Here is a 69,926-nt window from a genome sequence, read left to right on the forward strand (position 1 = left end):
AACGTTGGTGTAGGTCACAAGAGTGTGTGTGTGTGTGTGTGTGTGTGTGTGTGTGTGTGTGTGTGTGTATTGGTTCCCCACTGCAAAGTGCAAGTTAAATGCAGTGATGTAAAGTGTTTGAGTAAATGTACTTCGTTACTGTACTTGAGTAACTATAAGTGACTTCCTGTCTGATGAACTGTTCTGTATTGGTCCTGTTTACTTCAATAGTAAGGAATGTAGACCTGAGATCCTGATTATTGGTCTTTCATTACCAATGACGCAGTGGTTTTTAACCTTTTTTAAATCATGACTCATTGTTTACATGAAGAAAACACAGTGCATGTAGGGGTACAGCCTCAGGAGCCCTGCAGTAAGTGTGCTGTGTGCATGTGACTGATGAATGTGCACGTAGAAATTCAACTGAAACTCCTTTCAATCTGGTTGATTTTTTATAGTTATTTTTTCAACTACATTTAATTTCCCTGTTATAGGATAACTTGCAATTTTGTAAATTCCAACTGTATTTCCATTAATTCCTGTTAATACCTAAAAATTCCTGATAATTCATATGGGAAGCTTCCAGTCTTGAAAATTCCTGCAACCACATTCCTAGGAAATACATGAGCTGTTCCTTGGTCTTGGGCACAGGGATATTTTGCCTGCCTTTTTTTTTTCTTTTAAGTTTTACATTGTTCTGATATCAGATGCCCCAAGAAATTGCAGTTTAGACACAGAAGCTTTGTGTATGTGAGGATCCTCTATAATTATTCGGAGAAAGAGTCTGGTGTCATTATGCCATGGCTTGGGAAGTCGGGATGTTGTTAATAAATGTGAACTGATTTAATGTCATACAGTGTGTCTGTGTTCTATATTACAGTGGGGTCTGAGGTTCGGTTCCCAGCGTGTTGGGAACCCTGGATATTTTTTTATCCAGGGCCCAAAATCTTTCCACTGATCTCTCACACATTTAGAAAGTGATCTATGCAGAGCTGAACTTCTCACCATGAATGGTGAACAACCTTATGCATGTTTGCGAGTTTTACTTAGAATCTACTTCTCTCTTCATTCCAACCTTATTTATGTCGTCAGTCTGATTAAAGAGCAAACAGGGTGTAAGTGATTCTTCACTGCAAGAAAGAAAAGAAGTTTGCAAATGCTGTTAAATCGGTAGGGCAACCATCCAGGTCTGGATTTGTTTTAACACACTAGAAATAGTGAGTTCTGTCCCGTCTCTACCTGTGTTTTTCTTGTTCTGACTTCTGCTTCAAATTCCTACATGTTCTATTAAAACCAATTTACAGTCCTTTTCTTATTCTACTTTGTCTTCTACTTGTTTCAGTGTTTCTTTGACATACAATACAATACAATACAATACAGGTGTGAACCTACCTGTCATGATGAGTGTATTTGTAAATTATCCGCTAGGTGGCAGTAATGGCACACTTACCGGTAAGCTGTAGAAGAACTCATGTAGAAGTGATGTTACAGTGTTGTTGCATGTGCAGACCTGTGATGGAGTAAAAGAGATGTTCCTCACTAAGAGCCCCCAAACTGATTATGATGATGGTGACAGCATGGCCAAGTGTTTTGTCCCATGACGGCACTTTGATGTAGCTTCTTGTGTTTGACTTGTTTTCCGCGAGTTCCGTGTTTGTATTTCTCTCTGCATTTTCAAACAAACTTTACTATTTATCTCTCCTTTTTTTCCTCTTTTAATAATCCTAAATTGTTTTTTGTTTTCCTGACTTGTGCCTGTAGTTAGTTAACTCGACTATTACTAGTGTTGACTATATTCATTCCCTCTCACTTTATCACATATCTTTGAGCACAGGTGAGGACTCGTTCGAGTTGCAAATGGTGGAGTTTGAGGTGGAGGCTTTGGAGAAACAGGCAAAGCATGCCCAGCTGCGAGAGCGAAAAGCGGCGCTGGAAACATCCCAGGCGGACGCTCACTCCTCCCAGGTAAATTCCTGGGTTGAACCTAACGCTCCCAGCACCTCAACTCTGCGTGTTTCTCTGCCCAGGCCCAGCGCACCTACAACGCGGCCCACCCAGGTATCGTTCACGCCGGCACCGGTGCACCATGGACCCTGGATGCTGCAGCAGCGGAAGACACGAGCCAAGCCCCGGTCGAGGACGTCTTCCCCGCCACCACCGCTTGTGAACACAATCCGTAAGACCTGCAAAGCAATTTATCATCCTAGAAGACATTTAGCCGTGGATGAGAGGATGGTAGCATGCAAAGCTAACACTTGGAGGACACCGTACATGAAAGCCAAGCCAACTAAGTGGGGGTTCAAGTTGTTTGTTCTTGCCGATTCCTCAAATAGATACACTATTATTATTTAATGCATAGTATTGTAGCCCTACAGGCTAGGATTTGCGGAACCCTACTGTAGTATATTGTTATTGTTTTTGTTGCACTCTTTATTTTTGATACATACTGTACTGTATTGTTTTATTTTTACACAATTCCCTTTTTAATGCGGTCCTTGCTAATGTGTATTTTAAATAAACCACAAAGTAAACACATTTCTTCTTCTAGTACTGTACTTCTCACTCAGATCCTGGCTCAGTGATCCACAGCTCATTATGTAATCGACAGCTCATTATGCGAAACATTGTCTACGAAGCTGTCAGTCACAGCATGTCGACGCCTCTTCGCATATGGCCTTTCAAAGTAAAAAGTGTGTTTTAAATTTTAAATCAAAGTATTGTTTAATGTGAATGAGCAGGCAGGATGATTTTCACATGATAAAAAAAAAAAAACCTACAATAGAAGATCTGTTTTTAAAAAGTCTTGGGAAAACATGTTTACTATAGGTTTTGTGGCCTTATATAAGTTAGGTGTTTTTTTTTTTTGCTTTTTTAAAAACCACGCATAAACCTTATTTTGTCAAAAATACAAACACACACATATAAGTTGTTTACATATTATGGTAGCCCAGTTTGTGCTGAATACAGTGTAATAAGTCTTTTGTCACCCTCAGACTCCAGAGGGTTAACTAGTGCTGTTCTGAGACAATGACCTATACTACAAGAAATGAGAGCAGCACCTTCCCGAGTGGGATGGACACCGTCCTGCCCTAACAGGCCAGCCTTGCCCTCAAAAATGCTCCAATTATTAATGAAGCCCACATTGTTTTTTGGGCACCACTCGGACATCCAGCAGTTTAGCGACCATAACCTGCTGTAGGCTACATCGCCACGTCGCATTGGGATGGGGCCAGAGAATGTTACTGCATCAGACATTGCCTTCGCTAATTTACACACCTCTATATTATTACTCTTAGTAACCTCTGACTGTCGAAGGCGTATATCATTAGCTCCTGTGTGAAAAACTATCTTAGAGAACCTGTGCTTTCCTAAGAATCTAAGCTGACCTGCTATGTCCGGCACCCTGGCTGCCGGTATACACATAACATGTGCTGCTGGTGCCCCTAAAGGTCTAGCTAATTTCACATGCCTCAGAATGGAGTCTCCTAAAACCAGAGCTCTATTAGGTTTTTTAGCGGGTGCTTCACAGAGGAGAGCAAACCTGTTGGACACGTGAAGCGGAGCGGAATGGTGCTCCCGTGGGCAAGCCTTAGCATTAGCTTTGGTTTTGCAAATATGCCGCCGAGTCGTCACCCATTCGCCCTGCTGCGAGGGCTCTAATGCCGGAGTCGGGGGAATATAAACTTCACCTAGGGCATTCAGACTTTCCCCTGCAGAACCTGGACTGCTCTCGCACTCACTACTTCTCTCTAGACTCTGGATGCGCTCCTCTAATGCTAAGATCTTCTCCGTCAAAGAGCAAACTAACTTACACTTCTCACAGATAAAAAGATTGCTAACAATGGAGAAAGACCGACTAAACATGTGGCACTTCACACACTGAATGAACTGGATGTTGGCCATAGCAGAGAAATTACGTACCTTAATGTGATTACTGTAGTGTGTGTTCGTAGTTCTGGTGGGAATGTCCTCCGCTCACTGCTTTCAAACCCTCAAACAGGGAAAAAATGCTCTCCCGAAAGCAAAAATAGACAAGACGGAGCCAACGGAAAGTAAAGAATGTAGGAAATCAAAACAATATTTTGATATTTTAAAGCAATAAAAGAGAGAAAAAACGAACTGTAAAAAATTTGAAACGCTGATACAAACAAAATTCCCGGCAAACAGTTCAACAACAGGAAACAGGAGCTAAGCTGCCATCATGGGCCCTCAACTGTTCAGTTGTATGAATGAGATATTTGTAGATAAGGAATTATATATATATATATTGACCATTCCGGTCGGAATGAAAGTCGCGAGCATGCGAGGTCGCGAGCGCTGAGGCCGCGAGCTCTGAGGTTCCACTGTATATGAGATACAGATTTATATAAACATGTGCTAAACCTTTTTGTACATTTCCCTCAAATGATCAGATTGAAAGCATAAATCAAACATGCAGCTTTGTTTTATTGTTTATTTTATTGTACATGTTTTATTTTATATTCATACATGCCCAAACCCCACAGCAAAGAGAACTGGATCAGACATGTCACCACCCAGGAAAGCTCAAAAGCCTTGACTTTATGCTGCTTCACCAGATCCTACAAACACAAGACACACAACACAATCTCTCGTCTAAAGTGCATTAGAAACACTACTAAGTCGTGTTCTGATGTTTTACCTACAGACAGGATTCATGCACTTCTCACAGGAACAAGTGAACTTTGTGTAAATGAGTTCAGTTCTTATCTTCTGTTTTATTTAGTGTGCATGCAATTTAAAACTTTATTTTTTAGCTGTGGATTTATATTTTCTAATTTTTTTAAGTTGATCTATAATTCACTGGTCCTGGCAAATTTTGACTCTAGGTTTTGGTTTATACAATATCTAGTAGTTTTCCTAGTCTAGTTGTATATATCAAATAATAATTTTCTTCCGTCTTTTTTAGTCCCGAGCAGAGACGTTTCTGTCTGTGATTTTGGAGAAGATCAAGGTGGAGAGAGGGTTTATGGGACTTGATCTCCTGCAGTCTCTCTGTAGGGTTTATGTAGGCGTGTGGCAACAGAGAGGAGACTCTCACAAAGCACATGCTCTCGCCTACAGACTCCTTAAAGGAGGTGACATTATACTGATATTTCATTACTTATCTACTAAAAATTACCTAGACACTTATACAGAGAAGTAATTTGTGTGATCTAACAACAAACAAATCTACACTTGGGAATTTTATCCCACTCTTCTTTGCAAAAAAACGTTCCTTTAAATTGCAAGGTGCTCTCCTGTGTACAGCTCGAATTGAGGTCTGGGCTCTGGTTGGAACATTCCAGAACTTTGATTATCCTTTCCTGAAGCCATGTCTTTGTTTAATTTGATGTGTGCTTTGGGGCATTGACATGTTGAAATTGAAATTCCTCAGCTTTCTTTAAGCGTTTTTGACCAGCAGCCCCAAAGCATTATGTTAAACCCACTATGCTTCACTGTCAGTATGGTGTTTTCCCACATGGTTTTGGTTACTGACTGAATCACTGGCTTGCATATTTATATTATTTATGTTATTTCCATCCTATATTTAAAAAAACCTGCAATTTCATAAGGGTGTGTTGACCTTATCTATCCAATGTATTTCTTTTTATACAGTGTATTTACATCCTATTGTTTTGCAGACTTTTTTAACGCCCCCAAAGTGATTATGGTCATGGTGACAGCATGGCCAAGTATTTTGTCCCATGAAAGTTCTTTATGCTGATCAATTCACATAGTGAGCAACCTGAAAGCAAAGGAAAATATATTTTACTTGCTCAGCACTTATCTGTGCTGAGATGAGGTAAGTTGTTGATCTTTAGTGTTCCTCTAAGTGTCAATGTTTATTACTGGCAGGCCAGAACTGTCAAGCATCTTTTTTTGACTGGACTTTTCATGTATTTTACTGCCTTCTTAATCTACTTTTAATTTCCAAGTATTAGTGTAATCTAGTGGGACAAATTCTTTGTACATTTATGTTGAACTATGCTGTCAGTTAAACAGTGTTTTATTGCACTGGGTATTAAATAATGATGTATTTTTTGCCAGGTGCCTCCGGGAAACATCTACAATATGATCACCAGCACCCTGAAGGTTCCTAAAGAACAGCTGATATGGTTATGATCTCTGCCCTGCTACCTGGAACTACTTCAGCCTGGATCTTCTGTGTGCACAACTGGGCTGGACGTGGACCATTACCAATATTATACGGTACTGAATGCTGAAAACATCTTCAACATATTGTAAAGTTTATAAGTAGGTGGCATTTTTATATCTAATCTTTAATACAATAAGATCTCACAGAGACAAATTGGGTAATTGTTGATATTGTGATGTTTCTGTGAGGAAATTTTTATTTTGCATTTATAAATGAAGTTTTCAGGATCAGTGCTCAGACAGTCAGAGAGAATTCTGTAACTTTAGCTGTAAGTATTTCACCATGGGAGGGTCTTTTTTAAGGAAGTGGTAGCTCAGTGGTGAAGGCTCTGGATTACTGATCGGAAGGTCGGTGTCAGGGATCTCCCTGCCACGCCCCCCTCTATAGCAGTCACGCTGCTTTCCTTGATTACCGACAGCTGTGGCTCATTAAAGTCTCATTCTTGAGTCACAGGCTGTCGGTCGTTGCATTGTCTAAATGCACTGGATCTAAATCCGAACTCCATTTCCGTATTGGATTACTCATTGCCGGTGGCTTTACTCACAGTTTGATATTACTTTGGACATTTGCGCTCTTGGTGGATTACTCGTCTCGAGCGGATATCTTTGGTTGGTTTTCTCCTCGGCTTGAGTGTTTTGGTTTTGTACTGTTTGAATTAAAGACAATGATAGGACTATATCTGCTTCCGCGTCAGCAGCCTGACAGTCGGGGGTTCAAGCCCCAGGATCACCAAGTTTCACTCTTAGGCCCTTGAGCAGGACCCTTAACTCTCTGTTCTCAAGGGGTGCTGTAGTCATGGCTGACCCAGTGCTCTGCCCCCGGCTTACTCAGTGGTGTCAAGTACATTTATAAAGCATCATTACCTTTAGGACCTAGTTCTTATTCCTGACTTTTTCCATTAAGGGTCAAAGTTTTAGTGGTTCTTTGAAATATTGCAAGTTCCCATTCTTGTATAAACTCATAATTGATTGTAAAACCACAATAGCTGCTCCATAACTACCACAAAGACTCTCAACATATCAATTTCTCCTCTTTTTTATTTACTAGAAAGGACCTTTGGCTGATACTGAACACTTTGCTGATGCAAGCAAGAACAGAGCAAACACCGTTCCGAGACGTCTGTGTAGCAGCAGTTTTAAGGCTACTTGGTAAGTTTACTGTAAATCCTGTTTCGGAGCAACATCAGACATTATTTCTGGATTTTTCAGCTTTTCACTCGTGGTCTTTGTCCTTCGTAAACAGGGCGACTTGGTCAACTAGTACTTAAGGAGAACCTGCCAATGTCATTTCAAATTCTGGCAAAAAGCATAAATCTGTTTGTAACACAACAACTCTCAAAAGGTATTTCTAAAGCATTAAATAATGATGTTTTTATCGATCTTTATCTTTATTCTCAGACTTTTAGTTTTGTGCTTCAGCAAGTCCTAATTTTGTATGGGATGTTGTGTGCAGATATGCCATGGGAATTGCAGCTCTCAGTCATCTATGCCACTCGTGATCTGGCACCCAGCAACCCTGAAGCAGTTCTGAACACTTTGGAATCATGGAGGAAAAACAACACACAGCACGTTCCCCCAGCCGTCATCAAATGCATTAGACTAATCGACTTCCTTTGTCGTCAGACCAAGTCACAATTATCACAATGGTGATTTATCTTTAAAATTTTGTATATTAATAAATCAGATTTCTATTTATGCATAGATATTTTTAGATAAATAAAATGTTTATTCATGATCTGTACAGCATTATCAGTTAATTATAGTTTACATCTATGTATTAAAAGTCTGTATGCTATAGACTTCCTGACAGGACACTTCAGTTAGTTTGCATCTCCCAACCCACCACAGTGAGCACTGAGGCCCCCCAGGGCTGAATCCTCATTTGGCTGAATGATGACATCTTTTCTATTTTAAATGAGGAATATGGCTTTTTTTTAACCAGCCTGGAGCCCAGAATCATACTAAAGACGCCCACAACAGCACAGAGATCCTGGATTCTGCATCAGCTTTTGACGTCGACAGCTTCAAGGATCTGTTGAAGCAACTTGAACAAATGAACAATAATTCAGTAATAGAGGAAGATGGTGAAATTCATTTAATGTACTTTAGTGTGCATGTTACACCCATCTTTATTTTATATAAAGTTATAATTTATAAGTATATAAGTTTTATTCAAAGAAATAAAGATTTTGAATTTCAATCTAATGTCTAATGTCTTTTCATCACAGAGAGCATTCAATCACTTCATTTTTTTCCTGAAATCCACTTTAGTAAATTCAGTGATGTTTGATGTTCCTTAAAGAAAAGGAATTTGACAGAAACTGAAGTTGAGGTATTTTCTTGCAGCTTTAGTGCTTTGTTAATTTCGAGCTCTGAAAGCAATATAGCTGACAGTTAATGTGGGGCAGAACCTGATTCACTTAAACATCTGTACATATGTTTATCTGTACATATGTTGCCACATAATTGAGTGCATGGATTGGCAATTCGGTGAGCTTTCAGCAGTCATTCTGACAGGGTTAACACTGGATTCACCTCACAACACCTGAACACTACTGCTGGATGGAGCAGCGGGTGCGTGCAGGAGCGGGGGTTGGTGAATGGAGGGTGGAGCCGGGGGGGAAAGAGTGGTGAGAAGCAGATCTGTGGCTGATGGGACTAATCAGTGTGCTCTGTTTTAGTGATTGGTGACGAGGAGAAAAAAGAGAGAGACACCGAGCAGAGCTGAGCATGTGTGTGTGTGTGTGTGTGTGTGTGTGTGGTTAACAGTAGTCCACTGAAAAGCACAGTTTAATACTGTGGGCTCATTTGTGTATCAGTGTTCAGCTGAATAGTCGGTGTAGGTCACAAGTGTGTGTGTGTGTGTGTGTGTATTGGTTCCCCACTGCAAAGGACAAGTTAAAAGCAGTGATGTAAAGTGTTTGAGTAAATGTACTTTGTTTTTGTACTTGAGTAACTATAAGTGACTTCCTGTCTGATGAACTGTTCTGTATTGGTCCTGTTTACTTTAATAATAAGGAATATAGACCTGAGATCCTAAATATTGGTCTTTTATTACCAATAAGGCTGTGGTTTTTACCCTTTTTTAAATCATGACTCATTGTTTACATGAAGAAAAAACACAGTGCATGTAGGGGTACGGCCTCAGGAGCCCTGCAGTAAGTGTGCTGTGTGCATGTGACTGATGAATGTGCAGGTAGAAATTCAACTGAAACTGCATTCAATCTGATTGATTATTTTTTTAACTACATTAAAGTTCCTTGTTATAGGATAACTTGCAATTTTGTAAATTCCAACTTTATTTCCATTAATTCCTGTTAATACCTAAATATTCCTGATATTTTTCAAGGGAAGTTTCCAGTTTTGAATATTCCTGCAGCCACATTCCTAGGAAATACATGAGCTGTTCCTTGGTACTAAGTTTTACATTGTTCTGATATCAGATGCCCCAAGAATTTTACCTGTTGTACAAATTGCAGTTTAGACACAGAAGCTTTGTGTATTTGAGGATCCTCTATAATTATTTGGAGACATAGTCTAGTGCAGACCTGGGCAAACTACGGCCCGCGGGTGACATCCGGCCCTTTGTACGTCCCTGTCTGGCCCGCGTGAGGCCAATCATAAATTACAGGGATGCACCGAAAATTCGGCCACCCAAAATTTTCGGCCAAAATACCTAAATCACCGAAACAACAAGGCAGAAACACAATTGTAATGATGCAATAAAAAGGCGCAGCCAGCACACGGTTATCTGGATAAGAGCAACATGTCTGCGGTGTGCGGAGAGCGATGTGCAAAACATGCAATGCTGAAATTTCAAGAGGGGGTGTATCTGCAAAGAGTTTCTCCAAGTCGGGTTTAATTTATCACTTGAAATCCAAACATCCCGATTGCCATTCTAAATATGAGAAGAACGCGGCGCAGAAAAGTAAAGTCAATCCGAGCATGTGCACTCCGTCTGTAGTTTTCCAGTGATGGTGCCAAGGCAAAAGGCATAACACAAAAAATTATGGAATTCATTGCCTTAGATCAGTGGTTGCCAGTGGATCGACGGGTTAATCTTTGAAACATTCCCTATGGATCCCGGAAATAATAATGATTATATTATAATATTATTTATTACACTGCTCTTCTTAATGCTGTAGATTAGAACGTTCCATTCACTTGAATGGGTTTCCAAATATTCGGTGGTCAATTATTTTGGTTTAACAGACCGCTGATAATAATAATTGACCGCTGCCTGTCTGTCAATACTATGAATGGTAACAAATAAATAACAATAATTTATAATAATAAATAAAAAATTTTGTAATTGATTTATTCCTTGAATTGCAATGCATTGATTTTAGTGAGGTTAGTACACACTCATAGCCATAAATGCAATGGTTCTAATAATTGACATAATCTTTTCTATCGGTGTTTCGGTTTTGGCCTTGGTTTCCTCATTTTTGGTTTTTGGTTTCGGCCAAGAATTTTCATTTCGGTGCATCCCTAAAATATTATTGTTGGTGTGGCCATCTGACACAATTCAGGTTTCTCATGTGGCCCCTTGTAAAAATTAATTGCCCACCCCTGGTCTAGTGTCATTATGCCATGGCTTGGGAAGTCGGGATGTTGTTAATAAATGTGAACTGATTTAATGTCATACTGTGTGTCTGTGTTCTACATTACAGTGGGGTCTGAGGTTCGGTTTCCAGCATGTTGTTTCCTTACATTCTTTTATCCAGGGCCCCAAATCTTTCCACTGATCTCTCACACATTTAGAAAGTGATCTATGCACAGCTGAACATCTTACCATGAACAACCTCATGCATGCTTGTGAGTTTTACTTAGAATCTACTTCGACTTCACTTCTGTGTTCATTCCAACCTCATTTATGTCGTCAGTCTGATTAGAGAGCAAACAGTGTAAGTGATTCTTCACTGCAAGAAAAAAAAGAAGTTTGCAAATGCTGTTAGATCTGAATACAAACATGGTGCATCAGCATACAGCGGTGGTGACGACTGCGGTGAGTCTCCAAGTGCCGGGGCTGTAGCTTGGGCTGTCCGTTGACCTCACTGTGCCTGATGCTGATGCTGGGGGTCTCGAACTTTCCTTGTTGGGCAACCATCCAGGTCTGGATTTGTTTTAACACACTAGAAGGAGTGAGTTCTGTCCCGTGTTTTTCTTGTTCTGACTTCTGCTTTAAATTTGTACATGTTCTATGTAATCCAATTTACAGTCATTTTCTTTTTCCCCTTTTTTTTCTGTCTTTGATTTGTTTGTTTTTCTTTGAGCATACAATACAATACAATACTAAACAATACAATACAGGTGTGAGCCTACCTGTCATGATGAGTGTATTGGAGAGTCTTCTTCTTCTTCTTTCAGCTGCTCCCATTAGGGGTCGCCACAGCGGATCATCCGTCTCCATACCACCCTGTCCTCTATATCTGCCTCTTTTACACCAACTACCTGCATGTCTTCCCTCACCACATCCATGAACCTCCTCCTTGGCCTTCCTCTTTTCCTCCTACCTGGTGGCTCCATCTTCAGCATTTTTCTACCAATATAATTCATGTCCCTTCTCTGCACATGTCCAAACCATCTCAATCTCGCCTCCCTCACCTTGTCACCAAAACATCCTACATGTGCTGTCCCTCTAATAAACTCATTTCTAATCTTGTCCATCCTCGTCACTCCCAACGAAAACCTCAACATCTTCAGCTCTGCTACCTCCAGCTCCACCTCCTGTCTTTTACTCAATGCCACTGTCTCTAATCCATACAACATCGCAGGTCTCACCACAGTCCTATAAACTTTCCCTTTCATTCTTGCAGATACTCTTCTATCACAAATCACTCCTGTCACTCTTCTCCACCCACTCCACCCTGCCTGCACTCTTTTCTTTACTTCCCTAACACACTCTCCATTACTTTGCACTGTTGACCCCAGGTACCTGAACTCCTCCACCTTCTCCACCTCTTCTCCCTGCAACCGCATCACTCCACTGCCCTCCCTCTCATTCACACACATGTACTCTGTCTTACTCCTACTGACTTTCATTCCCCTTCTCTCCAGCACATATCTCCACCTCTCCAGGCTCTTCTCAACCTGCTCTCTACTCTCACCACAAATCACAATATCATCTGCAAACATCATAGTCCAGGGAGACTCCTGTCTGACCTCGTCCGTCAACCTGTCCATCACCACTGCAAACAGGAAAGGGCTCAGGGCCGATCCTTGATGCAGTCCAACCTTCACCCTGAACCAGTCTGTCGTACCTACTGCACACTTTACTGCCGTCACACTGTCCTCATACATGTCCTGCACCACCCTCACATACTTCTCTGACACACCTGACTTCCTCATACAATACCACAACTCCTCTCTCGGCACCCTGTCGTACGCTTTCTCTAAATCCACAAATACACAATGCAGCTCCTTCTGTCCTTCTCTATACTTCTCCATCAACATCCTCAAAGCAAATAAGGCATCTGTGGTGCTCTTCCTCGGCATGAAACCATACTGTTGCTCACAGATGGTCACCTCTTCTCTCAGCCTGGCTTCCACTACTCTTTCCCATAACTTCATGGTGTGACTGATCAACTTAATTCCCCTGTAGTTACTGCAGGTCTGCACATCTCCCTTATGATTAAAGATCGGTACCAGCACACTCCTTCTCCATTCCTCAGGCATCCTCTCCCCTTCCAGAATCCTGTTAAACAATCTGGTTAAAAACTCCACTGCCATCTCTCCTAAACATCTCCACGCTTCTACCGGTATGTCATCTGGTCCAACCGACTTTCCATTCTTCATCCTCTTAATCGCTGCTCTCACTTCCTCCTTACTAATCCTATCTACATCCTGCTTCACCAACTCCACATCCTCCAACCTTCTCTTTCTCTGATTTTCCTCATTCATCAGCTGCTCAAAATACTCCCTCCATCTTCTCAACACACTCTCCTCACTAGTCAACACATTTCCCTCTCCATCCTTTATTGCTCTAACTTGCAGTACATCCTTCCCAGCTCGGTCCCTCTGCTTGGCCAATCGGTATAAATCCTTTTCTCCTTCCTTAGTGTCCAACCTCTTATACAGTTCCTCATATGCCTTTTCCTTGGCTTTCGCCACATCCCTTTTAACCTGCTGCCGCATCTCCTGGTACTCCTGCCTACTTTTCTCATCACTCTGTCGATCCCACTTCTGTTTTGCCAACCTCTTTCCCCTAATGCTCTCCTGCACTTCCTCATTTCACCACCACGTCTCCTTGTCTTGCTATTTCCAGATGTCACACCAAGTACTTTTCTAGCTGCCTCCCTCATCACTCCTGCAGTAGTTGCCCAATCATCCGGCACCTCTTCACCACCACCAAGCCCCTGTCTGACCTCTTCCCTGAACCTCACACTACACTCTTCCTCCTTCAGTTTCCACCATCTTATTCTTCTTTCAAACCTTACTTTCCTCCTCTTCTTCTTCGCCTCCAAAACCATCCTACAGACCACCATCCGATGCTGTCTAGCTACACTGTCCCCCGCCAACACCTTACAGTCTCCAATCTCCTTCAGGTTGCATCTCCTACACAGAAGATAATCCACCTGTGTGCACCTTCCTCCACTCTTATACGTCACCCTATGATCCTCCTTCTTCTTAAAATACGTGTTCACCACTGCCATTTCCATCCTTTTAGCAAAATCTACCACCATCTGCCCTTCCACATTCCTCTCCTTAAAACCATACCTACCCATCACCTCCTCATCACCTCTGTTCCCTTCACCTACATGCCCATTAAAGTCTGCCCCAATCACCAATCGTTCTTTCCTAGGTACACCATCTACCACTTCATCTAAGTGTATTGGAGAGTGTATTTGTAAATTATCCGCTAGATGGCAGTAATGGCACACTTACCGGTAAGCTGTAGAAGAACTCCTGTAGAAGTGATGATGTTACAGTGCAGTTGTTGCATGTGCAGACCTGTGATGGAGTAAAAGAGATGTTCCTTACTAAGAGTTTTCTACAATGAAGTAAGAAACATAAAGAGAAAAAAGACAATTGTGTCTTGTTTTTGATGACGTATTTGATCTAAACAGTGTATTTTCAGTCTGTGGTAACGTTTTTTTTTTTTTCTGCAGACTTTCCTGATGCCCCCAAACTGATTATGGTGATGGTCACAGCAAGGCCAAGTGTTTTGTCCCATGACGGCTCTTTATGCCGAGCCGAACCAGTGCTTTTCATGTATTTTACTGCCAGTGTCAGTGTCAGTGTAATCTAGTGGGACAAATTCCTTATAAATTCATTAACTAAATCAACAAGTAATCAGTTCTTTTTTTCATAGTTGAAGCAAAAGTGTTAGAGGACATCAGTATTGTAGGCGAGTTTACTAGCTGTACGTTCATGCAGAATGGAGGTGATGTAGAACCATGTGACACTGTGCCCCGCTACTAAATAAACCAACTAATGTTGTGGCTCAATTTGCATATTCATGTTCTATTCTAGAGAGTTATTGAGTTCTCCACCACAAGAGCATCCCTGCTACTGTCTGATACATAAACCCTTTAGTAAAGTCTGATATTTACATCTTTATTTTAAATAACCTGGGGTCATCTGGAGGTCATTTTCTAGGACTCCTCTCAAATAAAACAGTGTGCGTCTCAATAATCCAGTGGCTAAAATATAGAAAGTTTCCCAGTTCTTGTTACATAAACACACAACTGATGGTAGAACCACAAGGACCATTCGCTTACTGCCACAAAACACTGAGCGAGCATTGGCAACTCTTAATGGGGCGGCCCATGAGAGTCATGTGGTCTCAGAGGGATTCCACCTTGAGGAAGAGCGGTGTCGGGAACTTGTTTATCAGAATCTTGGACATGACGACGATTGACAGCATGACCCTTTTTGACCTCTTTTCGGTTTTTGGGAATGTCCTGTCATGCAAGGTTTGTGCTTCGTATTGTTTGGATCTGAAGAGCATCTGTAAAGCATAATTAGCAGCTATTATACTAAAGTCCTGTATTAGTTCTGTTTGATATAAATTGTTTGTTGGCATGACGTGTCTCTCCTGAAGGTTGTCACTTACAAGACAGAAACAAAAGGGTATGCCTACGTCCAGTTTGAGTCTCCAGAGGCGGCGAATGTGGCAAAGGAGAGACTTGACGGCAAACTCTTCAACGACCATAAAGTGTAAGCTATTGATATAAAGGGTGGGTTTGGACATATGGGACATATTTCATTCATGATCGGGGTAATCTTGGTGGTGTAGGCATAAAAACTAACAGCAGTGTTTGTGTTGTGTAACAGCTCCATCGAACACTTTAAGTCCCATAAGGAGCGCAAGGCTGAAGGGAACCACCACACTCAGTTCCACCTGCAACCAGCTCCAGCTCAAGCTCCAGATGTGGTGGAGAAACCAGCTCCAGCTAAAGCGTCAGCTGTGGAAGAGAAACCAGCTCAAGATCCAGCTGTGGCAGAGAAGCCAGCTTAAGCTCAAGTTCCAGCTGTGGAAGAAAAAACAGCTTCATTTCAAGTTCAAACTTCAGTTAAAGCGCCGTCAGCATTTGTAAGTAAAGCACAAAACACACGCACACACGCACACACACACAAAACCATAACTATATTTATTAGTTATATTGTTCTTCTTTTGAAAAAAATAAAGCAACAAAAACTAAATGTATAATTTTAATAATAATAATGTTGTATGTGTGCAGGATGTACCGATGGCTCCTCCACCTCAAAAGCGCTTGACTATCTATATGCTGGAGTCTGCCGATTTTGAAATGCAGATCCAGATGGCTCGTGAGTATCACACACACTTACCAACACAAACACAAAATAATGGCTAATGTACACTTTTGTCTCTCTCTCTCTCTCTCTCTCTCTCTCTCTCTCTCTCTCTCTCTCTCTCTCTCTCTCTATCTCTCTCTGCGCAGATGATCACCTGTTACCTCTGGTAGAGAAAATTCACCCAAAGGATGCAAATAAAATTTCATGGTTGCTGGTGCAGAGTGAAAACAACTTTAATATCATTAACATGATTGCAGATCCTGATGTCCTGCATGCCAAAGTGAGCACACACACACATACAAACACAGTTATTATTATTATATTTAGGAATGATTTGTAATAAGTGGTTGTAATGAGTGTCTATTCTAAAAATATTTAAAGTGTTTGATTTCTGATGAACTGTCGATATTAAAATGATAATTTTGCTTTGGCCATGTGGAAACAAAACCCCACCCACCGATTCCTTATTTACATCTATTTATAATCACTCCTCTATTCACTCTTTATATGCATGTGACACACGTGTGATAGAATCGTATGTGTGTGTTGGTGTGCAGGTGGATAAAATGGATATGTTCCTAAAGGCAGGAGAAGCAGGAGTCAAGCCGGTGAGTATCATTCCTTAAAACTAGATTATGCACTGCAAATTGTTCATGTGATACTCAACATCATTTTCACACACACACACACACACACACACACACACACACACACACACAGTGTGGCTTGAAACCCCTTTTAATTTCTCTTTCAGGAAACTCTAAAGATGCTCTTTGGTACAAAGAAAAATAAATAATTATTAATCTTTTTTTATTTTTAATGTTAAATAACCATATACATAGAATATCCATCCATCCATCCATCTTCTCCCGCTTATCCGATGCCGGGTCGCGGGGGCAGCAGTCTAAGCAAAGATGCCCAGACTTCCCTCTCCCTAGACACTTCTTCCAGCTCTTCCGGGGGGACACCAAGGCGTTCCTAGGCCAGCCGGGAGACATAGTCTCTCCAGCGTGTCCTAGGTCTTCCCCGGGGTCTCCTCCCAGTGGGACGCGCCCGGAACACCTTCCCAGGAAGGCGTCCAGGAGGCATCCGGAACAGATGCCCGAGCCACCTCAGCTGACCCCTCTCGATGTGGAGGAGCAGCGGATCTACTCTGAGCTCCTCCCGAGTGACTAAGCTTCTCACCCTATCTCTAAGGGATCACCCAGCCACCCTGCGGAGGAAGCACATTTCGGCCGCCTGTATCCGGGATCTTGTCCTTTCGGTCATGACCCAGAGCTCATGACCATAGGTGAGAGTAGGAACATAGATTGACCGGTAAATCGAAAGTTTCGCCTTGCGGCTCAGCTCCTTCTTCACCACAACAGACCGGTACATCGACCGCATTACTGCAGAAGCTGCACCGTCTGTCAATCTCCCGTTCCACCCTTCCCTCACTCGTGAACAAAACCCCAAGATACTTAAACTCCTCCACTTGCGGCAGGAACTCCCCACCAACCTGAAGTGGGCAAGCCACCCTTTTCCGACTGAGGACCATGGCCTCGGATTTGGAGGTGCTGATTCTCATCCCAGCCGCTTCACACTCGGCTGCAAACCGTCCCAGTGCATGCTGAAGGTCCTGGTCTGATGAAGCCAACACGACAACATCATCTGCAAAGAGCAAAGACGAAATCGTGTCGTCACCAAACCGGACACCCTCCGACCCCTGGCTGCGCCTAGAAATTCTGTCCATAACAATTATGAACAGAACCGGTGACAAAGGGCAGCCCTGCCGGAGTCCAACATGCACCGGGAACAAGTCTGACTTACTGCCGGCAATGCGAACCAAGCTCCTGCTTCGGTCATACAGGGACCGGACAGCCCTTAGTAAAGGGCCCCCGACCCCATACTCCCGGAGCACCCTCCACAGGCCGCCGCGAGGGACACAGTCGAATGCCTTTTCCAAATCCACAAAGCACATGTGGACTGGTTGGGCAAACTCCCATGAACCCTCCAGCACCCTGTAGAGGGTATAGAGCTGGTCCAGTGTTCCACGGCCTGGACGAAAACCACATTGTTCCTCCTGAATCCGAGGTTCTACTATCGGCCGTATTCTCCTCTCCAGTACCCTGGCATAGACTTTCCCAGGTAGGCTGAGAAGTGTGATCCCCCTATAGTTGGAACACACCCTCCGGTCCCCCTTCTTAAAAAGAGGGACCACCACCCCGGTCTGCCATTCCAGAGGCACTGTCCCTGACCGCCACGCGATGCTGCAGAGGCGTGTCAGCTAAGACAGCCCCACAACATCCAGAGACTTGAGGTACTCAGGGCGGATCTCATCCACCCCCGGTGCCCTGCCACCGAGGAGTTTCTTTACTACCTCGGTGACTTCAGCTTGGGTGATGGACGAGTCCGCCTCTGAGCCCTCAGCCTCTGCTTCCTCAATGGAAGACGTGACGGCGGGATTGAGGAGATCCTCGAAGTATTCCTTCCACCGTCCAACGACATCCCCAGTTGAGGTCAACAGCTCCCCACCTCTACTGTAAACAGCATTGGTGGGGCACTGCTTTCCCCTCCTGAGGCGCCGGACGGTTTGCCAGAATCTCTTCGAGGCCAGCGATAGTCCTTCTCCATGGCCTCACCGAACTCCTCCCAGGCCCGAGTTTTTGCCTCGATAACCACCCGGGCTGCAGTTCGCTTGGCCTGCCGGTACCCGTCAGCTGCCTCAGGAGTCCCACAAGCCAACCAGGCCAGGTAGGACTCCTTCTTCAGCTTGACGGCATCCCTTACTTCCGGTTTCCACCACCGGGTTCGGGGATTGCCGCCTCGACAGGCACCGGAGACCTTACTGCCACAGCTCCGAGCGGCCGCTTCGACAATGGAGGTGGAGAACATGGTCCACTCGGACTCAATATCTCCAGCCTCCCTCGGGATCTGGTCAAAGCTCCGCCGGAGGTGGGAGTTGAAGATCTCTCTGACAGGAGGCTCGGCCAAACGTTCCCAGCAGACCCTCACAGTACGCTTGGGTCTGCCTAATCTGTCCAGCTTCCTCCCCCGCCATCGGATCCAACTCACCACCAGGTGGTGATCAGTTGACAGATCCGCCCCTCTCTTTACCCGAGTGTCCAAGACATACGGCCGCAGGTAAGATGAAACGACCACAAAGTCGATCATCGACCTACGGCCTAGGGTGTAAACGTGCCACGTGTACTGATGGACACCCTTATGCTTGAACATGGTGTTCGTTATGGACAAACTGTAACTAGCACAGAAGTCCAATAACTGAACACCGCTGGGGTTCAGATCAGGGGGGCCGTTCCTCTCAATCACGCCCCTCCAGGTGTCACTGTCGCTGCCCAGGTGTGCATTGAAGTCTCCTAGTAGAACGACGGAGTCCCCAGTCGGAGCACTGTCCAGCACCCCTCCCAGAGACCCCAAGAAGGCCGGGTACTCTATACTGCCGTTTGGCCCGTAGGCACACACGACAGTGAGAGACCTATCCCCGACCCGTAGGCGCAGGGAAACGACCCTCTCGTTCACCGGGGTAAACTCCAACACATGGCTATAAGCAAACCCACACCAGCCCGACGCCTTTCACCATGGGCAGCTCCAGAGTTGTAAAGAGTCCATCCTCTCTCGAGGAGTGTGGTTCCAGAGCCCAGGCCGTGCGTAGAGGTGATCCCGACTATCTCTTGTCGGAACCTCTCAACCTCACGCACAATCTCAGGCTCCTTCCCCGCCAGCGAGGTGACATTCCACGTCCCTAGAGCTAGCTTCCGTGTCCAGGGATTGGGTTGTCGAGGCCTCCACCTTCGACTGCTGCCCGATCCTGTTAGCACCGGCCCCTTACGGTCCCTCCTGCAGGTGGTGAGCCCACTGGAAGGCGGCCCCATGTCCCTCCTTCGGGCTGAGCCCGGCCGGACCCTGTGGGGGAAGGCCCGGCCACCAGGCGCTCGCATACGAGCCCCAACCCCGGGCCTGGCTCCAGGGTGGGGCCCCGGCTGCGCCATACCGGGCGACGTCACGGTCCCTGATGTAGTATCTCTCATAAGGGGTTTTGAACCGCTCTTAGTCTGACCCGTCGCCCAGGACCTGTTTGCCTTGGGAGACCCTACCAGGGGCATATAGCCCCGGACAACATAGCTCCTAGGGTCATTCGGGTACTCAAACCCCTCCACCACGTTAAGGTGGCAGTTCAAGGAGAGGTACATAAAATATATTTATTGTATATATATATATATATATATATATATATATATATATATATATATATATATATATATATATATAGTATATTTCCTTGTATTATTTCTTTTTTATACATTCAGTTTGTTTGTTATTACTATTATTTTATTATTATTAATAATATAAAAATAAAGACTTCAACAATGTAAATGCTTTCAAGTGGTCTGAATCGTGATTTTTTGTAATTTTATAAGAACTTAAATAGAAACTTGTCAAGTAATTGTGATACACATACATGAAAGACAAAATGTAAATGTATATTTTCCTGAAACCAGCAACAAACATCATAGTATCGAAACTTTATTGTGTTAAGGAGCCGATAAAAACCTCCAGCAGCTGTTCATTCTAATTCTGTTTCCTCCTTTAAATTTACAAAAATACTGATTTAAGTTCCAACGTGACATGAAGCTGAAATCAATTCTGAATTTAAGTCAAGTTTATTTCTATAGCGCTTTTCACAACAGACATCGTTTCAAATCAGCTTTACAGAATTTAAGAGTTGTACAAGTAATATGTATTTATCCCTGATGAGCAGCCATGGTGACTGTGGCAATGAAAAAACTCCCTTAGATGTTATGAGGAAGAAACTTTGAGAGGAACCAGACTTAAAAGGGGAACCCATTAATACCTATCTATCTATCTATCTATCTATCTATCTATCTATCTATCTATCTATCTATCTATCTATCTATCTATCTATCTATCTATCTATCTATCTATCTATCTATCTATCTATCTATCTATCTATCTATAGTATATCCAATGTGTGTATATATACACGTGTCTGCTGCCTGCAATAAACTGAAGAAGAACATTTGCTGTGTGCTGTGTGATTCTTCCCTGATATCAGAAAGGCACCACGGGCATCGCAGGTCGAATGGAAAACCTCTCCAAGAATTAAGTTTCGTTTGGGCATGATAAAAATCAGTTTTTATTAAAACTGATAAAAAGTTTTGGTGTCAGAAGCAAGATACTTTCCGGCAATATCCGAAGGGAGATCACGCATCAAGGTAAGTTTTAGGATACTTCCTTGTTTGTGAGGATTTTCCCATTTGCTAGCCAAAAGGGCTGCATGTGTGTTTGTGACTTGGTTATGCATTAATTGTTTAATTAATGATAACAATTTCCTTTGGTGGGATGATTCTGTCGCGACAATGTTTTTAGACGTAAGATGCAAGATTAGAAGACGTTTTTTACGGTCTGTCTAATATAGGCAATATTGTCTGAAGTATCTAAAAGTATCCACGATAATTTTTATATACCCGAAAAAAATAGATAAATAAATAAATAAATAAATTGATAAAAAAAATAAAAAAAAAATAAAAAAAGAGAGAAAAGTGAAAAGGAACTAAAGAAAAAGGAACATTTTGAAAATACTTTTGTTTTAGCTTTATAGTCTATTTTTTTCTCCTAACTTAGAAAATTTGTAATTCCAATTGGAGAGACTGGATTATCCTTTTTGTTTAAAGACTGCAATCCACCTGGTGCCTAGCGCAGCTGTATTGTCTGAGTGTTAAATGTTGTGTATCTGTTCTTTGTTCTGTGTAAAGAAGTTGGGGCATGACATTTCTCGCTTACTGCCGGAAGAAAATCCCAAAGATTGGATGTATAGAAATTGTGCCGTTACTGGACTAATCCTTATTTAGACCATTTGGCATTATGGAGTGAAATTGTGTCACATCTAGATACTTTTTTCCAGAGATTTAGATGCTGCTAGAGGTTTCTACTATGCTCCAGGTTTAGTTAACCCGTTATGCTCTGCACTGCAACAGGGAGTGGTGCATTCCAGCCTCAGCACAAAACTCAAGGAGGAGGTCCTAGGAAAAAGGGAAAGTTTATCTATTAGGGAATAGATAGGGTTCCAAATTCATGTCCTGTGACTCACCTTTTGCCTGTGGTGACACTGACTGGTACAAATTTTTATCATTTTTTTTAAAGCTTTACAATAATTCCAAACTTGCCTTTAAACCTTTTAGGAAGAGATATGATGCATAAAATGGAAATGGAAAATCTGTTTTTTGAAACCAATGTTTCACTGTCTTTTCCTTCTGTCCTCATGCTCTCAACCGAGCCACAGCCACATCCGGGAGATTTCTTCAAGGGTAGTACAGACGTCCTGCCTGATGAACCAAATTTAGGTGAAGTTAACCCTTAATTATGGGCCTCTCACAAAGACGAGGCAGGCTTAATCCAGGTAAAACCATATCATGCACTCATGAAAACCCACCATCCGGTTTTTGTTAAACAATATCTATCGTAGAAAAAGAAAAATGTTGGCATTGCTCCAGTTATTAACAATTTATAGTCACAAGGTGTTTTGATCAAGACACATTCACCTTGTAACACACAGATTAATCCCTTCTTGAAGGCAGATAAAAAAAAGCTGGAGGCTAACACAAGATTTACGTGAGATTAATAAATTAGTTATTCCGTTAGCTCCTTTGGTGCCCGATGTAGCTATTATTGTTAATTCTATACCAGCGACTCACAGATTTTTTACTCTGATTGATCATTGTTCTGCTTTTTTCAGTGCCCCTTTGGCCTCAGAGACGCAGACGCTTTTCGTGTTTACCTATAGGGGACGTCAATTTACCTGGACCTGTCTTCCTCAGGGTTTTGTTGACTCTTTAGCCGAGTTATACTAAACCTTTTCACCTCTATGTGCACGAACGTGGTGGTACGGCTGCGGGGATCCTAGCCCAGGAACACGGTGACAGATATTGCCCTGTTGAGTATCTTTCCAATTTTTTAGACAACATAGCACAAGGGTTGCCCTCGTGCTTGCGTGCGGTGGCTGCTGTGGCTCTGATGGTCCGAGATGCTGAGAAAACGGTGCTGTCACATCCTTTGATATTGTACACCTCACATCAGGTAACAGCTGTTTTACACAACCTAAACACACATGACAGCACAGCGTATCTGGTTATGAAACCACACTCTTGGCAACGGAAAACTTAACTATTAAGCCTCTTCTCAGCCACATTCAGCTGTAGTAGCTTTGCGTGATCTGCTAGACGATATTGACTTAGATGGTTTTGACGATGCACATGATTGCCTTATACACATTGAACAAGAGACCCCTTGTAGGCCCGATCTTTTAGATACGGCCCTGGAAGAGGGGGATTGTCTATATGTAGATGGTTCATGTTCAAAACCTTCTGATGGTGTGTATTTATGTGGATATGCGGTTGTAAGATTACCTGATGTAATAGTTGAAGCTAAATCATTACCATACACATCAGCACAAGCTGCAGAGTTAGTGGCACTTACAAGAGCATGTCAGTTGTCTGAAGGTAAAGTAGTGACTATATACACTGATTCTAAAATATGCTTATGTTGTGCATGATTTAGCCGAAACATGGACGCAAAGAGACTTTAAAACAGCTGATGGAAAGCCCATAGCACATTTTTATTACCCACAGTCTGCCCTAGTTAAAATCACTAATGACCTGTTTTTAGCTTCAGACCAAGGCTTCATCTCGCTGTTAGTTTTACTAGATCTTGGTGCTGCGTTCGACACTATAGATCATGATTTTCTCCTAGATCGCTTACAAAATTACATCGGCATTCAGGGACAGGCATTAAGCTGGTTTAAATCCTACCTGTCCGATCGTTATTATTTCGTAGATTTAAATGGAGAGCTATCCAGGCTAATGCTAGTGAATTATGGCGTGCCACAAGGTTCAGTTCTAGGACCCCTGCTCTTTACAATATACATGCTTCCCTTAGGAAATATTATTAGAAGGCATGGAATTAGCTTCCATTGTTATGCTGATAATACCCAGCTATACATCTAATCTAAACCAGGCGATACAGCTCAATTAACCCGGATAACTGAGTGTGTTAAGGAAATAAGAGATTGAATGACCCATAACTTTCTACTTTTAAATTCTGATAAGATGGAGATTTTGCTCATCGGCCCAAAATGAAGGTCAAAGGTATATCGGTGTATATAAAGGTGTATCGGTATACAGAAGCTCCAGCATCCCAACCTGCATTTAGACGGATGTTCTGTAACCACTAGTTCAACAGTAATAGACCTGGGAGTTATTTTAGACAGCGACTTATCTTTTCAAAAATCATATCAACCAAGTTACAAAAACAGCCTTCTTTCACCTTAGAAATATTTCTAAGATAAGAAACATGTTGTCTATATCTGATGCAGAGAAGCTCGTCCATGCGTTCATGACCTCCAGAATAGACTATTGTAATGCATTACTAGGTGGATGTCCTGCATCATTAATAAAAAAGCTTCGGTTAGTTCAGAATGCAGCAGCAAGAGTTCTTACTAGGTCAAGAAAATATGATCACATAACCCCAATCTTATCGTCCCTACATTGGCTTCCTGTTAAGTTTTGAATAGACTACAAACTACTACTTCTTACTTATAAAGCACTAAATTGTTTGGCTCCCATGTATCTCTCCAGTCTTTTAACACCCTACAATCCGTCACGCTCCCTGAGATCTCAAAACTCTGGGCTTCTAGTAATTCCTAGAATAGCAAAGTCCACTAAAGGCGGTAGAGCATTTTCACATTTAGCTCCTAAACTCTGGAATAGTCTTCCTGACAGTGTTCGGGGTTTAGACACACTCACCCAGTTTAAGTGCAGATTAAAAACATATCTTTTCAGCAAAACCTACACATAACACGTCTCACATAATAACCTTGTGCTCCAGAACATCTGCGCTATATAAATAAACTTGACTTGACTTGAATTGACATACAGTCAGCTGGAGTGGTAGAGAGAACAAACAGAACCATTAAGGAACGTTATTAAAGACTGCATTGAAACAGGCCGAAATTGGACTGTTGTTCTCCTGGTAGTACTCACAGAAATGAGAATGACCCTATCTTTAACAAAACTAACCTTCTGAAAGTTTTATGTTAAAGCCTTTCCCGACCCCATGGGTCAGGGGACGCACTGGCATTTCTTCCATAAGTAACCTGGACGCGATGATGGACAACTACGTTTCTGCCCTGGTTGAAAAATTTAATTCTATCAATGCTGATGTCTCAATGCTGCGCTTCCTCTGCCCGCAGATAAGCCAGCACACCCTTTTGTGCCTAATCAGCAGGTCCTGATACGAAGTCTGAAGCCTACCAAGGTCGGTGAGCCGAAGTATCTGGGTCCAGCGACTGTTCTAGCTGTTACCAGAACTGGAGTTATGACTGATTATCAGCCACAGTGGATACAAAAAACAGCACCCACTTAATTTGTGCACTAATTGGTCTGTTGGCCTAAGAAGCCTACCTAAGTGAGTATTCAGGGCTGAAACAGTTGAGAGCCCACGGAAAGATCCTTTCTTTATAGTAGAAAAGGGGCCACCTCCGGGGTGAAGATCTGACTAACTTGACTGCTTTGTTTAGCTTTGTTTACCTGATACCTGCTCTAGGTCTAAATTCTATAACAATATGTGCATAGTTGTAATTACACTCCTTATACTCTTTGAATACATTATTCAGTGAGAAGAAACTGTTATGTATACCTGATAATACTGCTGATAGACATATTGAACAAGCACTGAGAAACAGTTGTCTCATGATGTCTTGGAGAACTTGAAACAATGCTGAACAAAGTTTTTTTGAGAAGATTAAGAGTTTGTTTACGAGTGTTGAACACTATTTTGTTTTAGGATTGATTCTTGTATTGATTGTTGGAATTGTACTTTGTATGTTGCCATGTTTGATGATGACGGTAAGACAGGCCATAAAGGCCTCGATTGGAGTGGTGAAGATGAAGGATTATATTATATGTTAGATTTTTATCATGCCCAAACAAAACTTAATTCTTGGAGAGGTTTTCCATACGACCTGCGATGCCCGTAGTGCCTTTCTGAATTCAGGGAAGAATTACACACAGCAAATGTTCTTCTGTGGTTTATTGCAGGCACCAGACACGTATATATACACACATTGGAAAGAAAGCTGACCTAAAGTTGTTTCCTGTTTAGACAAGGGGATTTACTAGCCGGAGATGAATGAAATGTAATCTGTATGTTTTTGTTTGTTTTCATTTGCAGTTTATGTCACTGATTCTGTTCCCAGGGAGAACATCCTATGTTTTGGTGTGTGATGCTGAATCATAAATGATTTAAAGTGGCCATTGTTAGTGTTTAGCACACTGGTTCACACACATTTGTCTGTTCAGAGTCTATAGGATATTTATGATGTTCCTGGAGCTGTGAAGGAGTAGTGTAATGCACTGGACCGATGTCGTGTATGCAACAACATAGTGCACCAATGCACTAATAAACCTGTGCTGAAACTTTTGGTTCATTATATTAACCTTCTGGCATTCCCCCCTCTGCTTTTGGGACTTACAGCTTGTAAAGTAATGCGACTGACACACAGCTTCAGTAACAAGACATGCCCGGTTCTTTATTAGGTACTGCAGTGCATATACAAAGTAGGAGGAGTCATAGCATCAATTACGAAGGCCGGAGCACCACTTAGAGAAACATTGTCAAAATGACAATACATTACACAGCTGAAAATGACCTACTTAAATTTAAATGTTAACAGATCCTGACAACTTTGTTACATAAACAATTTAGATATCTCACAAACCTCAAAAACATAAAAATCTATAGACGCTAAAGTAAATATTAAATAGTACACCGCACTAAACCTTTTGTTATTTCACAAATAAATCCATGAAGTCAGTCCTGGAGCAATCCAGAAAACTAATAGTTTGAAAGCCACATGTGTTTCTAATTCATATAAAATACCACGAGAAACGAGTGTCCTGTAAACATTTTTCTGAGACTATGTGTAGTCCTTTTCTCTCTCCCCCATCCGAGGCACGTTCTCAGAATTGACCTTCCCAAATATAAAACAGTAATGTTTGCTAAATAATTTGGTCAACATTCACAGTTTATGTATCTGTGAACAGAAGACACTCTGGGTTTTACTATCCAACATCTATACTTGATAATCCTCTAAGAGATAGAATTATTTAGATGCTAAAGTGCCTTGAAAAAACATTTACCCCGCAATAAATATATATTTTTTTATATACAGGTACAACTCTCTGAAAGCAAGGTAAGATTGTTTAAATGTAAAATATGAACTAGCTAAAGTTACATTGCTAAATACTTTCTGCTAAACTGTTGTAATCCACAACACAATCTGGAACATGTTCATTGACGGTTGTCCACTGTATACCATGACCTTTGACCTTCATGTGCACCATGCTTGCTTCAATGCCTTTGTGAATGGTCGAGAACATCTTTAACAAACACCAGGTCCCCGTCTCTCAGCCAGCGAGTACCACAAGAAGCTTTTTTGGAAGTTTGTTGATTGTGCTTCTAGGGTAGCCAAGCATGTTTGCCTGGACAGTCCCACAAGCCCAGATGTTATTTTTTAGTAGATCTCTGAACAGTGCTGAGCTTGTGTAGAAATTGTCCACAAACAGTTTGTAGCCTGTTCCCAACATCTTCACATCAACAAGTTCCATGACAGAGTCGTAGCTTGGTCCATTGCTGTGTGTTTGTGCATCTGGTGACGCCCTCATACACAAATAAGTCCCATGTGTACGCACAGTATGAGTCTGCCAGAACAACAGGTTGTATCCCCACTTTGTCGATTTGCCTTTCATATGTTGCTTCAGGCCATTTCTGCATTTTGGTGCCACCATCCTCTCGTCGATGGCAATGTTCTGGTGGGGATGAAAATTGCTCTTACAGCGGTTTCTCAGCAGCGAATTCAAGTCTTTCATAGTGCTTTCATTTTTGGCCATTGTGCTGCTTGGCTCCATATGCATTTGTGTTCTTCAACAGTGTCTGCATCTCCATTGTCAAAAAGAACAACTGGAATAACTGGAGCACAGTGTATGGTGCTGTAGCAATCAGCTGTGGGCCTGGTGTCCAGAAGGGTCTGAAGACTGCTGGTTGGGGTGTGACATCCTCGTCTGTCATGTCTTTCCAACTTTCTTCATGTGTTGAGGTAGACACTGGTGCTGATTTGCTTTTTCTGGCTCTCTTTTTTCCTCCCCCTCTTACTGGTGAACCTGAAGCTGGTGCTACGTCTCCAGAGTCTGAGCGCTTGAGCCGCTTTTCCGGGTGTTTGCTAACACATGGAATCCAGTCCTCATCAGAGGATTCCAAACCGCGGAGGAGATATATATATATATATTTGAGTTGGTATAAAGAGCAGATACTTTCACAGACTATAAATTCTTCATTTAGACAGTTTAACATTATTAAGAAAAATATCTTGCTTTATAACAGATCATTACATGTAACTAGACAACAAAACAGGATTAATATTTGTACAGAATTAAGCAAAAAAAAAAAAAAAAAAGTCCTGATAGTGCCACTAGAGGGCAGTGTGAGACTGACAACTTTATAGTGATTAATATTTCATGTAATAATCTTACTTATTATTAAAGCGTGGTTTTTATATGCTTATTGATTATAATATTTTATGTTTACAAAACCACACACATTCTATATGCACAAACCATAAAAGGAGTTAGGATATAACATAAAGGGGAAATTAATATAATAACAATTAACAATAATAAAATAATAAATATGTTCAAACTTAGACCTTTAGGTACTAAAGCCCCCCAGTGCAATAACGTTTTATGTCCAGCAAACACGACATGAGAGTGAATTCCTTCTAGCATTTTCTTGAACTTGGTTAGCAGGAGAAACTGCTTTTGTTGAAATAACAGGTCAACAGATGCTAACTGAATAAATAACTAATGAATAAATGCTTCAAACAGCCAATAACAATGCAAGCTGTGGAAGCACTTCATATTAACAGAATGTCTAATCACTGAAAGCATTTTAAATGGGATTCATTGTCATGTTTTGTGTACACACAAGGACTCGTGTCCAGCTGTTCAGGTGACCAGAGTAATGCGTACAGAATCGCTCCTATGATGTCATCAGAAAATATCTAGGTATCACCCTGACAACCACCAAAACAAACAAACAGCAGCAAGAAGCAGCAGCAGCAGCAGCAGCAATTAGCAGCAACTAACAAAAGTTATAAACTTCTCTTATAATAAACATTTTTTCATACACGTGCCTGGTAAGTAGTCTAAATAGTAGTAGTGGAATATAGTAGACTATCTATCAATAGTATAAGACTCGAAAAGTAAAAAGTAATTATTTAGCGACATTAGCATGGGTAACTAGCCGGCTAGATAATTTTAGCTTTGATAGTTTTCATCCTTTGTCTAAATATTTCACTCTTAGTGAGCTAATGATGAATGTATCTTAATAAATAAAATTAGACTTTTATTTGTCTTTTGGTTAACCTTTAGTCGAATATTTGATATTTCTTACAAACTAGCTAACACAGAAGCAGCACTAGCAAACCCGGCTAGCATGAGGCTAAAAAGTATGTGTCCTACACCATTAGTCTAAATGTCAATTTCTGCTCACATTTCTGGACATATCAGTTTTTCATACTTAATTTATTTAGTCACATTTATCCATTATTTCCTGCAAGCCCATGCTCTTTATGCTAATATCAGGGAAAATTAGACAAAAAAAATTAGGAACAGATTACTTTTCTCCTCTTCACTCCTGTACCGATGATCACCTTTCCTTGGGGCTATTATGGGTGATTTGTTTCTCAATAATAATAATAATAATAATAATAACAACAACAACAAAAATAAATGGTAAACTCTGTTTCAAAGAGAATAAAACCCATAAAGTTTGAAAACTCACCGTTCCAGGGGTCGTACAGTCCGCTCTATTAAACATTTTACTATTAAATTTTTTATAGCACATTTTTACTTGAACATGTTAATGTTTTATTGAACATTAGGTAGCTGGTAAGTAGTGTAATTAGTGGTAGTAGAATATAGTAGACCCTTTAGGCCTTTATGTTTATTATGCTTTCACATTTCAGAGTAGAAAAGTGATTGTATTGCACTTATACTGATATTTGTCTGTTTTTGATTTTCTTCACCACTGAGTGTTTTTTATATTTTTAGGTAAAATGAATTACAGTCTTTCAGCACTGTATGTAGGTGATCTGCACCCAGAAGTGACAGAGTCCATGCTGGTGGAGGAGTTCAGCTCTGCAGGCCACGTTCACTCTGTCCGGGTCTGCAGGAAATGGAATAACGGCGTTTCACTTAACTATGCATTCGTCAACTTTTACAAACAAGCCGATGGTAATTCAAACCACACCCGAACCCAAACACTATTTCTGCATTTTATACGAGTTTATAGCCTACTTAATACTTCAGGAGTCATTTCTGTATTATTTACTGCTTTCTTACATGGATATGGTGAGGATTTGTGTCTTAAATACAATTAAAGTGCGTTTTCAGTTACCCATCTGTACCAAGGGTGCCAATAATTTTGAATATGTCTTTACACGGTCTTTTTCTCTTAAATTAATGACCTGGAATTAATTTTTTTTCCCTCAGCTGAGCGAGCATTGGCAACTTTTAATTGTAAGCTCCTAATGGGGCGGCCTATGAGAGTCATGTGGTCTCAGAGGGATTCCACCTTGAGGAAGAGCGGCGTCGGGAACTTGTTCATCAGAAACTTGGACATGACGACGATTGACAGCATGACCCTTTTTGACCTCTTTTCGGTTTTTGGGACTGTCCTGTCATGCAAGGTTTGTGCTTCGTATTGTTTGGATCTGAAGAGCATCTGTATAGCATAATTAGCAGCTATTATACTTAAGTCCTGTATTAGTTCTGTTTGATATAAATTGTTTGTTGGCATGACGTGTCTCTCCTGAAGGTTGTCGCTTACAAGACAGGAACAAAAGGGTACGGCTACGTCCAGTTTGAGTCTCCAGAGGCGGCGAATGTGGCAAAGGAGAGACTTGACGGCAAACTCTTTAACGACCATAAAGTGTAAGCTATTGATATAAAGGGTGGGTTTGGACATATGGGACATATTTCAGTCACCATCAGGGGTAATGTTGGTGGCGTAGGCATAAAAACTAACAGCAGTGTCTAAGAGCAGTGTTTGTGTTGTGTAACAGCTCCATCGAACACTTTAAGTCCTGTAAGGAGCGCAAGGCTGAAGGGAACCACCACACTCAGTTCCACCTGCAACCAGCTCCAGCTCAAGCTCCAGATGTGGTGGAGAAACCAGCTCCAGCTAAAGTTCCAGCTGTGGAAGAGAAACCAGCTCAAGTTCCAGCTGTTGAAAAGAAACCAGCTCCAGCTAAAGTTCCAGCTGTGGAAGAGAAACCAGGTCAAGTTCCAGCTGTGGAAGAGAAACCAGCTCGAGCTCAAGTTCCAGCTGTGGAAGAAAAACCCGCTTCATCTCAAGTTCAAACTTCAGTTAAAGCGTCGTCAGCATCTGTAAGTAAAGCACAAAACACACACACACACACACACACACACACACACACACAAAACAATAACTATATTTATTAGTTATATTGTTCTTCTTTTGAAAAAAATAAAGAAACAAAAACTAAATGAATAATTTTAATAATAATAATGTTGTATGTGTGCAGGATGTACCGATGGCTCCTCCACCTCAAAAGCGCTTGACCATCTATATGCTGGAGTCTGCCGATTTTGAAATGCAGATCCAGATGGCTCGTGAGTATCACACACACTTACCAACACAAACACAAAATAATGGCTAATGTACACTTTTGTAACTCTCTCTCTCTCTCTCTCTCTCTCTCTCTCTCTCTCTCTCTCTCTCTCTCTCTCCTCTCTCTCTCTCCGCAGATGATCACCTGTCACCTCTGGTAGAGAAAATTCACCCAAAGGATGCAGATAAAATTTCATGGTTGCTGGTGCAGAGTGAAAACAACTTTAATATCATTAACATGATTGCAGATCCTGATGTCCTGCATGCCAAAGTGAGCACACACACACACACACATACACACACACACACACACACACACACACACACACACACACACACACACACACACACACAGTTATTAATATTATATTTAGGAATGATTTTAATAAGTGGTTGTAATAACAAAACCCCACCCACCGATTCCTTATTTACATCTATTCATAATCATACATATCACTCCTCTATTCACTCTTTATATGCATGTGACACACGTGTGATAGAAGCGTATGTGTGTTTGTGTGCAGGTGGATAAAATGGATATGTTCCTAAAGGCAGGAGAAGCAGGAGTCAAGCCGGTGAGTATCTTTCTTTAAAACTGGATTATGCGCTGCAAATTGTTCATGTGATACTCAACATCATTTTTACACACACACACACACACACATACACAGAGTGTGGACTAAAACCCCTTTTAATTTCTCTTTCAGGAAACTCTTAAGATGCTCTTTGGTACAAAGAAAAAGAGAAATAATAAGAAGAAAATAAATAATAATTAACCTTTTTTTATGGTAAATAACCATATACAAAAAATATATTTTTTGTGTGTGTGTGTGTGTATATATATATATATATATATATATATATATATATATATATATATATATATATATATATATATATATATATATTATTATTATTTTTATTTTTCCTGGTATTATTTATTTTTATACATTCAGTTTGTTTGTTATTACTATTATTTTATTATTAATAATAATATAAAAATAAAGACTTCCGAGTGGTCTGAATCATGATTTTTGTCAAGTAATTGTGATAAGAACTGTGACACATACATGAAAGACAAAATGTAAATGTATATTTTCCTGAAACCAGCAACAAACATCATAGTATCAAAACTTTATTGTGTAAAAGGAGCCGATAAAAACCCCCAGCAGCTGTTCGTTCTAATTCTGTTTCCTCCTTTAAAATTACAGAAATACTGATTTAAGTTCCAACATAATATGAAGCTGAAATCGATTCTGAATTTAAGTCAAGTTTATTTCTATAGCGCTTTTCACAACAGACATCGTTTTGAATCAGCTTTACAGAATTTAAGAGTTGTACAAGTAATATGTATTTATCCCTGATGAGCAGCCATGGTGACTGTGGCAATGAAAAAACTCCGTTATGTTCCCACTAACAAGAGAACAATATCTTTGAAGAGTTTCAGTCAGGTTTTAGGCCCCATCATAGCACAGAAACTGCTCTAGTTAAAATCAATAATGACATGTTTTTAGCTTCAGATCAAGGCTTCATCTCGCTGTTAGTTTTACTAGATCTTGTGCTAGTGCTGCATTCGACACTATAGATCATGATATCCTCCTAGATTGCTTACAAAATTATATTGGCATTCAGGGACAGGCATTAAGCTGGTTTAAATCCTACCTGTCCGATCGTCACCATTTCGTAGACTTAAATGGAGAGCTATCCAGGTTAATGCTAGTAAACTATGGCATGCCACAAGGTTCAGTTCTAGGACCCCTGCTTTTCACTGTTATGCTGATGATACCCAGCTATATATCTTATTAAAACCAGGCGATACAGCTCAATTAGCTCGGATAACTGAGTGTGTTAAAGAAATAATAGACTGATTGACCCATAACTTTCTACTATTAAATTCTGATAAGACAGAGATTTTGCTCATCGGCCCAAAAACCAGTACATAGAAGCTCCAGCATTTCGACCTGCATTTAGACAGATGTTCTATAACTACTAGTTTAATGATAAAAGACCTAGGAGTTATTTTAGACAGCAATTGTCTTTCAAAAATCATATCAACCAAGTTACAAAAACAGCCTTCTTTCACCTTAGAAATATTTCTAAGCTAAGAAACATGTTATCTATATCTGATGCAAAGAAGCTCGTCCATGCGTTCATGACCTCCAGAATAGACTATTGTAATGCATTACTAGGTGGATGTCCTGCATCATTAATAAACAAGCTTCAGTTAGTTCAGAATGCGGCAGTCAGAGTTCTCACAAGGTCAAGAAAATATGATCACATAACCCCAATCTTATCGTCCCTACACTGGCTACCTGGTAAGTTTCGAATCGACTACAAAATACTACTTCTTACTTACAAAACACTAAATGGCTTAGCTTCCATGTATCTCTCCAGTCTTTTAACACCCTACAATCCGTCATGCTCCCTGAGATCTCAAAACTCTGGACTTCTAGTAGTTCCTAGAATAGCAAAGTCCACTAAAGGCGGTAGATCATTCTCACATTTAGCTCCTAAACTTTGGAATAGTCTTCCAGACAGTGTTCGGGGCTCAGACACAATCTCCCAGTTTAAGTGCAGATTAAAAACGTATCTTTTTAGCAAAGCCTAGACATAACATACGTCTTACATCATAACCTTGTGATCCAGAACATCTGATCACATGCACATTATCAACTTGTGCTGTTAATATCATGAACAGCAGCTACGCTAATTTCTCTCCACTGCTTCTCTTTCTCTCCCCATCCCGAGGCATCCTGAGGTTTGGCCAGCTCCAGTCACGTCCCACCTCATAAAGATTATAGACCTTTAAAGAAGTAGATGCCGAACTCGCAAACATGCCGAACCATCTAAGGACGTACTAGTGCCAATTGAATCCCACTACATGTGTGGAGTTTTGACATTGGACCTCCTGGAGTGTTTAAAGGCTCTGGCATGGAGAAGCTGGTGTTGAATCTGTGATGAGCACAAATGTTGAGCTATTTTATGAGTTGCTCAGTTGCTCCTAGTTTTATAACCATAAAGACTGTATAATAATATAGAAAGAACATTACTTATAATCACACACTCCAGTGCTCATGTTAGTTCTCACTCTCTAGTGTTCTGTATTGTTGAAAGATTTATGGTTCAACTCTTGATGTCACCCAAATGAGGATGGGTTCCCACTTTTGAGTCTGGTTTCTCTCAAGGTTTTTTCCTCATAACATCTAAGGGAGTTTTTTCCTTGCCACAGTCGCCACGGCTGCTCATCAGGGATAAATGCACACCATTCACCTTGACTGTTGATTTCTGTAAAGCTGCTTTGAGACAATGTCTGTTGTGAAAAGCGCTATAGAAATAAACTTGACTTGACATTGCTAAATACTTTCTGCTAAACTGTTGTAATCCACAACACAATCTGGATCTTGACTCTGCATTTTATCAGTCTGCCACAGCGATTTTATACAGTCTGCCAAAATGCTTTATTTAAATGCTCAAAATGCTTTATTTAGCATTTAATCACTGAAAACATTTTAAATGGGATTCATTGACATGTTTTGTGTACACACAGGACTCGTGTCCAGCTGGTCAGGTGACCAGAGTGATACATACAGAATTGATCCTATGATGTCATCAGAAAATATCTAGGTATTACCTTGACAACCACCAAACAAACAAACAGCAGCAATTAGCAGCGACTAACAAAAGTTATAAACTTCTCTTATATTAAACATTTCTTCATGTAACATACTAGGGATTTAAGACAATGTATATATTTCATTGTGTGCATTTTATTTTCAAACCCATTTAATAAAAAAATTTATTATTGTTATATTGTACGAATATATTGTCTTGATGTGGCATGAAAAATAGAAAATGAGGATTCTCTCCCAGTATGAGGGACAGACTGTTTGTCCAATCAGGTTTCGGAGGTGGACTGGATTTTGGGGAAACGCGGGAAAAAAAGAGGAGAGAGAAAAAAATGGCGGCGCAGGATGTTTTCCCAGGAACTAGAAATATCTAGACATTTGGATTAAGTTCGTTCAGCTCGGGGATAACAAATACCGTTTTGTTTTGTTATGAAATCCGACGACCAAAGTGATCGTCGCCTAACAGCAGATCGGGAGAGTTCGGGACGCGTCCGACAAGCGGAACCAGACGGATTTCAGCCAGGTGTTATCTTGCGGACTCTTGCTTGCCAGTGGAGTTGCGATCTCCTACAACTCTTTCCGTTTTTTTCCTTCACGGATGACCCTGCTGCAGGGAGGAATACAGCCGGAGAAATCCCTGTTTTACTGAATGAGAATCATTTGGTTTCATGAGTAACTTGGAAATTTAAAACTAAATCTGAAAGCCCCTGTTTTTGTTGCTGAATGGATGCTTTACTAAATGTGTACCAACGCTAAGGGGCTTCAACTAATTACATACCCAGGTATTTCTTTATTTGTCTTTCTACATATTGTTTCCTTTTGAACTGACTAATCGGTTATTGGTTTTAAGAGTCATTGACTGTCTATTTCAGTTTACTGCCACGTCTGCCTTGGACTCGTCCAAAGGAACTGAACAGGCTGATTTATTTCCGTTTCTATTGCATTATTCTAAACCAATCTATCGATTGGTTTAGAATAATAAATATCTTATTTTTGTTGATAATCCAGGATAAATGTTTTGGGATTTATTGAGGACATACTGATCAACTGTAACCATTACATTTTGAAGGCACCGGCATAGACATTTCTAACGTTTTTCATTGTACTTTGGAAAAAGAAACTATAGGTGAAAGGCCAGCATAATTCTAAATCTAACAGCTGGGACCACAGGCTCCTGTGCGCCAAAACCCTATACCCCCATCACCATGCAGACTTTCATTGTAGTGTGTCTATTCTAAAGTTGGTGGAAATCTGTTGCATTATGGATCTTTCTCAGGCAGTTGAGTGGAGCTGTCAGGTTCAGGTTAGTCCTGCTAACTGTATCATACTTAGTGGCGTTCCCTTAGATGTGACGGACGAGACCATTATGGAGGTGTTAAACACTGTAAAAGTGTTTGGACATACCCGAATTCGGGGATGACGAGGAGATACGACAGGTATAAACTTGTTCTTGTTGATCGAATCTAGCACAAATGTTGACCCTAAAATTTTACCTCCAGAAGTGGGCATTCTTGGAGTAGTGGGGCCTTGGAGCGTTCATGTCCGTGAAACTGTAGATCCGCTTGTTCAAGAAACTTCTTTTAAGGAAAAGTTGATGTTTCTGATTCAACAGGAAGGGAAGTCCTTGAGTGATGTGAAATCATTTTTTTAAGCAGAAACCTCTCCCAATGTTAATGTAGACCTGAACTTAGTGAACACCAATGACACATTGGTTGATAAGTGTACACACCGGTCACGTTATAGTCTGACGTATAGAAAACAAAGTGTTTTCAGGTGTGCAGCCTGTTCCACCTGGGGAAGAGGATTATGAATCCTGGGCAGAACAGGCAGCTCAGATGATTGGTGAGTGGCAATGTGCTGAGACTGTCAAAAGACAGTGCATTATGGAACGTTTAAGAGGGCCTGCTGCTGACATAGTTCAATTTTTGAAGGTGAGCAGTCAGAATTCAACTGTTGCTGACTATCTTAGGGCTCTTGACACTGCATATGGCAGTACAGAGAGTGAGTCAGACCTTATGGTGAAGTTTGGTAGCACTTACCAAAAGCCAGGTGAGAAGCTTTCCACGTTTATGTATAGACTTGATAAGGTTCTTCACCGTATTTTTCTAAAGGGTTGTGTTAAGGTGGGAGACTTCAACAAAAAACGGATGGAGCAGATCATTAAAGGAGCTCTTACTACAGACAGATCTGCTTAGAGAAGTAATGGAAGAAGAAAACTGGATTAGTTCCAGAGATGGACCCAAAGTCGGGGTGGCCACTACTACTGTTCATCAAGTAACAACCTCGGAGAAGGAGGTAGATACTTTAAAACGTGATGTGAAAGAATTGTCAGCTCAAGTGAGTAAATTGATCAAAGTATTTGGATCAACTTCTGTTTCAGAATCATCTTCACAAAAAAATCTTTTAGCAATGTGCTCTGAGGCCATGCCAAGTCATGGATGCTGTTCCAAAGAAAGATCTAGTGATACATTTTAAGGCAGGTGTTTTCTGTTACAGGTGTGGTGAAGATGGACATACTAAAAGAGAATGTAAAGGGGAGGAAAACCTGAGGAAGGTTAACCAGAAGCTTATTAAGCAGAGTCGCTTGACGGGACACTCCAGAGGGGCTCTGTGAAAGAGCGGCATCGGGCTCCTTTTGAAATCCGCTCCAATTTCATTCCTGCTGGATTAGTGGGTCCAACATCTGAAGTTCCTGTACAAATAGAAGGGGTTTATGCTGAAGCATTATAGGATAGTGGTTCACAGGTTTCTATTTTGTACAGAAGTTTTTACGATGCTTACTTAAGGCATTTACCTTTGAAGCCAGTTGAGAATCTGGAAATCTGGGGATTGAGCTCTCATAAGTATCCTTATGACGGTTATTTACCCATTCTGCTGGAATTTACAGAAGCTGTGGTTGGCGTGCCTCAAATAATTTATACACTTGCTTTAGTTTGCCCTGATCCAAAGACAAAGCAACCAATAGCTATATTGGTGGGGACAAATACCTCTTCAGTCCGACAGTTGTTCTACGCTTGCCAGGAGAAGGCAGGAGAGAATTTCATGAATGTATTGACTGTTCATCCAGTGGTTAAAGCGGCTTATGAGACTATTCAGGATTCTCTTGGACTAAAGTCTTGTCCAGATAAACCTGGTGTGGTGTGGTTTATTCAGCGTAAACCAATTATCTTGAAGCCTGGGAACATTTGTCAAGTGCATGGGAAGCAAAAGTTTTCTAGCGAGTTGTTGGAGAGGCATGTCTTGATGAGACATTCATGAGATCAGAGTATCGGATTCCACTCAATTTCGGGAACGATCACGTCGACTAGCTCCTAAACATTTGGAAGATGTACGAAAGCATTTGCTTGAACTTCAGAAGAGTGGTATAATCTCCATATCAAAAAGTCCGTATGCATCGCCAACTGTGGTGGTACGAAAGAAATCAGGAAGTTTAAGGATGTGTGTAGATTATCGTACTCTGAATCGGAGAACGATACCTGATCAGTATACAGTCCCGAGGATTATAGATGCTTTACACTGTTTGTTCGGTAGCAAATGGTTTTCTGTGCTGGACTTAAGAAGTGGCTATTACCAGATTCCTATGAATAAAGAAGACAAGGAGAAAACAGCATTTATTTGTCCGTTAGGGTTTTTCGAATTCGAAAGAATGCCGCAAGGAATTTCTGGAGCGCCCGCTACATTTCAGAGGGTCATGAAAAGAACCCTTGGTGACATGAATTTTCTTGAAGTACTGGTGTACCTTGATGATTTGATTATCTTTGGCAAAACCATAGAAGAACATAATGAACGGTTGCTTAACCCTCTGGAGTCTGAATTGCCGCCGGCGCCCAAACGTGCTTTTTTTTCCAGATGCCAGCAAAAAGAGCTTAAACTGCTCGGTCATATTTAATCAAACATGTCAAAGTAATACATAATTTAAATCTGTAAAGGGGGCCAATTTCATTTGTGTATGCTCACTATATAAACAAAACGTATTTTTTTTAAATGAATAAAATATCCAGGGTGCGCCATTTGTCGCCTTTGTCTGCGTGATCTTCGTTTAGAAACACGTCATTAAAAAGCGCTGAAACTCGGCCAATAGCTGACACACGGCAATAAAAAAATATATCTTTAGACAGCTTAAAGTGTGTAGTTTTAGAATAAGTCGGTAAAATAACAAACATGTTTCTAATGAATATAAATCATGTGAAACCAAGTAGAGGCACAGATTTTCCACCAGATAATGAGCTGCGAACCCCGAACCCCCCCGGCTATTCACAGGTAAAACAGTTCAGACGTTGAGTCACACGCCCCCCGGACAGTGACATAAAACAATGCGATTCCACTGAGATTATTACACATTCAGCTGCATTTGAACGATGACACGCTACACCGGTGAGGAAGCTCTTCAGATGGTTTTGGACAGTGATGAAGAATTTACCTTTTCATCCGAAGAAGATTGCGATTCCGATGAAGAGCGTTTGCATTTTGAAGAGCGAATCGACCAATTCGAGGACTTTCCAGCAAGTTACTATGATGAGAAAGTTATTAAGTCTTACATTCTGAACATATAAAACTCATATTGTTTGTAAACATCTCTGCCTCGCTTTTGTCAGCATTGCCTTTTAATGTTACAACAAACATACGCCAATATCTGCTCATTTGTAACATTAACTGTTTGTAATTGTATGCCCTAAATATTGTTGACGTTATATAAAGTTATATTTTAGGCTGTTATGTAGTGTTAGCTAGCAGAGATGTTCCGGAATGCTGAGGTGTAAATGCTATATGTACAATGCATGCTAACAAATATATATAGTTCAAGTGTATTCATCAAAAATACTGAAAAATATATTGTTTGATTATTTTTAGGAGTGTGGCTGCATCACCCCTGCCTTCACTGGAAACTCGCACCAGGCCACGCAGGCGTCGCTCCATTTTGAGTTCGACCGAGAATCATCCTGAGTAAGTACATATTTTATATATTCTTAAATTATATTTAGTTTGAATTATTATTGCATTGTATGACCTATGCAAACAACTTTACCAATGACACAATTAGTGATGTTAATGTGTCTGTGTGTGTGTGTTTCATAAACAGATGTGATCAAGCACCTGCTCCAAAAAAGGCAAAGGCAGCACACACACAGTCCACCATGTCATGGAAGGATCAGACCGATAATGACACAGTTCCACAGACTCTGCGATTCCTGCCCGCACGTGAACCTGGACCTCAACTGAGGTCTTCTGACTCTCATTCTCCATTGAGTCTATTTAAAATGTTTTTCTCTGAGAGTGTTGTGTCAACTCTGTGCCACAACACAAATGCTCAAGCTGCCAAGTCAATAGCCAAGGGACGCAAATACAAATGGAGAGATGTAACCGTGAGTGAGATGTACCGCTACATTGGGCTCTATTTTACATGGCAATGGTAAAGTTGCCCTCCATCATAGACTACTGGAGACAGAGCAGTATTTTACAGTTCCCTTTCCAGCAACAATAATGTCAAGGGACAGATACAGGACAATTTCGTAGAATGTACACATGAGTCACCCAGATGCAGACAAAGAAAACGACAGAAAGAGGGGCACATCTGAACATAACCGTCTGTTCAGAGTGAAACCGCTTATGGACACAATCCGTAAGACATGCAAAGCAATCTATCATCCTAGAAGACATTTAGCCATGGATGAGAGGATGGTAGCATGCAAAGCTAACACTGGGATGACACAGTACATGAAAGCCAAGCCAAATAAGTGGGGTTTCAAGTTGTTTGTTTTTGCTGATTCCTCAAATGGATACACCATGGACTTTTCTGTATACACAGGAAAGAACAACTTTCCCACATGCCATGGACTATCATATGATGCTGTGATCTCTCTTTTGGATGGTAAAGTTTTAGGCTCTGGGTACCATGTGTACATGGACAATTTTTACACAAGTCCAAAGCTGTTAAAAGACTTGCTATCCATGCAGTTTGGTGCATGTGGGACGTACAGAGAGAACAGGAAAGATTGCCCTCGAAATGCAGATAACTAAAAACTCTCCTAGGGGATCCATCAGGTGGATTCGGGATGGGCCTCTTGTATTTGTGAAGTGGATGGACACACGAGAGGTCTCATTGTGTTCCACTATTCATGCTGCATATACCGGAGACACTGTGCAGAGGAGGGTGAAATTACAAGGTAAATGGGAAACAAAGACATTTCCATGCACTGCACTTGTAACTGCATACAACCAGCACATGGGGGGCATTGACCTGTCTGATCAACTGTTTCAATACTACACAGCACAGCACAGCACAAAACAATGAAGTGGTACCGAAAGATTTTTCTACACTTCTTGGACATCGCTGCCACCAACAGTTTCATTGTGCATAAAGAACTGTATTGTGATGTGTCCCATACAGAATTTATGGAACAACTTATTGCCGAGCTTTGTAGCGTTACACAGAAAGTAGTGCCAAAACGGACCAACTCTGATCATGTACCAGTTCCAGGAGCTGAATTGTCCTCTGATGTCAGAAATGTTGCCACTGCTGGCCGCAAGAGCTGTGTACGTTGCAAAACATTGCATGGTAAGCACCACAAAACACCATGGAAATGCCTGGCATGCGATGTTCACCTGTGTCTTCAGTTGAACAGGAACTGCTTTCAAGAGTGGCACAGGGATTTTGCATAGTGTTGTGTTATTGTTTTTGTTGCACTCTTTTTTTTATTTTTTTTTATTTTTTCATTCATTTAATTATTTTCTCCCACTTATCCGTAATTCGGGTCGCGGGGGCAGCAGTCTAAGCAGGCCCCCGCCTTCAACCGCTGCCCAATCCTCACAGCACCGTCCCTTACGGTCCCTCCTGCAGGTGGTGAGCCCACGGGAAGTTTTTAATTTTTTATTTATTTATTTTTTATTTATTTAATGCATAGTATTGTAGTGTATTGTTATTGCTGCACTCTTGTTTTTATATATCTATTTATTTAATGCATAGTATTGTAGCCCTACAGGCTAGGATTTGCGGATCTCTACTGTAGTGTAGTGTGTTATTGTTTTTGTTGCACTCTTTATTTTTTATACATACTGTACTGTATTGTTTTATTGTTACACAATTCCCTTTTTAATGCTGTCCTTGCTAATGTGTATTTTAAATAAACCACAAAGTAAACACATTTCTTCTTCTAGTACTGTACTTCTCACTGTGATCCTGGCTCAGTGATCCACAGCTCATTATGTAATCGACAGGTCATTATGCGACCCATTGTCTACGAAGCTGTCAGTCACAGCATGTCGAAGCCTCTTCGCATATGGCCTTTCAAAGTAAAAAGTGTCTTTTAAATTTTAAATCTATGTATTGTTTAATGGGAATGAGCAGACAGGATGATTTTCACATGATTAAAAAAAAAAACCATACATTAGAAGATCTGTTCTCAAAAAGTCTTGGGGAAACATGTTTACTATAGGTTTTGTGGCCTTATTTCAGTGAGGTTTTTTTTTTTTTGCTTTTTCAAAAACCACGCATAAACCTTACTTTGTCAAAAATACAAAACACACATATAAGTTGTTTACATATTATGGTAGCCCAGTTTGTGCTGAATACAGTGTAATAAGTCTTTTGTCAATAATATATTTTAAAAGCAACTAAAAAGAACCAAATGTAAGAGCATGTCAAAAACTCTTTTAAGGGGCCAAAAACACCCTTAGACTCCAGAGGGTTAAGGTTCTTGACAGGTTAAAAGATGAAGGCTTGAAGCTGTCCCTTGACAAATGTCAGTTCTGTAGACCATCTGTTACCTATGTGGGTCACAAAGTGTCTCAGGAAGGCATTGCAACTGATCCGGCAACGGTAGAGGCAGTGGTCACCTGGCCAAGACCCAGGACTGTAACAGAATTAAGATCTTTCTTAGGCTTCTGTGGGTTTTACAGACGTTTTGTGAAGGGTTATTCAAGTTTATGCCATCCTTTGAATCAACTGCTAAAGGGTTATCCACCACTGTCAAGGCAGAAAGAGACAAAAACAAGTACATCTGCTGTGGCATGTTTTAAGCCGAGTGATTCTTTTGGGGTGAGATGGGATGATAAGTGTGAGAAAGCATTTAATGAGCTAAAACTCTGCCTGACAAAAGCTCCTGTCTTGGTTTTTGCCGATCCACAGTTGCCTTATGTACTTCATGTAGACGCTAGCCGAGATGGGCTGGGAGGTGTCTTATACCAACAACATCCAGAGGGCCTGCGGCCAGTTGCTTTTATTAGTTGTAGTCTTTCACCCTCTGAGGAGAATTTTTGAGGTGAGAACAGACAACAACCCTTTGACCTATATCTTGTCCTCTGCGAAATTGGATGCTACAGGACACGGATGTTTGTCTGCTTTGTCTACGTACACTTTTAGCCTGAGGTATAGGCCTGGCAAGACAAACGTGGATGCAGATTCTTTATCCAGACGTCTTCATGCTAGTGCAATGCCTGATGATGAGTGGGAGGAGATTTCAGCCCCTGGAGTTCGTGTCATGTGTCAGTCTGTAATAACTTGTGAGAAACTGGAAAATCCTTATGTGTGGAGAACATGGGCTTCTGTATCTTCTGAAGACAATGTGTCAGGAGCATTAGGTAATGAATTTGATTCTTGTCTAAAGAAAGTGAGACTAGCTATTAGTCAGAAGCAGCTTCTCAGTTGTATAGATTTTGACCACCCAGACTTGAAGCTCTGGGAGAAAGAGTGGGGAAATCTAGTAGTGGAAAACGGGTTGCTGTGCAGAGTGACTAAATTGTTAGACAATAGGGTAAGACGGCAACTTGTACTCCCTGCTCCTTTTCGAAACTCAGTATTGACATCTCTTCATGATGAGAGTGGACATGTAGGGTTTAACAAGACCTATGCTCTCATTAGAGACAGATTTTTCTGGCCCATGAAAGCTGAAGTGAAAAGCTACTGTAAGACTTGTAGACGTTGTACCGTGAGGAAGACCTTGCCAAAAAAAGACTGCTCTAATGTCTCATTTGCAAAGCTCGGGTCCTTTAGACTCGGTGTGTATTGACTTTTTGGCGATTGAACCTGACAGCCGTAACATGTGCAATGTACTTGTGGTTACCGATCATTTTACCCGCTATGCCCAAGCATACTCTACCAAAGACCAAAAAGCTTTGACAGTAGCAATGACTTTGAATGAGAAGTTCTTTGTCCATTACGGATTACCGAACAGAATTCATTCTGATCAAGGCAGAGATTTCGAATGTAGATTGATCAAAGAGATGCTGAATGTGTTGGGTGTAAAGAAATCTCGAACATCTCCATACCATCCACAGGGAGATCCCCAACCAGAACGATTTAATTGAACTCTGTTTAATATGTTGGGTACCTTAAATCCCAGTCAGAAATCTAAATGGAGTCAGTATATTCCACAGCTTGTACATGCATACAATTCTACTCGAAATGAGTCAACAGGTTATTCTCCATATTTTATCATGTTTGGTAGGGAGACCAAATTGCCTGTGGATGTTACTTTTGGGGTGTCGAATGGAGAAGGCTCTGAAGTACTGCATTGCAAATATGTTGAAAACTTGAAAAAGTGGCTGAAAACTGCTTATGTGTATCAGTTGGTTCCAGAAGGTGGCGAAGGTCAAAAGAAAGTTTTACATCATAACCATATTCTGCCTTTAAGGGGTCAGATTAGAATAGGGAACGAAGGGGAAGAACTTCCAGAAAGAAATTGCAGAACTCAAAGTAAGCGCTCGAGTCAGAAATGGAAAAAGTCTAATAGGACACAAACTTCTGTTGATTCCCATGATGTTTGTTCTTCTGATTCAGAGTCTGAGTTCGTCTATTGGCCCTGTTTATTTCGTTACTCCTTACCTACGGAGATGGACAGGTCTGAGGTTCAGGAGCCTACTGCAGTGAAGGCCACTTTGTCCGAACAAGTTAATGAGACTGATATGGGTCCATGTGAGGTTAATAATGACTTTATTTACCATGACATGGTAGAAGTTGTTCTTGCAGAAAATAATAATGTCCAGGACAGTATGATACAAACCTGTGTCCCAGCAGAGAGAGTTCTTGAGACTTGTTCAGAAACACTACTTGACTCTCATTCAAGGAGATCAAAAAGAGACAGAAAACCTCAACATAGGTTTACATATCCACAGTTGGGAGTTCCTAGTAGCGAAACTGTGGTATTTTCTAAACATGGTGATGTGTGTAACAGCTGGGACCACAGGCTCCTGTGCGCCAAAACCCTATACCCCCGTAACCATAAGAGGGTTACATTCATACACGTGCCTGGTAAGTAGTCTAAATAGTAGTAGTGGAATATAGTAGACTAGCTATCCATAGTATAAGACTCGAAAAGTAAAAAGTAATTATTTAGCGACATTAGCATGGGTAACTAGCCGGCTAGTTTGGTTAACTTTTTTGTTAACTTTTAGTCGAATATTTGATATTTATAAGAAACTAGCTAACACAGAAGCAGCACTAGCAAACCCGGCTGGCATGAGGCTAAAAATGATGTGTACTACACCATTAGTCTGAATGTCCATTTCTGGACATATTATCAGTCTTTCATACTTAATTTATTTAGTCACATTTATCCATTATCTCCTGCAAGCCCATGCTCTTTATGCTAATATCAGGGAAGATTAGACAAAAAAAATTAGGAACAGATTACTTTTCTCCTCTTCACTCCTGTACCGATGATCACCTTTCCTTGGGGCTATTATGGGATTTGTTTCTCAATAATAATAATAATAATAATAATAATAATAATAATAATAACAACAAAAATAAATGATAAACTCTGTTTCAAAGAGAATAAAACCCATAAAATTTGGAAACTCACCGTTCCAGGGGTCGTACAGTCCGCTCTATTAAACATTTTACTATTACATTTTTTATATCACATTTTTACTATTGAACATTAGGTAGCTGGTAAGTAGTGTAATTAGTGGTAGTAGAACTTAGTAGACCCTTTAGGCCTTTATGTTTATTATGCTTTCACATTTCAGAGTAAAAAAGTGATTGTATTGCACTTATACTGATATTTGTCTGTTTTTGATTTTCTTCACCACTGAGTGTTTGATTTTTATATTTTTAGGTAAAATGAATTACAGTCTTTCAGCACTGTATGTAGGTGATCTGCACCCAGAAGTGACAGAGTCCATGCTGGTGGAGGAGTTCAGCTCTGCAGGCCACGTTCACTCTGTCCGGGTCTGCAGGAAATGGAATAACGGCGTTTCACTTAACTATGCATTCGTCAACTTTTACAAACAAGCCGATGGTAATTCAAACCACACCCGAACCCAAACACTATTTCTGCATTTTATACGAGTTTATAGCCTACTTAATACTTCAGGAGTCATTTCTGTATTATTTACTGCTTTCTTACATGGATATGGTGAGGATTTGTGTCTTAAATACAATTAAAGTGCGTTTTCAGTTACCCATCTGTACCAAGGGTGCCAATAATTCTGAATATGTCTTTACACAGTCTTTTTCTCCTAAATGAATGACCTGGAATTAATTTTGTTCCCTCAGCTGAGCGAGCATTGGCAACTCTTAATTTTAAGCTCCTAATGGGGTGGCCCATGAGAGTCATGTGGTCTCAGAGGGATTCCACCTTGAGGAAGAGCGGCATCGGGAACTTGTTCATCAGAAACTTGGACATGACGACGATTGACAGCATGACCCTTTTTGACCTCTTTTCGGTTTTTGGGACTGTCCTGTCATGCTCATATTGTTATACAGTTATATTGTTCTTCTTTTGAAAAAAATAAAGAAACAAAAACTAAATGAATAATTATAATAATAATAATAATGTTGTATGTGTGCAGGATGTACCGATGGTTCCTCCACCTTAAAAGCGCTTGACCATCTATATGTTGGAGTCTGCCGATTTTGAAATGCAGATCCAGATGGCTCGTGAGTATCACACACATTTACCAACACAAACACAAAATAATGGCTAATGTACACTTTTGTATCTCTCTCTCTCTCTATCTCTCTCTGCAGATGATCACCTGTCACCTCTGGTAGAGAAAATTCACCCAAAGGATGCAGATAAAATTTCATGGTTGCTGGTGCAGAGTAAAAACAACTTTAATATCATTAACATGATTGCAGATCCTAATGCCTGCATTCCAAAGTGAGCACACACAGTTATTAATATTATATTTAGGAATGATTTGTAATAAGTGGTTGTAATAACGAGTGTCTATTCTAAAAATATTTCAAGTGTTTCATTTCTGATGAACTGTCGATATTAAAATGATAATTTTGCTTTGGCCATGTGGAAACAAAACCCCACCCACCGATTCCTTATTTACATCTATTCATAATCACACATATCACTCCTCTATTCACTCTTTATATGCATGTGACACACGTGTGATAGAAGCGTATGTGTGTTTGTGTTCAGGTGGATAAAATGGATATGTTCCTAAAGGCAGGAGAAGCAGGAGTCAAGCCGGTGAGTATCATTCCTTAAAACTGGATTATGCGCTGCAAATTGTTCATGTGATACTCAACATCATTTTTACACACACACACACACACACACACACACACACACAGTGTGGACTAAAACCCCTTTTAATTTCTCTTTCAGGAAACTCTAAAGATGCTCTTTGGTACAAAGAAAAAGAGAAATAAGAAGAAAAATAAATAATTATTAATCTTTTTTTTAATGGTAAATAACCATATAGAAAAAATATATTAATTGTGTGTGTGTGTGTGTGTGTGTATATATATATATATCCTTGTATTTTTTCTTTTTATACATTCAGTTTGTTTGTTATTACTTGTATTTTATTATTATTAATAATATAAAAATAAAGACTTCAACAATGTAAATGCTTTCGGTTGGTCTGAATCGTGATTGTCATTTTATAAGAACTTAAATAGGAACTTGTCAAGTAATTGTGATACACATACATGAAAGACAAAATGTAAATGTATATTTTCCTGAGACCAGCAACAAACATCATAGTATCGAAACTTTAGTGTGTTAAGGAGCCGATAAAAACCCCCAGCAGCTGTTCATTCTAATTCTGTTTCCTCCTTTAAATTTACAGAAATACTGATTTAAGTTCCAACATAACATGAAGCTGAAATCAATTCTGAATTTAAGTCAAGTTTATTTCTATAGCGCTTTTCACAACAGACATCGTTTCAAATCAGCTTTACAGAATTTAAGAGTTGTACAAGTAATATGTATTTATCCCTGATGAGCAGCCATGGTGACTGTGGCAAGAAAAAACTCCCTTAGATGTTATGAGGAAGAAACTTTGAGAGGAACCAGACTCAAAAGGAGAACCCATTCTCATTTAGGCGATATCAAGATTTATGTGTGGCAGCCTAAGAAAGGAAATAAAGGCTTTTGACATACTTTGATAGACAGACAGACAGACAGACAGACAGACAGACAGACAGACAGACAGACCTATCTGTCTGTCTGTCTGTGCTGCAAAGCTTTTCTTTTATGCATACTGCATGACCCAACCTCAACTAGAGAGAGGGAGAAAGAAATCTCAACATTAAATATAAGTCTAAAACAAAAAATGTTTAGAACAGATTAAGCAAAAAGCATGTCCTGATAGTGCCACTAGAGGTCAGTGTGAGACTGATGTGACCTTGCCGTTACAATTCAACTGTTTTTTTGTTTTTTTTTTATAACAGACTGCAGCTTGGTTACAGTGAAGCTCTAAAGACAGACAATATAACAAGATAATAGTTCCGGTTTAAACCAGGGATCCTGAAACTGTGAAGGAGTAGTGTGATGCACTGGACCAATGTCTTGTATGTAATGACATAGTGCACTTCAAGAAACATTGTCAAAATGACAATACATTACACAGCTGAAAATTACCTACTTAAATTTAAATGTTAACAGATCCTAAAAACTTTGTTACATAAACAATTTAGATATCTCACAAACCTCAAAAACATAAAAAATCTATAGACGCTAAAGTAAATATTAAATAGTATACCGCACTAAACCTTTTGTTATTTTACAAACAAATCCATGAAGTCAGTCCTGGAGCAATCCAGAAAACTAATAGTTTGAAAGCCACGTGTTTCTAATTCGTATAAGATACCACGAGAAACGAGTGTCCTGTAAACATTTTTCTGAGACTGTGTAGTCCTTTTCTCTCTACCCCATCCGAGGCACGTTCTCAGAATTCTTCTTGTTCTTGTTCTTTCGGCTGCTCCCATTAGTGGTCTCCACAGAGGATCATCCGTCTTCATACCCCCCTGTCCTCTACATATGCCTCTTTCACACCAACTACCTGCATGTCTTCCCTCACCACATCCATAACCCTCCTCATTTGCCTTCCTGTTTTCCTCCTTCCTGGTGGCTCCATCCTCAGCATTCTTCTACCAATATAACTCATGTCCCTCCTCTGCACATGTCCAAACCATCTCAATCTCGCCCCCCTGACCTTGTCACCAAAACGTCCTACAGGGGCTGTCCCTCTAATAAACTCATTTCTAATCTTGTCCATCCTCGTCACTCCCAACGAAAACCTTAACATCTTCAGCTCTGCTACCACTTTCCCAAATATGAAACAGTAATGTTTGTTAAATAATTTGGTCAACATTCACAGTTTATGTATGTGTGGACAGAAGACACTCTGGGCTTTACTATCCACCATCTATAGTTGATAATCCTCTAAGAGATTGTTCGATTTTTATCATGCCCAAACGTAACTTAATTATTTGGAGAGGTTTTCCATACGACCTGCGATGCCCGCAGTGCCTTTCTGATCAGGGAAGAATCACACCGCACACAGCAAATGTTCTTCTTCGGTTTATTGCAGGCAGCAGAACGTATATATACACACACACATTGGAGAGAAAGCTGACCTAAAGTTGTTTCCTGTTTAGACAAGAGGATATACTAGCCGGAGATGTGTGAGCCAGATAAAGACTCCCTGTTTACCTTACATACTAACATTGTAAATATTCAATAGACACTAAACAGACAAAGGAATGTGTGAAACAGTGTGAAAACACTAAGAGAGATAATTATTTTGATGCTAAAGTGCCTTAAAAAAAAAATATGTACACCGCAATCAACACTTTTTTTATATACAAGTACAACTCTCTGAAAGCAGTCCTGTAGCAATCCAGTAATAGTTTGAAAGCCACATGTGTAAGGAGTTTATATTTTACATTTAAAAATATACCAGAAAAAGTGAGAGTCCTGCAAACATTTTTCCGAGAGTATGCATGGCCCCGCCAACCACCCGTTTGCAGAAAAGCAGCATGTATAACCAAATGTGGTGAAGAGTTTTATAAACTGTAGCGGACCCCATCCTAATAATGGCCAAACTTTACTGATGGTCTCAAAGAAGTTTTATTTAGCCTTGGTAACTTCAGCAGATCACCGTAAGCGCTAACAAACAAATAAAAGAAAATGCACATCAGCCTTTACATATATTAACACTTTAACTGCATTATTGTGACAATCATATGCTTAAATCAGCAGTTTAAATATAAATATACACACCTTATGGCATTACGGGGGTGCTAACCAAAATATAAAACTTTGATGAACCGTGCGATGATGCATACCCACAGCCGTAATCCGTACCGTAATGCCTTGTGCGCTGCCGCTTTTCAAAATAAGAGTCCCGCATTTGTACAAAAAAGGAAACAATATAATATAATTTCAAAACTTATTTAAAAATAGTAACTAGTTACAGTTACTCGTCACTCCATTCAAAAAGTAACTTAGTTACTTTGTTGATTACTTACACCATAAAGTAATGCGTTACTGTTAAAAGTAACCTTTTAGTTACTTTTTTAAAGAACGTTCTTTAAATGTTCCCATTAATGCCCCTTTTTGCGTTATGATCTATACAAACACAAAACTGACTTACACAAAGTCATTTTTAAACACTTTTATTAAAGTCAGCACAAACTGAATATATCATAAGGATTTCTGAAATAAATAACAAAACAAGCTGAATAATATATTCACAATCAAAAACTAAAGTGTCTTCTGCTGTTGTGTTGAGCTCTTAAAAATGTTCCTTTCACAGCTGAAGTATGAAAAATATCAACAATGTAAAACAGAACACCGGGTTAGATTCTAGCATGGGGTTCCTGGAGGAGCTTCAACAGATTGGAGTTGCTGTTTATCGCAGTAGATACGAGCTTCGAACCAGAAAGACACAGCTTACATTTGACTTAAAAGTTTTTGTCTTAATACTCAACTAAAGTGAAATAATGAGCATATTTCCACTTTGGGAAACTCGTCTTGCTCTCGCCTCGCCTCGCCATTACTGTCACACAGACCTGAATAAACGGAAACACGCCCACAGCGCGTCTTCTTCGTGTTTACAGTGGTTCATCCACCAATCCTACAATGAGTCTCTGCTGTAAACAGGTCAGACACTTCAGCCGAAATTCATCCATTTAAAAAAGTAACGGTAACGGTAAACCATACGGTAACGGTAAAAGAGTTACTTAATTTTTAAAAGTAACGTGTTACAGTATTAGTTACTGTCAAAAGTAACGCGTTACTGCCCAACACTTTCAGTGTTATTTTTGCTCTATTTGTGCTGTTAGGAAGTTTGTCCTATTTTAATTAGTGTTCTGTCTACCGTCAGATAAATAATGGAATACATTAGACTGACTTCTGTTTGAGGCTTATACAGTGTATTGATCTGTGCCAATGTTTTTGCCTTGTTTTTATTTCTGGGGATTAGTTTTAGACTGTTCATTTTGCTGTGCTATTCCGGAATAGTTTAAGCAGAAAATGTTAATTCTTGAATCTGCTATACATTAAAGGGATAGTTAATGCAAACATGAAAATTGTCCGAATTTACTCATCATTATGTTGTTTCAAAACTGTCTGACTTTCTTTCTTCTGTTCAGTACAGAACATTTTTTGGAAAATTTTGCTAAGCAGAAAGTTGTCCGTCAACTGTCTGGTTGCCAACATTTTATTTTTATTACTGTGTACTTATGTACACAGTTAAAGAAACTCGCAGGATTGGAACAACATAAGGGTGAGTAAATTGACAGAATTTACATTTTTGGTTCAACTGTCCTTTTTAATGCAATGCTTTTAATGAATGTTCAATGAATGGTTGTCAAACCTGAGTGTTTGTTTCTTCATATTGTATTTTAATGTTTAAGGGGGCTTATTTTGAGAATTATTTTTGAGAATTGGGTTTTGTGTGATTACAAAAAATAATAAAATATGCTGAATTTAAGGTGTAATATTCTAATCTTAATGCAATCTTCCCTAATATTTTGTCCTTACAAAACAGTGAAAATTTCTTGTTTGTCTAGTTTTAAGACACAACATTATTTTTAGTGACCAGATTTAAGCATTTTTCATTCATTTTTTAATTAATCTGTTTATAAAAAGGAAGAAAAAAAGGCTTGAAACTGGGCTTTTCTGTCTAGTTACAGGATCTAGTAGAATTTATTATTGACTAGATATTAATGCTAGTTTCAAGAATTCTTACCAAGTCAATTTTGCTTACCCCATTGGCAGATTTTTTGCTTGATTTCCGAGTGGTCTGTTGTAAGGTGCGTGCTATACCACTGTGCAAATTTTTTCTCCATGGTCATTTTGGTTTTAAGGGGAGCTTCATCATCTAGAGCAGGGGTGGGCAATTAATTTTTTTTACAAGGGGCCACATGAAAAACCTGAATTTTAAATTTTTTTGTGTTATGCCTTTTGCCTTGGCACCATCACTGGAAAACCTTCCTGCCTTTTCAAAAACGTCCACTACAGATGGAGTGCGCGTGCTCAGATTGAATTTACATTTCTGCGCCGCATTCTTCTCATATTTAAAAAATGTTTGAATTTCAGGTTATAAATTAAACCCGACGTGGAGAAACTCTTTGCAGATACACCCCCTCTTGAAATTTCAGCATTGTATGTTTTGTAAATCGCTATCCGTGGGCCTTTCTCCGAGATATTGAAATAAGTCCACACCGCAGACATGTTGGCCCTTATCCAGATAACCGTGTGCTGGCTGCGCTTTTTTATTGCGTCATTACAATTGTGTTTCTGCCGTGTTGTTTCGGTGATTTAGGTATTTCGGTCGCCGAATTTTCGGTGCATCCCTGTAATTTATGATTGGCCTCACGCAGGCCGGATAGGGACGTACAAAGGGCCGGATGTGGCCCGCGGGCCGTAGTTTGCCCAGTTCTGATCTAGAGTGTAACAGAACATTGATTTTAGGTATTCAGTGGCCCAGTCAAGCTCTGCGTGGTCAGACGGAAATCTAATTAATATTGACAGTTCCGGAAGATTATTTATAAAACTCACTGCTGTAGTTGACGTGAATGTATGCTTAACACGATAACGTGGCGAGGTACTAATGCAATAACCGAGGCAAATTTAGCTTCAGACTGTGGAATTATGACTACATTTTTTATTTTTAATCCAAATGTTAATAACAAATCAAGAGTGTGTCTACACTATGTGTGGGTCTTTTAACATTCTGATTAATTTCCAATTTAATCTAGAATGGACACATCTGCTATTCTTAAAGAGTCTTCCTGATTATCAAAAGGAATATTAAAGTCACCAACAATTAATGCTTTGTGTAAATAAGTAGCTAAATATGTGATAAAATCTGCAAATTCTATGAGAAAATCAGAATATGGCCCTGTATATGGTCTCTATGGTCTATTACACCAGTCAGCACCGTTACTGAAGAACACAAAATGGCGCCGTTGTGAAGTTTGGCAAGCCGTCGCCTGGTGTCTGTGTTCTCTTTATTGAGTATATTTGTCTTATTTGTGTGCACGTCTGCACAAAAAGTTACCACAATGCTTGGATATTTAAGTTGGACGGCTACAACCCACTGTTATGTATACTTGTTTATAGACCCCCAAGCACAAAAAGTTACCACAATACTTGCTTATGATCATGCAGACACTCAGAGTCTGGCATTCAGCTGTGATCGCGGCTCGATTTTGTATTCTATTTATAGAAATAAATGAAAATGCTGTCTACTTGCCTCAGATTTGGTTTCTAGTATTGAAGTTCAGATATTTAAGTTGGACGGCTACAACCCACTTATGTATACTTGTTTATAGACCCCCAAGTACAATAAGGATTTTATAAGTGAGTTTTTGTGTTTTTTATCTTCTGTTGTGCCAAATGCAGATAGGCTCTTAATATTGGGCGATTTTAACATACATGTCTGTTGTCCTTCAAAGCCTATGGTAAAATAATTTCTACAAGTTATGGACACTTAATCTTATACAATCTGTTGTTGGTCCCACTCATAACCAAGGGCACACACTTGATTTAATTTTATTCTATGGCCTTTTAGTAAGTGATGTTGGCATCAAATAATTTTTTCTGTCTGATCATAAGTCTATTATTTTTAACATAGCTGTTCCTAGTTTGGTACCACACACTGCCTCGGTGGGCCGGTATGCCAGTTCTTTTAATTCATCTACATCTAAAAAACTCTTAGATGCTTAATATATTTCCCCTATAACTCATCAAATTGAGTCTAACTGTCCTAGTGCTAATCCCGACTAGTTAGGTAATAAGTTTAATGGGCTATGTTCAAATATACTTGATGCTGTTGCACCTTTTAAATTAAAAAGACCTAGAAGTTGTGTACATCCTTGGTTTAATGATGAAACTAGGACGAATAGACAGAAATGGAGGAAAGCAGAAATAAAAGTGGAAGAGGGATAAATTACAAGTATCATATGAATGCGTTTACGAGTGTAGGATTCACTATCAAAAAATTGTTAAGATTGCAAAGGCAAATTATTTCTCTGATCTCATTGCTAAGAATGCTTATAGTCCAAAAATATTATTTAATACCGTCAATAGTGTTCTAAATCCAATGTCTAATTTATATCCAGATCTGTCTCCTATGGCCTGTGAAAACTTTACGTTTTTTACTGACAAGATCAAGTGTTATAAGATCATGTATTGTTCCCTCCTCTCTGTACTTCCCTCAGTCCACATCAAATTTTACATATTTATCTGAATTTACTCCAGTGTCTCACAGTTACCTGGTGCAAATTATTCATAAATTGAAGCCAAGCCCACCTTTTGTTTGTCGGATGTTGTCCTTCCTCCTCTTTAATTATAGACACTCAACACTATTAGTCCTAGTTTACTGTCAATAATTATTAGCAGTTTAATCAGCGGAATAGTCCCATCCTATTTTAAACATGCCAACGTACAGCCATTATTAAAAAAAAACAAATCTTGATTCAACAGATCTAAATAATTACCATCCCATTTCTAAATAACCGTTTTTATCAAAAGTTTTGGAGAAGGTTGTTTAATCAGCTTTCTTCTTCTTTCCTACAGGAAAATGGTAATTTCGATAAATATCAGTCTGGCTTTAGACCTCAACACAGTACAGGATCCGCAGTGCTATACGTTTTAAATGATTATTGTTGATTGTTGATTCTGGAAATTGTGCAAAATCCTTGTTTTAATCCTGTTGGACCTTAGTGCGGCATTTGACACTCTCGATCATGGCATTCTTTTAAACCGCTTACAGCAAATTGGGATTCAAGGACATGTTTTAGATTGGTTTGTATCCTTTTTAAAAGGATCGAACCCTCTCTGTAGAGACGGGCAAATATTCACCATCTTGTGCATCAGTTTTGTATGGGGTCCTGCAGGGCTCAATTTTGGGTCCTGTTCTATTTTCTTTATACATGCTTCCTTTGTATGCAATATTTAGGAGTCACAATGTTTCATACCACTGTTACGCAGATAATACTCAGTGTTATGTTCCCGTGCACCCAAAGGATGTCTCCAGTTTACAGTGTCTGTCCGATTGTCTGAGAGCTGTTAGAGTGGATGTCTGCCAACTTCCTCCAGTTAAATAAGTGAGACTGAGGTCTTAAACTTTGGCTCCCCTGCTTCTACAGAGGTAGCGGCCAGTAAACTGGGACCTCTATCCGATAATCTTCATTTACATGCCAGAAACTTAGGCATTACTTTTGATTCCTCCTTGACTTTTGATAAACAGATTAATGATGTGGTTAGAAGTTGTTTTTATTAGCTAAAGAATATTGCAAAGATGAAGTCAGTCATTCTTAACATCAAAAGACATGGAGACTGTAATACATGCTTTTATCTCATCCAGATTAGATTATTGTAATGTACTGTACTTGGGTGTTTCACAGTCTCCATTGTCCAAAATGCTGCTGCTCGATTGTTAACTGGAACAAGGAAGAGGGAACATATTTCACCAGTGTTGATCTCTCTTCACTGGCTTCACTGATATTAATTTTAAAACACTGTTTTTTGTTTATAACGGTCTCCATGTATTGGCTCTATCCTATATCTCTGATCTCCTTCTGTTCCACTGTAATGTCTCTAGGGAACTTCGTTCAACTAGTAGTCTTCAGTTGACTGTTCCAAGGACACATTTGAAATCGAAAAGAGATTGTGCCTTTTCAGTGGCTGCTCCACAGTTATGGAACAGGTTACCACCCTATATAAGAACTGTGCCAACATACGCTGATTTTACGTCTCTTCTTAAAACTTATTTATTTACTGTTGCATATGATCATAAGTAAGCACACTGGCATAACTTTAGTGTAATATCTGTTGCCGTGTCCTATGTTGACTTGTACTATGTACTATATTGTACTATGTTAACCAACAGCTGTGCTCTATAAATAAATTTCACTTGACTTGAAAACAGCAGGCACAAACAGCTGTTTCCAGCTCATGCCTACTGGACTTTATTAACAAGAAAAAAAAAAAAGATCAGTCAAATAAATTGTTTTGTCTGAGATTTGCACAAATCTTGATCTTGAAAATCTTCATATTTATGAGACATGTAGCTTTCAACCCAGTACTTTTCTGGATTGATTTCATGTATTTATATATAAAATATATACAGTGAGGAAAATAAGTATTTGAACACCCTGCTATTTTGCAAGTTCTCCCACTTAGAAATCATGGAGGGGTCTGAAATTGTCATCGTCGGTGCATGTCCACTGTGTGAGACATAATCTAAAAAAAAAAATATCCAGAAATCACAATGTATGATTTTTAACTATTTATTTGTATGATACAGCTGCAAATAAGTATTTGAACACCTGAGAAAGTCAATGTTAATATTTGGTACAGGAGCCTTGGTTTGCAATTACAGAGGTCAAATGTTTCCTGTAGTTTTTCACCAGGTTTGCACACACTGCAGGAGGGATTTTGGCCCACTCCTCCACACAGATCTTCTCTAGATCAGTCAGGTTTCTGACCTGTCGCTGAGAAACACGGAGTTTGAGCTCCCTCCAAAGATTCTCTGTTGGGTTTAGGTCTGGAGACTGGCTAGGCCACGCCAAAACCTTGATATGCTTCTTACAGAGCCACTCCTTGGTTATCCTGGCTGTATGCTTCGGGTCATTGTCATGTTGGAAGACCCAGCCTCGACCCATCTTCAATGCTCTAACTGAGGGAAGGAGGTTGTTTCCCAAAATCTCGCAATACATGGCCCCGGTCATCCTCTCCTTAATACAGTGCAGTTGCCCTGTCCCATGTGCAGAAAAACACCACCAAAGCATGATGCTACCACCCCCATGCTTCACAGTAGGGATGGTGTTCTTGGAATGGTACTCATTCTTCTTCTTCCTCCAAACACGTTTAGTGGAATTATGACCCAAAAGTTCTATTTTGGTTTTATCTGACCACATGACTTTCTCCCATGACTCCTCTGGATCATCCAAATGGTCATTGGCAAACTTAAGACGTGCCTGGACATGTGCTGGTTTAAGCAGGGGAACCTTCCGTGCCATGCATGATTTCAAACTATGACGTCTTAGTGTATTACCAACAGTAACCTTGGAAACGGTGGTCCCAGCTCTTTTCAGGACATTGACCAGCTCCTCCTGTGTAGTTCTGAGCTGATTTCTCACCTTCCTTGGGATCATTGAGGCCCCACGAGGTGAGATCTTGCATGGAGCCCCAGTCCGAGGGAGATTGACAGTCATGTTTAGCTTCTTCCATTTTCTAATGATTGCTCCAACAGTGGACCTTTTTTCACCAAGCTGCTTGGCAATTTCCCCGTAGCCCTTTCCAGCCTTGTGGAGGTGTACAATTTTGTCTCTAGTGTCTTTGGACAGCTCTTTGGTCTTGGCCATGTTAGTAGTTGGATTCTTACTGATTGTATGGGGTGGACAGGTGTCTTCATGCAGCTAACGACCTCAAACGGGTGCATCTAATTTAGGATAATAAATGTAGTGGAGGTGGACATTTTAAAGGCAGACTAACAGGTCTTTGAGGGTCAGAATTCTAGCTGATAGACAAGTGTTCAAATACTTATTTGCAGCTGTATCATACAAATAAATAGTTAAAAAATCATATATTGTGATTTCTGGATTTTTTTTGTTTGATTATGTCTCTCACAGTGGACATGCACCTACGATGACAATTTCAGACCCCTCCATGATTTCTAAGTGGGAGAACATGCAAAATAGCAGGGTGTTCAAATACTTATTTTCCTCACTGTATATCAATGCAGGAAATGTATATAATTGGTACTTCATCTATAACTTTATATCTTTTTGAGCAATATAAACAATGATTGGCAGTAAAGGCCGAAGTGTCTTCTTTTTAAAGATCTCTAAATTGTGTATGTAGCACATTTCTGTCAGGAACATTTAAAGTTAGGTAGGGCATTTTCAGCTGTGAGAGTCCCAAAAGCTGTGGTGAAGGCTAACAGGTTAAAAACATCAAAAACATCTGCCTAAAACTATCTGAAAGACATCAGATGTTTCAAGAATATCTTTCAGATGGGCAAGAATATAATCAGATTCTGCATGTCAAACTTTTTACCGTGCAGGTGCAACATTTACAGTGACTTATTTTAATTCAAAATGATGCAGCTGTGTATTTTGTGATAGACATGCATAAAGCTGACTAAGTACAAGGGTGCATTGTCTTAGCAGTAATGACTTAGTGGATTTTTATCCATTATAATCATACATTGTTAATAGGCACCAAGTCATTCCACTGAAACACAGTGTGCTGTCGTAATAAAAAGATTTTGGGCACAAAAAATAATACTAAAATGCTTATGTATGCTTAATAAAATGTGAAGATATGCAGAACTGTGCAAAAGTCTTAGGCACCTTACTATTTTAACCTTTAAAAAAATGGTTATGAGCCAGTTATTTGTATTTTGCTGTAGTGTATCAGAAGGAAATATCAGTTTAAATTTCCAAACATTTCTTTTGACATACAGTTTAATAATCCTGTGCTCTTTGGGTAATTTTGGTTGGCCAGCCACTCCTGGGAAGGTTCTCCACTGTTCCATGTTTTTGCCAGTTGTAAATAATGGCTTTTACTGTGGTTTGCTGGAGTCCCAAAGCTTTAGAAATGGCTTTATAACCTTTTCCAGACTGATAGATCTCAATTACTTTCTCTCATTTGTTTCTGAATTTCTTTGGATCTTGGCATGCTGTCTAGTTTTTGAGGATCTTTTGGTCTACTTCACATTGTCAGGCCGGTCCTATTTAAGAGAGTTCTTAATTTCAAACTGGTGTGGCAGTAATCAGGCCTGGGTGTGGCTAGAGAAATTGAACTCAGGCGTGATAAACCACAGTTTTAACAGGGGGGAAAACACCTTTTTACACAGGGCCATGTAGTTTTAGATTTTGTCTTACCTCAAAAATAAAAACTTTCATTTAAAAATTGCATGTTGTGTTCAATTGTGTTATCTTTTACTAATATTGAAATTAGTTTGATGATCTAAAACATTAAAGTGTGACAAAAATGCAAAAAAATAAGAAATCAAGAAGGGGGCAAACACTTCTTCACACCATTGTGTGTGTAAATACATACAGTGTTGGGCAATAACGCGTTACTGTAACTTTTGACAGTAACTAATACTGTAGCACTTTTTAAATAAATTAAACACTGTTACTGTTATGCGGGAAACGGAGGCGGGAGCCGTAGTAACCGCAAACAAAGTTTATTTCCAAAAGAAAGGCAAAAGCCAACACAAAACACTCACACCGGATACGGAGAGTCACAAACTGGGCAGGACCATAGAAACTTAATCCACACCGAGAACACAAATACAGCCGTACCGGGAGGAATCGGGGTAATCCAGGGTGCGCTCCGGAAGGGCAAGCGCAGCCATGGAGAGAGAGGAGTCCGAGAACACAGGTACGTAGCGGAAATGCGCATACGCCGATACGCACACACATGAACCTACAATAACGGACCGGGAGTGTGGGTGAATGTGGGGTTTTTATAGGAGCTGTGGAGAAGCGAGTGAAACGAGTCACAGGTGTTCCCCATGAAGCCTGATTGCGGGCGGGGCACGCACGGGAGAAGGAGCGAGGTGCTTTGGGGAAACCCGAAGTTTGACAGTTTGCGGCGTCGCAGGGGAACTCCTGACAGTTACCGTTACCGTATGGTGGGTTGTCCGTTACTTTTAAAAAATAATAAATTTTGGCTAAAGTGTAGCCTACAGCCTAACCTGTTTACAGCAGCGACGCATTGTTGGATTGGTGGATGCCAACCACTGTAAACACGAAGAAGACGCACTGTGGGCATGTTTCCGTTTATTCAATTATGTGCGGCAATTTTTAAGGGCTCAACACTACAGCTTTTATGATGCAGAAGCCACTTTAGTTTTTGATTCTGAATATATTATTCAGCTTGTTTTGTTATTTATTTCAGAAATCCTTGTGATATATTCAGTTTTTGCTGGTTTGACTTAAATAAAATAGTGTTTAAAAATTACTTTGTGTTTAAATCAGTTTTGTGTTTGTATAGACCATAACTGATAAAAGTGCAGTAATGGGAACATTAAAGAACGTCTTTAAAAAAAAAGTAACAAAAAAGTTACTTTTAACAGTAATGCATTACTTTTTGGTGTAAGTAATCAACAAAGTAATTGAGTTTTGAATGAAGTAACTAGTAACTGTAACTAGTTACTATTTCTTAGTAACTAGCACAACACTATATATATATATATATATATATATATATATATATATATATATATACAGTGAGGAAAATAGGTATTTGAACACCCTGCTATTTTGCAAGTTCTTCCACTTAGAGATCATGGAGGGGTCTGAAATTGTCATCGTAGGTGGATGTCCACTGTGAGAGACATAATCTTAAAAAAAAAAAAAATCCAGAAATCACAATATATGATTTTTTAACTATTTATTTGTATGATACAGCTGCAAATAAGTATTTGAACACCTGTCTATCAGTTAGAATTCTGACCCTCAAAGACCTGTTAGTCTGCCTTTAAAATGTTCACCTCCACTACATTTATTATCCTAAATTAGATGCACCTGTTTGAGGTCGTTAGCTGCATAAAGACACCTGTCCACCCCATACAATCAGTAAGAATCCAACTACTAAGATGGCCAAGACCGAAGAGCCGTCCAAAGACACTAGAGACAAAATTGTACACCTCCACAAGGCTGGAAAGGGCTACGGGAAAATTGGCAAGCAGCTTGGTGAAAAAAGGTCCACTGTTGGAGCAATCATTAGAAAATGGAAGAAGCTAAACATGACTGTCAGTCTCCCTCGGACTGGGGCTCCATGCAAGATCTCACCTTGTGGGGTCTCAATGATCCTAAGGAAGGTGAGAAATCAGCCTAGAACTACACGGGAGGAGCTGGTTAATGACCTGAAAAGAACTGGGACCATCGTTTCCAAGGTTACTGTTGGTAATACACAAAGACGCCATAGTTTGAAATCATGCATGTCACGGAAGGTTCCCCTGCTTAAACCTGGACATGTGCTGGTTTAAGCAGGGGAACCTTTCGTGCCATGCATGATTTCAAACCATGACGTCTTAGTGTATGATCCAGGATGATCCAGAGGAGTCATGTGGTCAGATGAGACCAAAATAAAACTTTTGGGTCATAATTCCACTAAACGTGTTTGGAGGACGAAGAATGATGAGTACCATCCGAAGAACACCATTCCTACTGTGAAGCATAGGGGTGGTAGCATCATGCTTTGGGGGTGTTTTTCTGCACATGGGACAGGGCGACTGCACTGTATTAAGGAGAGGATGACCAGGGCCACGTATTGGAGATTTTGGGGAACAACCTCCTTGCCTCAGTTAGACCATTAAAGATGGGTCGAGGCTGGGTCTTCCAACATGACAATGACCCGAAGCACACAGCCAGGATAACCAAGGAGTGGCTCTGTAAAAAGCATATCAAGGTTCTGGCGTGGCCCAGCCAGTCTCCAGACCTAAACCCAATAGAGAATCTTTGGAGGGAGCTCAAACTCTCTGTTTCTCAGCGACAGGCCAGAAACCTGACTGATCTAGAGATTATCTGTGTGGAGGCGTGGGCCAAAATCCCTCCTGCAGTGTGTGCAAACCTGGAGAAAAACTACAGGAAACGTTTGACCTCTAAGGCTACTGTAACAAATATTAGCATTGACCTTCTCAGGTGTTCAAAGTGTGAGTGTCAGAATGGGAAAGAAAGGTGATTTAAGTGACTTTGAACCTGGCATGGTTGTTGGTGCCAGACGGTCTGGTCTGAGTATTTCAGAAACTGCTGATCTACTGAGATTTTCAAGCACAATCATCTCTAGGGTTTACAAAGAAAATATCCAGTGAGCTGCAGTTCTGTGGGCGCAAATGCCTTGTTGATGCCAGAGGTCAGAGGAGAATGGCCAAACTGGGTTGAGCTGATAGAAAGGCAACAGTAACTCAAACTCATACAACCGAGGTATGGGATTCAGCAGCAGAAGACCACACCGAGTGCCATTCCTGACAGCTAAGAACAGGAAACTGATGCTACAATTCGCACAGGCTCACCAAAATTGGACAATAGAAAAATGGATAAACATTGCTTGGTCTGATGAGTCTCGATTTCTGCTGCGACATTCGGATGGGAGGGTCAGAATTTGGCGTCAACAACATGAAAGCATGGATCCATCCTGCCTTGTATCAACGGTTCAGGCTGGTGGTGGGTGTGTAATGGTGTGGGGGATATTTTCTTGACACACTTTGGGCCCATTAGTACCAATTGAGCATCGTGTCAACGCCACAGCCTACCTTTGTATTGTTGCTGACCATGTCCATCCCTTCATGACCACAGTGTACCCATCTTCTGATGGCTACTTCCAGCAGGATAACGCTCCATGTCATAAAGCGCGACTGATCTCTGACTGGTTTCTTGAACATGACAATGAGTTCACTGTACTCAAATGGCCTCCACAGTCACCAGATCTCAATCTAATAGAGCACCTTTGGGATGTGGTGGAACGGGAGATTCGCATCATGGATGTGCAGCTGACAAATCTGCAGCAACAAATGATGCTATCATGTCAATATGGACCAAAATCTCTAATGAATGTTTCCAGTACCTTGTTGAATCTATGCCACGAAGGATTAAGGCAGTTCTGAAGGCAAAAGGGGGTCCAACCCGGTACTAGTAAGGTGTACCTAATAAATGTGTGTGTGTGTGTGTATATATATATATATATATATATATATATATATATATATATATATATATATATATATATATATATATATATAAAATTACACACATGCACCCATATACACATACACACACACACACACACATACATGCATATACGCATACATACATATATCTACATCTGCCTACATGTTTCCTCTCTCCTTGGCTGGAGACAACTGTCTATATTTAGTTGGGCCACCATGGCTTCCCCATCACTATAGTCCCTATGAATCCCCCACCTTGTGCCCCTCCTACACCTACTCTCAAAAACTTATATTGTACTTCCTTCCCCCCTAATTAGCTTCCTGAGCTTGACACTGTACAAATTGTACACATTGTCCTGGAGAACTTGCGGGGACATGCTTTGGATGCACTCGCATCTCACACCCCACAGCACACACTTTGCCACTGAGATTGCTTGCCACGTTTGCTTTGCCACCTTTAGCTCCAAGTGCCTAAAGCCACTACCGTACAACACCAGGTCACAATGTATATTTACTCCCCTTCTCTGCCCTGCATACAATCGCAATGCATCCCCAAAGTCGTGCCGCCACAAACCTTTAGGGGCTCCAGCAGCACAGGTTATGTGTATACCGTGAGCCAGGGCGCCGGACATAGCAGGTCAGCTTAGGTTTTTAGGAAAGCACAGGTTCTCTAAGATAGATAGTTTTTCACCCAGGAGCTAATGATATACGCCTTCGACAGTCAGAGGTTACCAAGAGTAATATTATAGAGGTGTGTATATTAGCGAAGGCAATGTTCGATGCAATGTGCTCTGGCCCCATCCAAATGCAACGTGGCGATGTAGCCTACAGCAGGCTATCGTCGCTGAACTGCTGGATGTCCGAGTGGTGCTCCAAAAACAGTGTGGGCTTCATAAATAATTGAAGCCATTTTGAGGGTAAGGCTGGCCTGTTAGGGCGGGACGGTATCCATCCCACTCAGGAAGGTGCTGCTCTCATTTCTTGTAGTGTAGGTCATAGTCTCAGAACAGCACTAGTTAACAAGAGACTGTCCAGAGCCAAGGCCAGGGATCAGACAAACAAGCTATACCAACCGTCTGCTAGCTGCACAGAGTCGTCACTCAGGATCCACCAAATTGAGACTGTCTGTCCTCCGAGCAAAACCAAAATATAGGAATTCTCAGAAAGTCTGTTTTAGTAACCTGATTAACATTAAATTAAATTGGACTAAATGCACAGCCAGCACCTCTGATCTAAAGATAGTATTGTTGAATATTAGATCTCTTACGTCAAAAGCGCTTACCATAAACGAAATTATTACCGACAAGGAGTTTAAAATAATGTGTTTGACAGAAACGTGGATTAAACCGAATGAATATGTAGCATTAAATGAAGCGAGTCTTTCTGGGTATAGTTAATTACAACAACCCCGTCTAAATGGCAGAGGAGGCGGAGTTGCAGCTATTAATAATAATAATCTAAGCGTCATACAAAAGACTAAACACAAATGTAAAACATTTGAAGTTCTTTAAACCAACATAAAATATTTAGTGTCCAAAAGCAGGTCCAGTCAGTCAATTCCACTAATTATTATTTATAGACCCCCAGGGCCCTACTCTGATTTTCTCATAAAATTTGCAGATTTCATCACAAATTTAGCTACTTCTTTAGACAAAGCATTAATTATTGGTGACTTTAATATTCATTTTGATAATCAGGAAGACTCCTTGAGAGCAGCAGTTGTGTCCATTCTAGATTCAGTTGGAATTAATCAGAATGTTATAGGACCCACTTATAGTGGTGGACACACTCTTGATTTATTGTTAACATTTGGATAAAAAATGAAAAACTTAGTAATAATTCCACAGTCTGAAGCTATTTCAGACCATTATCTCATCTCTTTTAAAATCTGCCTCAGTCATTGCATTACTACCTCACCACGTTACCGTGTTAGGCGTAATTTCACGTCAGCTACAGCAGCGTATTTTATCAATAATCTTCCGGAAATTACGATATGAAATAGATCTCAGCCTGACCCCGCAGAGCTGGACTGGGCCACTGAATACCTCAAATAAATGTTACGTTATACTCTAGATGATGTAGCTCCCCTTAAGACCAAAATGATCAGGGAGAAAAAATTAGCACAGTGGTATAATGATCATACGCGCATGTCTCCCACGGAAAACTTTTATTCTGAGCAGTCCATAGATCTGCAGTGGTGGAAAGTCGGCAAAAGTTTTCTATATTTCTGTCTCCATTTCCATATATGCAACATTGCATAAGGTTGCATATATTCAACATTATACACACACACACACACACACACATCTGTAGTGCTATGCTTTGCATGCAGATGTTGTTGTTTTTTTTTTTAAGTGGTATTTTTTGCAGTTGACAAGAGCTTTTCACCAACACATAATCTACACTTAACCATTATTCCTTTCTCCTTTTCCTCGACAATTTCAAAATAATAAGAATACTTACATCACAGTAATTTTATGCCCTGGTTTGCCATCTCCGCTTCTGACCAGCTTCTGTTCCCGTTGCTCGCACGTATGAATGCGCGATTCTATGTGACTACGTTCATTTTAATTCAGTATTTTTTTTTTTTTATGCTAAATAATTTAACTGAAAAGTAACTCGCATTACTTTTTTAAAAAAGTAACTCAGATATTAATGTGTACATTTATAAAGTAACGCACTACTTTACTTGTTACTCCAGAAAAGTAATATTATTATGTAACGCACGTTACTTGTAACGCGTTACCCCCAACACTGGTGATATTAACTTTCATACAACAATATGGATTATTAATTGTCCTTATTGTTGTATGAAAGTTAATATCACCAGTGTTGGGGGTAACGCGTTGTAACGCGTTACCCCCAACACTGGTGATATTAACTTTCATACAACAATAAGGACAATTAATAATCCATATCCTTCTCTTCCTGTCACCCTCTTCTCTCTTCTCTCTCTCTCTCTCTCTCTCTCTCTCTCTCTCTCTCTCTCTCTCTCTCTCTCTCTCTCTCGGTCAAGTTGACCATGCTCCTGAGGCTCCAGTGACCACTGTTTCTGCCCCTCTTCCCTTTGTGGATCTTCCCACTTCGTCCAGGCCCGCCTCTGGATAGTGTTCTCTTCTGGAGGCCACTCTGTGCAGCTCGGGACGGTTTCTTATCAATGCATTGGGTGGTTCAATGAAATTCCGAAATAAGAACGGGTGCTTTGGGGATGGATTGGACTGTAGTTAATGTCAACAGTCTGCTACACTGACTCCGGACTACTTTTTCGCTTCTGATCATCATCACTGTACCCCGCAACATCGTATATCTGCTATAAATGGACATTTGGTGCAACTCAGATGAGGATGGGTTCCCTCTTGAGTCTGGTTCCTCTAAAGGTTTCTTCCTTATGCCATCTCAGTGAGTTTTTCCTTGCCACAGTCGCCACCGGCTTGCTCATTAGGGACAAACTTACTTATAAAGAACATATTTACTTTCAATCACCACATTATCTGTGTAAAGCTGCTTTGAGACAATGTTCATTGTTAAAAGCGCTATACAAATAAAAATTAATTGAATTGAATTGAATGACTACAAAGCATGCACAATAAGGGGAAACAATTCCACGAATACCAGAAGTTAAGTCTTTAACTGTAAGAGGACCCAGAACTCCCAGCCAGTGCAAATCCTTACTTGGCTCGTCCAAAAATGTGGGCTGCATATCTGCCCATTTAACTTCTGGCATTCGTGGAATTGTTTCCCCTAATTGTGCTGTACTGCAATCCCTCCAACTCTTAAACAGCCTCTTTTGATCTAGCAAGCACCAGGGCTGGTCACGGACAAAATCTGCTGCCTTCTGGTAGTGCTATGGGCGATCTGTTGACCATGGGGATGTCCCTGTAAAGGGAATCACTGCTCGCAGGTTAAATCCTCTGCGTACAAAAGATGGACCAAGGTAATAAAGCTGGGGTCAAAGCCTATTCGCTTTAGGATGCTGAAAAGAAACACATGAGAGACCCGGTCAAAAGCCTTCTCCTGGTCCAGGCTTATCAAAACTAACTGCACTTGGCATTGCTCAACCCATGCCAACACATCCCTGATCAGTGCCAGGTTCAAACCCTCCAGGCACCGCGTTTGTCTGATCAGGGTGAACTACCTGGGCCATCACCTCTCTCAGACGGTGGCCCAATACCTTGGCCAAGATCTTATAGTCAGTTGTCCATAGCATGATCAGCCTCCACCTGGCCAAGTCTGCTCTATCTCCCTACTTATGAAGAAGAGAGATTAACCCCACCTTAGCCGATGGGTCAGAGCTCTGCACTCTAATGCCTCCTCTTAAACTGCCAGCAGGTCTCTATTCAGTCCCTGTCCCCTCCCAGGTCTCCTCACCATCACCTGGGACCATCCTTCATCTTCAGTTACCCATTTTTCCTGTGTTCTACCTCCTTCCTCCTGAAAGTCTGTTACAAGAGGAGGTCGACTCCCTTCCCCACATTTGGCCACCTTACCTTCGGCTTGTCTGGTTCTCATGTGGACATCTCCTGTGAGAAGGTTCAATTTTCACCTCTGCTCCAATCATGAACGTTTTGGCCTCCTGTCCTCTGATGTTGTTTCTGCCTGCCTTGTTTGCCAACCCTTAGAAGGCTCTGCTCTTCCCTCCATCTCCTGCCCAAAGCCACCTTTCTCCAGGCCATCTTCAGGCTCTGCAACTGCCCACTCCGGTTGAGCCAGGCTGGAGGGTGCACCCAAGCTCTCCACGGCTTCTGCCCAACTCGTGGGGCTCCAAACACTTGCCAAGGATTAAAGAACTCTATTGGATCCACTACAACTGCCAAGGGCACATGTGGTAATTCCTCTCCAGCAGGTGTTCCTTCCACTGGTTGTGAAAACAGATGAAAATCCATGTTTTTGGCTGATATCACAATCACAATGGCCCATCTCATGAAGGACATTGCCTGCCTCACTTGGCCCCATGTGGGTCTCCTTCTCTGCCAATTTTGATGGCTCTGATTCTCTCTGAGCCATCTCCGCCTTGTCTTGCACTCCCTCTTGGAGCACACCTGAAGCCTCCAACTCTTCTGAAGACAGGCTTGCAAAGGTGCCTCTCCGAGAGTGGCAGTGTCAAAATGTTCTTTACTTCCGCAAAGGCTGCAGGTATTTGTTGCGTCACATTCTGCCACTGCGTGGCCCTCCAATTCACATAGATGACACCTTTGCCAACCCCTCTACTGCCTAGCACCCCGCACCACCGGCAGTAAAGGGGTTGGCCAGGGTAATGAAAAAAACCCCGGTGAGGCCCAATAGCAAAGCTGCCTGGGATGCAACAGGCCCCCAGGTACCATGGGCTCTACTTTCAGCCTCAGAAGGTATCTCCCTTTTCCATTCCAGATAGTAGGTTTGTTGATGGTGGTGTGGTGGGTCGTCTCTTATCCCAGAGATCCCTCATGTCTGTGTTGCCTTCTGGTTCTCCCTTTTAGTTATGCTGCCATAGCGAGTCTTGCCGGAGTCCAAACTGCACAGTGACTTTAACTCTCATGCAACAATAGGTACACTTAATATTCCATATCCTTCTCTTCCTGTCACCCTCTTCTCTCTCTCTCTCTCTCTCTCTCTCTCTCTCTCGTTAAACATGCTCCTGAGGCTCCAGTGACCACTGTTCCTGCCCCTCTCCCCTCCGTGGATCTTCCCACTTCGTCCAGGCCTGCTTCTGGATAGTGTTATCTTTGACTGGAGGCCACTCTGTGCAGCTGGGGAAGGTTTGTCATCAACGCCTTGGGTGGTTCCATGAAATTCCGGAGTAAGAACGGGAGCTTTAAGGGTTGGATTAGACTATAGTTGATGTCAACAGTCTCGTACACTGACTCAGAAATACAGTTCGCTTTTGATCATCATCACTGTACCCCGCAACTTTGTATACCTGCCACAAATGGACTTTCGGTGTAACCCAGATGAGGATGGGTTCCCTCTTGAGTCTGGCTCCTCTAAAGGTTTCTTCCTTATGCCATCTCGGGGAGTTTTTCCTTGCCACAGTCGCCACCGGCTTGCTCATCAGGGACAAACTTACTCATAAAGAACTTTATCAGGGACAAACTTACTCATTCATTTTTAATCACCGCATTATCTGTGTAAAGCTGCTTTGAGACAATGTTCATTGTTAAAAGCGCTATACAAATAAAAATGAATTGAATTGAATTGAATAGTTATTGAGCCACTCTCCAGGATATTACGCAGCACAGTGGTGAAAGAGTTGTAGAAGCTAGCAACAAGATTTAGATA

General features: G+C 40.6%; 2 protein-coding genes and 1 long non-coding RNA gene across 3 annotated transcripts; 2 read left to right on the plus strand and 1 right to left on the minus strand.

The window, feature by feature from the left end:
- Window positions 1-14,938: 14,938 nt before the first annotated feature.
- Window positions 14,939-15,599, plus strand: LOC310731539 (polyadenylate-binding protein 4-like). Its single transcript, XM_083551204.1, has 3 exons — window positions 14,939-15,053; window positions 15,182-15,297; window positions 15,415-15,599. The coding sequence occupies exons 1-3, from the start codon at window positions 14,985-14,987 to the stop codon at window positions 15,596-15,598; spliced, it is 369 nt and encodes a 122-aa protein (XP_083407330.1). The 5' UTR covers window positions 14,939-14,984; the 3' UTR covers window position 15,599.
- A 13,484-nt stretch (window positions 15,600-29,083) lies between these two features.
- On the plus strand, window positions 29,084-32,435 carry LOC310731573 (uncharacterized protein; the record flags this gene model as incomplete). Its single annotated transcript, XM_083551231.1, has 9 exons — window positions 29,084-29,161; window positions 30,078-30,260; window positions 30,519-30,715; window positions 30,844-30,959; window positions 31,091-31,415; window positions 31,574-31,661; window positions 31,797-31,930; window positions 32,184-32,234; window positions 32,367-32,435. The coding sequence occupies exons 2-9, from the start codon at window positions 30,083-30,085 to the stop codon at window positions 32,433-32,435; spliced, it is 1,158 nt and encodes a 385-aa protein (XP_083407357.1). The 5' UTR covers window positions 29,084-29,161; window positions 30,078-30,082.
- Window positions 32,436-40,693: 8,258 nt separating this feature from the next.
- LOC310731537 lies at window positions 40,694-42,510 on the minus strand. The gene is made up of 3 exons (XR_014535249.1): window positions 42,345-42,510; window positions 40,864-41,144; window positions 40,694-40,750 (listed from the first exon to the last, which is right to left on the minus strand). It is a non-coding gene; the product is annotated as an uncharacterized lncRNA (long non-coding RNA).
- Between the last annotated feature and the right edge of the window lie 27,416 nt (window positions 42,511-69,926).

Source organism: Silurus aristotelis (assembly GCF_946808225.1).
Source record: "Silurus aristotelis genome assembly, chromosome: 9".
Lineage (NCBI taxonomy): Eukaryota > Metazoa > Chordata > Actinopteri > Siluriformes > Siluridae > Silurus > Silurus aristotelis.

What these genes read in the sequence shown, in the direction of transcription:
- LOC310731539 (XM_083551204.1), top strand. Translation starts at nt 14,985, where the DNA reads ATGACGACGATTGACAGCATGACCCTTTTTGACCTCTTTTCGGTTTTT. An exon ending in GGAATGTCCTGTCATGCAAG is followed by an intron (nt 15,054 to 15,181) that starts GTTTGTGCTTCG and finishes TCTCTCCTGAAG; the next exon opens with GTTGTCACTTACAAGACAGA. An exon ending in CTCTTCAACGACCATAAAGT is followed by an intron (nt 15,298 to 15,414) that starts GTAAGCTATTGA and finishes GTTGTGTAACAG; the next exon opens with CTCCATCGAACACTTTAAGT.